The sequence below is a fragment of the Crinia signifera genome, chromosome 1, assembly GCF_055691185.1.
Source record: "Crinia signifera chromosome 1, ASM5569118v1, whole genome shotgun sequence".
Classification (NCBI taxonomy): Eukaryota; Metazoa; Chordata; class Amphibia; order Anura; family Myobatrachidae; genus Crinia; species Crinia signifera.
Genome location: NC_139217.1, coordinates 84,516,759 through 84,573,758, shown reverse-complemented (window position 1 = coordinate 84,573,758; position 57,000 = coordinate 84,516,759). Strand labels below are relative to the sequence as shown.

Sequence of the window (57,000 nt, the reverse complement as noted above, 5' to 3'; positions counted from 1 at the left end):
TTTTCTGGGCCAGTCACGGTCCTCCGCGCCAGCCACAGATCAATCCTGGATGCCTTTATAAATTTAGGCCGCGGCTTCGGCCTTATGGATAGGCCGCGAACCAACCAGCGCCACAGAGAGGCCTGCTGCTCTGCGGGTGGCCGTCCGCAGCTCGGCAGGGACCCGGAGAGGGTGGATGGGGTCCAGGCAGCCGTCAGGGGTCGGCGGTGTGGGCGGGAGATGCCGCGAACTGCTCCGCCGGCCGCAAATCGAGGCCGCGGCTCCGGCAGCGGAGTAGGCCCCGGCGGTCGGGGTACGCGGCAGGCGTCAGGGAGGCAGCCACGGTCCCCGACTGCTCCCCGCTGTATGTCCGGCTGCTCAGGAAGGGAGTAGTGGGCAGCGGGGGGTAGATAGCAGAGGGGAAAGGCTGCAGGGAAGGCTGTCGGGCAGGAGCTCCGGGAAGCTGCGTCCGACCAGTTTGCTGGCTAAGCCACGCCCCCCCTATTAATTTTTTTTATTTTTTTTTTTAATCTCTTTTAAAAACTAACAGAAAGGTACATAAAAACAATATTTTTGGGATGAGTATGTTTACTCATCCCAGAAGATCACTGCCATTGCATAACGCTTGACAAATGAGACACCACTTGTTATTGGCTGTCCATCTGTTAAGTAGATGGGCTCACTGAGCAATAACTAATTACACATTGGAAGTGGTCCATGTTGGTTCAATGTTTTATTTTTGTTGCTGTTCTAAAACAGTGGCTTATTGGCCTTATTCAGATATATGCTAATGCAGCTACAGATGCGATTTTATCCAGAATATAACCACTGATATCAGCGAGTAAATCTGCTGCCCAGATAGTAAAAAAAACAGACACCCACTGAAGCCAACACAACTCATTCGCGATCACGTATACACACACAGCCTATACACAAGAAAAAGGTACAACAGGCTTAACAGTATCCTTAAAGCTAGGCAGATGAGATCCGGCAGTAGTCACGCAAGTGCCATTTTTTGTACGTTAGAGATCACAGCTCACATCAAATGCACACGCTAAAAATGAACATGACCATGAAATGAGTGTTCAACCACTCCCCACTAGGCATGGCCATCAATGGTTGCCATTTATCTGATATATAACCATCGATAGTTTTAGCTATCGATGGTCATCCATTATATTTGACTGACTGGCCCGTGGGCCAATCAGAACTTGGGGGTGGGACTTCTGATGTCGGGGGCAGAGTTATGCTCCGTGTCCCGGCACCTTAAAAAAAAACAAAACAAGGAAACATCGGTTCTCCTTTGCCATCGATGTAGGGAAACCATCTGGTTCTACCACATCGATGGCAAAAGTATTTAACATCAGAAATAAACCATCAATGATTTCAAATCATCGATGGTCGATGGCCATCCCTACTTCTCACGAACACCATGGTAACACCCCCAAATGGCCACTTCCTGTCAATCACTTTTGCAATGGAATCCTCATTGCTTTCACAGCAGCAGCACCTTGATGCATAGAACCATCTGCTGATAATCGCTTAGTTCTGTGGAACATCCGCTTAGCGAACAACACTGAATCAGGCCGTATGTCAGGTGAATAAAACAAGATTGTAGGTAAGCAATGCTACTACTACACTGCAAAAAATATTAGGGACAAAAAAATGGAACCAAAATTCAGAGCCTAAGAAATAAATTGAACGTAACATCAACTAGGGCATTATTACAGCTATTTATTAATCTATTACTAGAGGAGCTCTATCCATTAATATTATTATTATGCAGGCACTACTCATTAATATTGTACTTAGGGTGCACCATTTGTATAGTGACACAGGCAGTGGTGAATGTACAGTGTACCGTTCCAAAATAAGTAGCCAGTAAACATAGTAAACCTACCACATGCACCATTAGCGACACCGAAGTCCGAGTCACAGTACTCAGTGATACAATATGCATATACACAACTCAGCATAGCCGTCTAAACACCAAACACACCCTCACTAAGTACTAAGTCCCATTACCACCCAGTTATGCCCCTTCAGATGCAACTCTTGTATATTCTCCCCATACTTGCGTGGGTTTCCTCTGGGTACTCCGGTTTCCTCCCACTATCCAGAAATATACTGGTAGGTTATTTGGCTCCTAAAAAAATTAACCCTAGAATGTCTGTGTGTGCGTGTACATGTGGTAGGGAATATAGATTGTAAGCTCCACTGGGGCAGGAACTGATGTGAATGTTCAAATATTCTCTGTAAAGCGCTGCGGAATATGTGCTATATAAGAAACTGTTAATAAATAAATAACTCTAAATCACCCATACTTGAATACATGTGCAGTGTGAAAACATCCAAAGTCCCTCTGCAAAACAGATATCATTTACAGGTGGAGCCCCGCCCACCGCCTCCCCCGGTGCCCCTCGCCACCCGCTGTCCCCCCTCTCCCTGCCCGTCTCCCTGAAGTGGAGTCGGGCAGGGACCCGCAGCGGTGCCGTCCTGAAACTGGGACGCGTGCGTGTGAGACGCACGCGCGTCCCAGTCAGATGGAGCACCTCTGCGAAGGCGATCGCCAGCGGAGACATGCTGGCGATCCCAGGCCAGGGATCAGAGGTGCTCCATCTGTACATGAGTTTTAGGGAAATATTTCAGAAGTTCAGTTTTGTATTAGATTTTAAGTTTGATTAAAATCACCTGAAATTGAATCAACATTTTTTTTTTTTACTAATCAACTCCCACAATTATTAAGATATGGGCCCTTATTCTGATTGATGCGGACTTTACCGCGTACTTACGGATCGCGTCTTTATGACGTCTGCGCATGCGTGGAGAACGCTACGCGCATGTGCCACGCCTTGACTCGGTACCAGTTCGGCCAAATCCCGTCCAAAACTGTTCACCGCTATCAGTCGGGAAATAGGGGCGTATTATGGGCGTCATGCGGAATGACACATGGGCGTAGTTTCAAAGTGGGCAAAACGGGGCGGAAACATGGGCGGACACGGGGGAGTACACTTATGTTGGGGGGCGTACATTCGGAAACCACTCCGAATGCACGCGATGAAAAAAGGGCAGAAATGTGCGGTGTCCACAAGTGTACTATTGCTTTGCGGACACCACTCGTTCATGCGGTAGGCGAACGTACGCCTAATGACTACAACCATTAACACCTGAACCCAATAGAATCTACTCCTTTACTCATTACTCACTAATAGGACGCTTGTCAGTGCTTTAATTGAAACCATTGCTGCTTCAAGGAACCCGTACTAAACACCCACATATGCTGTACTTGTCAGACACTTTCAAACTGCTAACAATGGACATGACAGAATATTAATACTAGCAATACACATGTGTATTTGACATGTACTCATGAAACCACACATTTTGGGTAAAGTAAACACATTTATTTATATTCATGTCACAGTCAAGTTTATGAGGATAGGTAATTGAATAAGTGGGTCATGTGATGTATTGCAGAAGATACTTCATAGTGGGTTGTTTGGCGGAAATCCTCCGCTTACGTGCGGTAGCACCGCTTGGCTCCCGTTCGGATGCGGTATTCCCGAGCATACTCTGTAATACTCTGTAATACCGTGCCGAATCGGAGTGTTTCTCCCGCACACGCATGATTTGTATGTCGTCCGTAAACACGCCCTGTTCTTAAAGAGTGAGTCCGTCCGAATGCGGAGGACACGTGGGCGTTTCTACGGACGATGGCCGCATGCGGAAAAACACCGTGGCGTGCGGACCGCTCCGTAAGAATGCGGGAATTTCCGCACAGATCAGAATAAGGGCCTAGATCTTGCAGTGATTTCAAAATCAAATATGATGTTGTTTGATTTTGAGTTTGACTAGTGATTTTGATTTTAGTTAGGACATCCATTTCAAAATCATCCATAAAATCAAATGCAAAGTCAAATACAAAATAAAATAAAAAAAACTTTGTCATTTATTGGTCCAAATATAATCACATGCAAGAAGCTGCTATTGTTCCCCTAATTGCGGTTTTGCGTACATTATTGATAAGTGGGTACTTGCGCATGCACAGAACTTGTCTCGTGTATGTGCGGAACTGGTCCTGCATTGTCGCATAGAATCCCGTAATCCAGAATCTGTCACTGTTTGAGGGCGGGGAATCCAAAGACACAGGAGCTGCACTGTGTCCATCTCTGAATGACGCCCATAATTCCTACAGTCACAGGCAACCATAGATTTGGATCCATGTTTATTAGAGATGTGCAAAAATCCTCAAGTGTTTATTATAATTACCTGTATTGATAAAAAACATCTAAAATCTTGTTATTTGGATCTTTCACATAGAACCATTGCCATCAAATGTTTTATATGCCAGCCATTAGATGGCGCCCAACAGAGCAATTCAAGTGTTGCTCTGTTCCGGTGTGCACAGCTGACATTACCGTTATGATGTTCCATAGTTTGACAGGCTGGTTACTAGTGAATATAACCATTAATGTGTTTAAGTGATCAGTTCTAGCACACAAAACAGCACATTTGTAAGTGTTCTAAAATAAAGGAGGATCCTAATGCAGATGCGAGCAGCATGACTGTGCCTTTATGCTATTGCCATAGCCAAAGGAATATGTACAGAAACACCCACTTGCCGCAGCGCTAATCCAACACTTTGTGCATTATCAAATATAGAACCAGAGGAGAACTCGAGCATACAGGGCCCACAGGGGAAATGCAGTTGTAGGGGCCCATGTTTAGGGTGATGCCAGTCTGCAGAGAGGGTGTGGCTAGCCACCATAGGGTGCACCATGAGGATGCATGGTATGGGCCTCTTAATAAATAAATATATATAATAAATATAAATACTGCTATTGCATGCAATAATAATAATGCACCAGATTAATAACAGCAATGTCCTGTAGAGAATACACCCCATAGTTTTGTGCAATATAATGTAACATGTATAATGTTTCATTTAAATGCAGTCTGGAACCTGATCCCGAGAGGAGGTGGGCCCCCAAGCAGTGGTGCCCACCGGTGGTTTCCCTGTGGGCCACTCCAATCCTGTATAGAACTAGCTTTATATAGGCACAGGGGGTGAAATTTAATAGGATTCAGAAAGTCTCTAGTTTTTTCTTTATAGCAGCAATAATTTACACTTCAAAATAAAAAACCTGGAGATTTCTTACCAAATCTCTCACTTTCTGAATCTCTCATCCTATTAAATTTCCCCCAGAACGTCCGTCTGAGCATAGCCACCAAAATCAGCACAACTACGGAAAAGGCTGCAGTTGTTAGTAGCAACACTCCCTTGTCTGACTAGCCAGCCCCTGATCCCTACCCGGAACACCCAAATTTGTTCTGTGTCCACTGGTGGTGATCATTGAGACACATGCATTTTGTGATTTAAACATTGCCACAGCTGTGTTGACCTCTGTACACCCACAAATTAACATTGTTTGGTACTGTATTATCACGGCGACTGGCTATGCTACGTTTTCAACGTAGCCTAAGCTACGTTGTAAGTGTAGCCGGCGCTGTGATGTGTGTGTTGTGCTTTATACTTACCCTCCTCCGGGCTGGCCACCGCGTACATCACGATCCCCGCTGACTCCACCAATGCATGGTCACTCCCCGGCGGCAGCGTTCAGTCCCCCTCCTCCGGCAGTCACTCCCCGGCTCCAGCAATGTACGTAATGGTCAATGTTCGTTAATCAGGGTAGTGCTGCCGAGGAGTGACTGCCGGAGGAGGGGGACTGAACGCTGTCACCGGGGAGTGAGCGTGCATCGGTGGTTCTTGGGATCGTGATGGACGCAGTGGCCGGTCCGGAGGAGGGTAAGTATAAAGCACAACACACACAAAGACAACGTCATATCCCCACTATCCTCTTCATACCCCAAGTATCCACGTAGGTGTGGAGTTCATTTTACAAAATGTGTTGCGAGCGCAGCGAGCCCCACGAGGGGATGCGTATCCGCGTTCCATCTCGGGGCTCGCTGCGCTCGCCACACTTTATAAAATTAACCGCGCCCACGTGGATACTGGGGGTATGACGTGGATAGTGGGGATATGAAGCATTGTGTATTATCACAGCTCCAGGACAAGTTACATAGTTTACGTAGCCAGCATAGTGGTGTATTGGTATTCTCAAAACACCACTATGTAAACTACGTAATGGGCGCCGTGATAATACACAAGTACCCATTGTTTTTTTCCCTGACAAATGCAATATTGGTACACCTATAGTATCAATGAATGTAATAATGAAGTGCAAGAAAAGCAAACATTGAACACTTTACAGGCAGCTTGTGCGGGCTCTCTGGGGGATCGAAGTCTGACACATCCATAGGTTTTTACAAGTTCCTCAATAACCATGGTGATTAAAGTACAAAACAAGAACCAAACAGAAATAATCACGTTGCTTCGAAGAAGGTTTGTCAATGTCATACCGCCATAAAACTTTATTTAGAAAAATATAAATTGTAAGAGAAACTGGATTGTCTTTGTGTTGACACTTGTTTATTGGCTGTAAGTTACTGCTCACCACGGCATTTACTATGACATTAGATTTACAGTCTTGTAGTTCATGGGGTTAACGGACCTACAAAGAAAATAATCAATATATAGGTATAAATATAAACATAGGTATCAGTCATGTAGCAATATAATTTCTATTTACAGTTCAAATGAGCATTTTGGTAGGAGAGGTATTTGCAGAGCCTCTCAGACTTACCAAAACCAGCCTCTCTGAAAAGTAGTCTACATCTGTAAAGGCCCCTATACATTAGGCCGACATGTCTGAAGGACAAGTCAGACCTAATCATCCTGACCGCACTCCGGGGGGCCACACACGATTTGGCACTTGATGCGCCAAGTTTTGCATGTGATAAATCGAATGTAGTTCCAGGAGGGGCTGCAGGTGGAGGGAGCCGTGAGAGACAGTGGGTGGTGAGGGGACCAGAGAGCCAGGTAGCATAGGGGAAGCCGGGTAGCGGGCGCACCAATCACTGGCTGCCCATTCATTTGTATGTGTTTTTTTTCTATGTGCGCCCGCTGTCCGGCTTCCCCTACGCTACTTGGCTCCCTCCGCCTTCTATGTGACAGTGCTTCCAATACCCGTCTCTCTGGTCCCCTCGCTGCGTTCACCACCCACTGTCTCTCTGCGCCCCCTGCCCGCCTCCAGGCAGACGGGATGTGTGCATATGCGATTTGGGCTGATTTCACGGCCCGATCTATCCGAATCATGTGAAATTGGGCCCAAATCGCATAGTGTATGGGACCTTAAGCCTGATGCTGCATGTGACTCACCAATGTTTAATGGTTTACAGTGCAGATATGGTCCAGGGACAACAGTTGCAGTGCTCCAAAAGCTGCAGCATGACTGACATTGTGCTGGTACTTCTGGGCTTTTACAGGGAGGGTTCTGGAAGTAAAACCAGTGGCTGTGTCTTTGCAAGCAGCTTTTAAGGGCCTCAGCAGCGAATTATAAGATGCTGCGCTTCAGAAACAGCAAGCAGATCACAAAAGCCTGAACAGTTGGAATAACTGCCGCATTGTGTCAACCTCTGATCTGCCGCTTTGTTTTTGAGTTATAGCAACATCATTCAGCAATTTTGCAATGAAGATATTCACTTTTAGTCATAAACATGAACTCCCCACTTTTGTCACTCATGTATAACAACTGATTTTTGGGCTGATACACCTGTGCCAGTTGCATGGCATTTCACAGTAACATCATTCTGCCCATATTCAGCAATAGGTGCAGAAGAGTGAAAATCTACATACAGAGGATTTTCGCACTTCTGGACAAGCACAGCATCCGCACTGCGCATGTTCGGGTTGTCATGGCCCTTATTCTAATCGGCTCGGTACGGCCCGCGTGCGGCCGTACCGCCGATGTTTTCTCTCTGCACATGCGCAGAGGTCACTCTGCGCATGTGCAGGGGAATTCTCCGTGTTAAAAATTTAGACGCCGCAAAGGGGGCGTATAGGGGCGTGAGGGGCTTCATCCCCTCATTTCCCTATGTGTACGCCCCGCGTTTCATGGGCGTTCCCATGCAAACGCGGGGCGTACGCATGGTAATGAGGGCATGACGCCACTCATGGGGGCGGAAAGCTGACGTCGCCGGATGTCAGCTTTCAGCCCCCATACAAGCTACCACACGGACGATTGTCCGTGTGGTCTCAGCTTGCGGGAGCTGCCGCGGCGTGCGGTCCTGCCTTCGATGGTCGTCGACCATCGAATGCAGGGGGCAGCTCCCAGCATAGTGGAGGCGTACGCCTCCACCATTTTCGTGCGGTTCGCCAGCCGTCCGTGTACGGACGGCCGTGGCGAACCGTATGGTGGGCGGGGATTCGTCTGGTGCGGTCGGAGCCGCATATGCGGCTCGACCGCACCAACCAGAATAAGGGCCCATATTTTGATTGACAGCAGCAGGCATCGAGAAGGCAGCAATAAGGGAGAGTCTGGATTTTAATTTTTAGTATGTCTAGTTTAGTAGTGATTCAATTTGTTTTCAAATTATGCACGCTATGTGTGAATCTCTTCCTCAGAGCACAGTTTTTCTTTTCTTTCTATTTCTTTGCATTAAGGGACTGACTATCCCTTTAATAAAAACTGCTGCTCTATTTAAATCCAACCCAGAACAGCATCTGGTACTTGCCCTAGTGGTAAATACACACCATAATGTCGGCATGAGAATGTCGATAGGATTGTAATGTCTACATCCTTGGTATGTCAACATTGACCATGCTGCAAGTATAAGAATGTTGCCAAAACCTCCTTACTGCTGATATACCTGGTATATTGGGTCTGGCTGCTGCAGCGGTGTCTTCTGGGTCTGACAGAGACATTTTGAATGTGTTGATATCAGACCTGATTCAGAGATGTATGCAGAACACAAAACAGCTGCATCCTTGGGTGCAGCAGCGATGTGTATAAATGCTAATTCTGCATGTGGCTGCCTACTGCCAGTATCTGTGATCCGAGTGCAAAGACCCAGCAAAAGATCCCCAACGTGACAACTCTTTAAATTATAAGTCTATCATTATTATCTAGCTGAATTATATCAATATACCGATGATAACTGCACAGGTTTTTTCCATCGGTCAGAAAGTACAGCAGTGTTAGACATATGAACTTACCTTATAACATGTGCTGCGGTAACACTTTTTATGGGGTAAGACTTGGACCCTGCTGGAGGCTGGAATATCTTTCCTCCTTTCACTGCACTCTTAGTAACTGGCTTCCCATAAAGATCATTGGAGTGAGACGGATAAAGGTCGAAAGTTCCAGCCTTCATGCCACCAGCCTGTCAGTGGAAATCAGATGGTAAATAAGTGCAATATGCATCAGTACACCATTTGTAGGCAACACCTTCCAGCAACTATTCCATAGCTTGGAGAGGCACTGCTAACCGTGCTTTATTAGCCAAGAGAAATGACATGAACAATGGTCAGAAATAATACCAGTTGGATGACTGCTGTGTAAGCCATGCTTCATGAGACAACATAAAGCTGCATTCTCTAAGCATCTGCTTCATACAATTCTGCCTTGAATGGTATTTTGATGGTGATCGTATTCAACCCTGTGACCCAAAGTTAGCTCTTGTTTGGTTATGATCAATATCAGCAACGAAACTGAAACGTCTAAATCATAAAAAGCATTATGCCCATTTTATGGCCTATAGGGCTGATTCAGTGGTCTGCGCTAATTGCAATGCTGCTGCTTCTGCGTATTTTACTCAGCAGTTGTGCTAAAATATGCACAAGCCCAAGGAGGCATCTTGAGTTAAAAGATGCCCACTGATGGCTTCTCTGAACGCACTGTGTCAGAAGACACAGTATCAGATCAACTATGTGACTATAGGACATCTAGATAACTCTTAGATTACTAAGGTTGTCCTGTGAAATCAAGATGTCACAGCCATACTAAGAATTTCTGGTGAAATCATGCTGCCGGAGCCATACTAAGGATGTCTGGTGAAATCATGCTGCCAGAGCCATCCTAAGGATGTCTGGTGAAATCACGCTGCCAGAGCCATGCTAAGAATGTCTGGTGAAATCACGCTGCCAGAGCCATACTAAGGATGTCTGGTGAAATCACGCTTCCAGAGTCATACTAAGGATGTCTGGTGAAATCACGCTTCCAGAGTCATACTAAGGATGTCTGGTGAAATCACGCTTCCAGAGTCATACTAAGGATATCTGGTGAAATCACGCTGCCAGAGCCATACTAAAAATGTCTGGTGAAATCACGCTGCCAGAGCCATACTAAGGATGTCTGGTAAAATCACGCTGCCAGAGCCATGCTAAGGATGTCTGGTGAAATCACGCTGCCAGAGCCATACTAAAGATGTCTGGTGAAATCACGCTGCCACAGCCATACTAAGGATGTCTGGTGAAATAACTCTGCCAGAGCCATACTAAGGATGTCTGGTGAACTCACGCTGTCACAGCCATACTAAGGATGTCTGGTTAAATCACGCTGCAAGAGCCATACTAAGGATGTCTGGTGAAATCATGCTGCCAGAGCCATGCTAATGATGTCTGGTGAAATCACGCTGTCACAGCCATACTAAGGATGTCTGGTGCAATCATGCTGTCACAGCCATACTAAGGGGGATGCGGTTAATTTCCCGGCGGTCGGGATCCCGGCGGTCGGAATCCCGACACTGGAATCCCGACCGCCGAAATCCCGAAACTTTCTCCCTCCGTGGGTGTCCACGACACCCATAGAGGGAGAATAAAATAGCGTGCCGAGCGTAGCGAGGCACCGGGCCCGCTGCGTGGCGAGCGCAGCGAGCCCGCAAGGGGGGGCGATCCATGTCCCCCCCTTGTCGGGATTTCGGCAGTCGGGATTCCAGTGTCGGGATTCCGACCGCCGGGAACCCGACCGCCGGGAAATCATATCGGATCCTACTAAGGATGTCTGGTGAAATCATGCTTCCAGAGTCATACTAAGAATGTCTAGTGAAATCATGCTGCCAGAGCCATACTAAGGATGTCTGGTGAAATCACGCTGTCACAGCCATACTAAGGATGTCTGGTGAAATCACGCTGCCAGAGCCATACTAAGGATGTCTGGTGAAATCACGCTGCCAGAGCCATACTAAGGATGTCTGGTGAAATCACGCTGCCAGAGCCATACTAAGGATGTCTGGTGAAATCAAGCTGCCAGAGCCATACTAAGGATGTCTAGTGAAATCACGCTGCCAGAGCCATACTAAGGATGTCTGGTGAAATCACGCTGCCACAGCCATACTAAGGATGTCTGGTGAAATAACTCTACCAGAGCCATACTAAGGATGTCTGGTGAACTCACGCTGTCACAGCCATACTAAGGATGTCTGGTTAAATCACGTTGCCAGAGCCATACTAAGGATGTCTGGTGAAATCACGCTGCCAGAGCCATGCTAAGGATGTCTGGTGAAATCACGCTGCCAGAACCATACTAATGATGTCTGGTGAAATCACGCTGTCACAGCCATACTAAGGATGTCTGGTGAAATCATGCTGTCACAGCCATAATAAGGATTTCTGGTGAAATCATGCTTCCAGAGTCATACTAAGAATGTCTAGTGAAATCATGCTGCCAGAGCCATACTAAGGATGTCTGGTGAAACATACTTAGGATGTTTTGTGACATCACGCTGATGAAGCCAATGACGCTGCATCTCAGGATGCAGCCACTGACTTCAGCACACCCATAAAACAGGTCCAACCTGTACCTATTTTCAGGAATGCACCCTGTCGTCACCCCCAAACACTAACAAGATGTCAACCATGCTGCAATCATAACAGCTTCATATCTGCACATTTGCAGTGTGGTTTCTGCTCATACACAGATCTAAAAACAAATTCCGCCTTCACTGCCAGATGGATCACGTCATTTTACTATTAAATTGCCCATGCGGCCTAGCTTACGTTGGCATGACACCAGAAAATTCCGGGAACGCATGGCCAACCACCGTAACTTGGTCCGGGCAGCAACAGAGACAGGCAAGGCAGAATTACTGATACCGCGCCATTTCCTAGCAGCCAGTCACCAGATCTCAAGCCTCAGATGTCGCCTGATCGACTGGATACCTCCCCCACCCCGAGGAGGTGATCGGGGGCTACTTCTAAGAAAGTAGGAAAGTCGTTGGATTCATCAATTGGGAACTTTGGCCCCACGAGGCCTAAACAAAAATAACCCTCTGATTATATTCATAAAGCATACCTCCCAACAGTCCCGATTTTATCGGGACAGTCCTGATTGTCAGGGCCTGTCCCGATGTCCCACCCGCGGGCGGCAGTGTCCCACGGTGTGGGGGGGCTGTTGGGAGTCCCCCCTGTCAGCTGCTAAGCAGCGGGGAATAAACGCTGTGCGCATGCGCACAGCGTCTATTCCCGCAGCCAGGGGACTGGGGGCATGGCTAGAGGCTCACAGAGCCTCTGGGTCATGCCCCCATAGCGGCAAAATGGGGGCGTGGCCTCGCGGAAGAGCCGCGAGTATAGGCCACGCCCCTGTATTAGTCCACACCCCCGAAAATTTCAACGCGCCTCCGGCGCGCAGGAGCATCGTCCCGATTGAAGAACTTCAAAAGTTGGGAGGTATGATAAAGTAGTATAGTATGATGCACTACCCACTTATCTTTTTTCCCCCTTTTTTCCCCTTTATTTAGCTATGCATGGAGATAATATTTTTATTCAGATAGGATGTCCCGTCCCCCCCCTTTTTTTTTTTCAGACATCAAGGTCTTGGTCCTCTGGCTCCTCAATCAGTGAAAGTAAATCATGATTAAGAGCACAAGACAGAATACGCTTAATAATTATTTTCCCCCAAAAAAATGTTGGGATTTTTTAAAAATTTTTCTTTTTTTTTTTTTGGCTTTTTTAATAATATTTTCATAGAATAGTATAAACTAATGGAAATCTAGATATGATAGAGAAAAAAATAAATTAAATATAAATAAAATATTTCAAGAAAAACACCACAAAGATACAATAAAAACTCCAAAAAATAAAATAAAAAACAATACGAATAAATAAGAGTAAAAACGAAAAATAATAAAACTAAAAAAACCTAAAAACCTTAAAAACAAATTAAAAATAAATTAATAATTGATTAATAGACATTAACATTAATGAATTTTGATGCACTACTTCCACCGTATGGTGGCACCTATCTCACCATATCGATATTGAGTACCCTATATGATGGCCTTTATCTAATATTAATATAAATATAAACTTTCATCATCACAACAATTGAATCTGACTGTGTTTCGATTTGGCCAGCATTAAGTAATAATTAATTAATAATTAAAAATATAGTATATTTACATCCCTAAAAAGTTTGCATTCATGCAATTTATAAATAGATTTTTGTTCAGTGCTGGCCATACATATACGGCCCCGGCATCTCCCCTTAATAATAATCACCATAATGTAGAATACACATCCCCGTTAATAATCTTAATATATATATCTAGTGACAGTTCATTAACTCTATTGTATATGCATGACTCCGGCTAGCCCTGCTGTTCCCTCCACCATGAGGTTCTGTTCCTACTACGCTGATAGCTAATGTTCCATCCAAATCAAGTAATGTAATCTCTTTTGTCTATTTTTGATGCCTGTTTATAGAGTGTAAGTGCATCTAGTAAATGGTTGTTTTGCACTATTTGCATATATTTTAGGCTCCTTGATAAAGGTCCGTGCTTTAAGGACCGAAACGTCGGGGCATAATAATGGATGTTTCAAGTGTCTTCAAATGAAGTTGTCTGTATTGGAATAAAGGAAACACCTTTTTGATTTTATAACATAGTTTCTAATAATTGTTATATTGGCGAGTGCCCTACATACTACACCAATAGGTGTGGGGACCCCTGGACTATTTTTGCACCTTTTGTTTGGCAACCCGTTTGGAATCTTATTGAAGGATATCACAATAGGGATTTTCTTCATGTGATCCACTGGAAGTTGCTGCTGACAATGATTATTCCAAACAGATGCAGCTCTCATTCACAATGCAATGCAATGCAATGCTATTTATTTATAGTTTCTTATATAGCGCACACATATTCCACAGCGCTTTACAGAGTATAGTTGAACATTTACATCAGTCCCTGCCCCAGTGGAGATTACAATCTATATTCCCTACCACATGTACATGCACACACAGACATTCTAGGGTTAATTTTTGTTGGAAGCCAATTAACCTACCTGTATATATTTGGATTCTGGGAGGAAACCGGAGTACCCGGAGTAAAGCCACGCAAGTACGGGGAGAATATACAAACTCCACACAGTTCAGTCCATGGTGGGGATCGAACCCATGACCTCAGCGCTGTGAGGCAGTAATGCTAACCATCACACCGTCCCTGATCCTCCACTGTGTCGTATACTTCCCTGGCACCCAGATCGTATTCACCGCTATTACACATCAACTTATAGCAGTTCAGAAATCAATATTGCCAGAAAAGTGCTCAATAATTCAATTAGTGATTGTCAGAACCAAAAAATGAATACCGAAATGTAAATTATAAAGCGCTCATACAATAAACTTGTGAAAAAGCCAGTGGGACACTGTCCCTAAATGTTGGACAGTGCTGGCATGTGAAATGCTTTAATCCGCCTGTGCCCTTACACTACGAATGCTGCACATGCAGTAAGAGATCCATAAAAACACGTGCAAAAAGAAAGTAGCAAAAGTTGTTTGAGTTGTACATCTCCCAACTTGTAAGCAGCACCCACTGTGTGCTCCTCTAAAGGACATGCTCATAAAGACTGTGGTGCGACCACTCTCTCTCACACCTACCACTTTAGCAGGTGAACTTGGCTTAAACGGTTTCACAGTTTGTGCTTTCTCTTCCTTTGTCTTCAGTGGTGGTAAAGGTTTGTCGGACCGATAAGGGTTGATGTCAAAATAATCCTTTGGGTGAAGGTTTAGCCTAAAAGGGCCGTCTTTAAGTTTTGATTTGTGGTTTTCCAATTCTTTCTGCAATGATAATACATACTGTACACAGTATACTTAATATAGACAGACAGATATAGATAGATAGATAAACAATTTTAAATAATGCCATAGATAGGCAAGTTAAAGTAAGTTACACTACTAGATTTCTCTAAATGCTATACATACGGATAGCCGGTGGTCAGGATGTCAACGGTCAAAATACAGACGTTGGCATTCCAAAGAAGGGAGTCCCTCCCCCCGTCCCCCTTACCTTAACCCTACATTCTAGCAGCCTAACCCTTCCCCCCCACTGCAGCCTGACCCTAACCCTCCCCATTAATGCCTAAAACAAATCCTTGTACCCCACCACCTAAACCTGACCCCCAGCCTCATCGAAACCCCCCCTTGTAAGGGTCTAAAGCTCCCCTCCCTGCAGCCTAACCTTAACCTTCCCCTCCCCACATTCTAACCCTAGATACTAGTGCCTAAACCTAAACCCCCCTTCCCTGGCCTGGTATTCAAGCACCGGCATCCTGAAGCTTTCAGTGATCCGGAACCAGTCTTCTAAGGGGAGCCTGAACACCATCATCCTGACCACGGGATACTTACTGCATAACGTCTAAATACATATATTTAATGGCCATTATGATTCTTATCTCGTAACATGAATACCAGATATAAATGTATGCAAAATACCAACACTGAATAAAACTCTAAGGGTCTCATTTAGAGTAAAATATATAGATGAGGCCTTATAGAATAATATAAAAAGCAGTGTCCATAGATATACTGGGGCTGATTCTGAACTGAGAGCAAAGTAAATAAAGCAAGTACGGTATCTAGTCAAATGGTCGACAGTTACAATGACAATATTCAAAATGATGACATAACCTGTGGGGTATGCGGCTGTGAGCGGGGCAGGAGGGATCGCAGCAAGGAGCGGAGACTCCTGCTGCGGCTCCTAGTACATACATACTGGTGATATTTCTAATATTATATAATAAATGAGCCTCAAAGAGAGAAGAGATGTAAAAACGGTGGGAAGAAGTCGGCCAAACAAACAAAGCATCATTACTGCAGGGTCATTTTACCTTCATCAGCTCCTTCAATACATCATAATCATCAGATGAATAGGAGTAAGGTTTACCTATAGTGATGTTGGTATACCTGTGGAGAGGAAATCAGTAAAGTAAGTGGGCAGTACAATGAGAGGCTGGCAGTATATCAGATGACCTGCATGACCTTACCCGTATCCCGTGCCCTGCTTGGGGGGGTTTGTGTAGAGGTTTTTCCCTGGTGCAGTATAGGATTTCCTTGGTTTACGTTCTGCACTAAAGGCTGGGACTGGACCGCTGAGTGTACCATAAAAGCTGCCTACTCCAGATCTACAAAATACAACAATAATTCCGAAATTAAATAATATTATATCACCATTGTTTTGTCAAATTATAAGCAACTCCTAATGTTATAGGGTAAAGCACAGTTTTCCAAACTCTGCCATTACAATCCAGGATTTAAGGATATCCATGGATGAGTCCAAATGGGTCATTCAAATTGGGTGAGGTACTAATTTACCTGTGCTAAAGCATGGCCATCCTTAAAATCTGGACTATAATGGTGGAGATTAGGATACTCTTGGCTGAAGCAACAATTTTCTATAGCAACAAAACTTTGCTGTCAGAAATGACTGAGCAGGTGCCAACTACTTCTTGTAGTCCCTACTGATTAGCTCCATGAGGATCGGCTTGTCGGGAGGGAATAGTTAATCGTACAGCCTGAGACGGCGCTGAGGGACAGAAAAAACTATAAAAAAAGTTTAAAAGTCATCCATAGCTGATCCATACATCAATCTAACCAGTGACTACAAGCAGGAAGTGGTTAATGATGGGGGGGGGGGGGGGGGGGTTTCAGGTGTATAAGATGCCTGAATATATGTCTTCATTCCAGTCTTATGGATGTCCCCGCCACTAAAGAAACCAGACAAAGTAAGCATTCTAATTTCTTTTTTATACCTCTATTTTTTGGGGGGAAAATATTGTGCAGTTTATGTAAGCATACCTCCCAACTTTTCATAGTAACATAGTATTTGAGGTTAAAAAAAAACGTATGTACATCTAGTTCAACTTTTGATCTAGATTTGTCATCCCCTCCTTGATATTTTTTCTTTTGTTTTAACATGAAATGAATACTGATTATAGGTTGTACACCCCTGAATGTTTTTTGTTTTTTTTACTTAGTAAAAATACTTAGTATTCCATCCTCTATGTCATTAATGAATATGTTAAACAGAAGAGGCCCTAACACCAAGCCCTGTGGTACCATACTTAGTACTGGTATCCAGCTTAATGTCCAGTTTACAACCACTCTCTGTTCTCAATCCTGCAGCCAGTTTCTTACCCAGCTACAAATTTGAGCCCCTAGTCCCAATTCCTCCATTTTATTAATCAGTCTCTTTTGTGGCACAGTGTCAGATAACTTTGCAAAATCCAGATACACCACGTCTACACCATTGCCAATGTCCAGGTTCACGCTTAATGGCACAAAAGATTTTTTACAAACCAATGCTGGTTGCCATTGATTATTTTATTTGCCTCTAGGTGTTCCTGGATTTCATCCCTTAAAATTCCCTCAAATAATTTCCCCACGACTGATGTTAAGCTCACAGGTCTGAAGTTTGCTGGTTCCTTTTTTAAATATCGGTACAACTTCTTCAATTCTCCAGTCCTTTAGGTACTATACCAGATCAAAAAGAATTTTCTAAATGATAATGCAGAGGCTTTACTACTTCCTCCCTTAATTCCATTAGGAACCGTCTGAGGGATCCCATCTGGACCTGGTGATTTGTTTGTTTTAGCTTTGCAAAGCCTCTTTAGGATCTCCTCTAAGGTGAAATCTATGTTTAATCCTAGCAGTCTCATCACCTTTGTGGTGCCTATAGATTATACTGACTACTCCTCCCTAGTAAAAACTGATAAGAATAATATATTTAACAATTCTGCTTTTTCCTTATCTTCAGTAATGCTATTTCCGTTAGCATTCGTTAAAGTGCCCATATTCTCTTTTACTAACCGTTTACTATTGATGTATTTAAAAAACTTTTTGGGATTTGTTTTGCTTACCATGGCTATTTGCTTTTCTGTTTCTGTTTTAACTGCTTTGATTTCATGTTTACAATTTTTTTTTTACTTCTTTGTACTTTATAAATGTCTCCTTATCCCCTTTATCCTTGTATACTTTAAACGCTCTCTTTTTATTGTTTATTATCTCCATTATTTTCTTGTTCAGCCATAAAGGATTTGTCCTCCGGATGTTACCCGTCCCTAACTTACTTGTTCAGCCATGAAGGATTTGTCCTGCGGATGATAGCCTTGTTTCCCTTTGTGTTCAATTTAACTTTGAACAAACCAGGATTAGGACGCCCACCTGATCCTGAAAGGGGTGTGGCTTTGTGGAAATGTATATATTATTTATTAACAGTTTCTTATATAGCACATAGAGATTCCGCAGCGCTTTACAGGGAATAGTTTGAACATTCACATCAGTCCCTGCCCCAGTGGAGCTTACACTCTATATTCCCTACCACATGTACACACACACAGACATTCTAGGGATAATTTTTGTTGGAATCCAATTAACCTACCTGTATATTTTTGGATTGTGGGAGTAAACCGGAGTACCCGGAGGAAACCCACGCAAGCACAGGGAGAATATACAAACTCCGCACAGTTAGGGCCATGGTGGGAATCGAACCCATGACCTCAGCGCTGTGTCAGTAATGCTAACCATTACACTGGAAATTATCGCAATTGCAAAGCCACGCCTCTGTTTTGCTGTTGGGGGGGGGGGCATCACCAGCGATCCAAGAGCTCATGGCCATGTCCTCTGTCCCTGTGAATAGATGCTGTGCACATGCATCTGTTCACTGCTGTGACTGGGTGACTCCCAACTGCCCCCCCACCTCAGCATGGAAAGTCCTCGAAGAGTATATATGGAATTGTATATAAATAATAATAACAATGTACAGATAAAATTGTGTTGGACTTATTGGACTCTGACTTACGGCTTTTTTTCCCCATTAGAGGGTAGGAAGGCCTTTCCCAGGTTCTTCTTAGCCTGCTGTATGCGGTATTGTCTTCTTTGCTTGAATGGATCTGAGTAGGCTTCACCGTCAAACGTTCTTTTGAACTGTGTATCAAAGTAACCCCCTAATGTATTAGCCATGGATTTGGAGCCACCGGGAAGCATCTGCCTGTTCTTACTTGCAGCTTCATTAAACGGTTCTAAAACAATACTTACACATTAAGCAACTGAAAGTTACGTTTGAACTATAATCTTGATTAGTACTGTGTCTCAATAACACCCTGAGATAGATTCAAGATGTTAAAGTATACTGAAATATTTTCACACAACTGACATCAATGTATCCAATAAGGATTTTATAAGATAAATCTATGTTTTGAGAAAATACTGTTGCAAATTACTTTTTCTACAAAGCACAGTGGCAGAGATCATGGGCCAAATGTAATCGGATGCAGTTTTGTAAAAGATGCAATTTTTGAGTAAAATTAGTGGAAAATCGTAAGCTTTCCACAATAGGTTGCGTTTGCGGTTAAAATCACGTTTTGTCATGACAAAAAATTGCACATCCAAAATCGCATCCAGATGTTTTCCCATTCTAACGTGTAGGGTGTACGAATAGGGTGTGGTATAGGGTTCAGACAGTCGGGATCCTGACAGTCATTAGCCCGATGTCGGGATCCCGACTGCCCGGACTCAGACAGCATGGTGAGCGCAAGTCTGCGGGCACGGTGGCTCACTGCTCTCCCCACCTATTCTATTCTCCCTCTATGGGGGTCGTGGATCCCCACGAGGGAAAATAGCGGGTGGCCATCGGGCACCTGTCTGTCTGCGTTTTGACAGTCAAGATCCCGACGTCGGGTAAATGACTGTCGGGATCCCGACTGTCGGGACCGCATCCGGCACCCGTACGAATACACTGGGGAATGATCACTGTTTAATCAGGCCCTAAATTACAAGTTCAGCTTGCTCTAGAGCTAACACTCACATTGCGGAATGGTCACTCACCATTTGATTTAATTCTACCTAGACTGTAGCTTTTACCTAACTCATATTGGGTTTCCTAATGAATTGGTTCTGCACCCACAGGCATCTGTTTCAGAAAACAATAGGTTTCTGAGGATGGCCATCATATTACAGTATGACGGGTATTTAACAAGTGGGTACTGAAGCAGGTCCCCCTCTTAAAGATCAGCAGCCCCAATAGCTTTCTGTGGGGACTGTGGACATGGCCCATTCACCATGCTCCGAAAAATGTAGCCAACAATAATGTAGTCTATAAACCACATTAACTTAGCTGGTAACGGCACACAGATTGCTGCACACGCACATAAGGCAAGACAGATCCAACCCCAGAAGTAAAAAGATGGGTACTTTGTCACTTAACTTTTCACCCTTCCCAAGCACAGGAAACTTCATTTCCATGGCCACATTTCAAAAATGAATTAAAGGCCCGAAAGTAAGTTTCACATTAGCATGTGGTCTTCTCATTGGAGGCAGATAAACTGCTCTCAACTCATCAGTTGCCCTGCAGATGGCATGAGCTTATCCTTCACGTGTTGTTTTATCACTGGCTCCAAATCCCAGCTTCAGGAACTTCATGTGCGCCGACAGTATCTCACTTTTTAAGTAATGGAGTGATTCAGAGATGGGCGCAGTTTGCATCGCTCTTGTCTTTGGACTCAGCAGTGATGCGAAAATATGCTAATGCTGCAGGAGGCACCTTGTGTAAATAGATGCCTCATGCCAGTTTCTGTGATCCGCTGCTGCATCAGAAGATGCAGCCATAACACCACTTGCGTGAACATAGTCGACATGAGTAACTTTCAGATTACTTGGAATGGGGTCACAAAATCGCCATCGGAAGCAGCAGACTCTGACCTCTGTAGGACTACGAAATAGGAACGACACTCCCCATTTTGTATAACAATACCAGTTACTGCCCCCAAACTGCCGCAGCATGTAAAACATGCTGTGGCATAGAGGCTCTGTGAGTGAGATCACAGACAAAGGGCCAAATGCACTAAGCTTCAAAAGTGATAAAATGGAGAGTGATTAACAATCAACCAATCAGCTCCTACCTGACATTTTGCAAACACAGTCTGTGACATGGCAGTTAGGAGCTGATTGGCTGACTGTTTATCACTCTCCATTTTTTTTACTTTTGCATTTTAATGCATCTGGCCCAAAGTGCAGTACAGATCCTGCACATGTACCACTCGCTAAACACTGAGGACTGTGCATCAACTCTTGGGTTAAGGTACAACTATAAATGACTCTTATAGATCTCTGAACATAATCATTCTCTTACCACTTCTTTACTAACTATTCTCAATATTCCACAGGTGACCATCACAGTCACATGCACTGGCTTCCTCAGATCTTCGTCCCCCTCTGAGCGCCACACTCTTATGCCATTAGGAAACATTATACTCACTAGAGCCAGGAGTGACATATTTGTCTCCTATACTGATGTAGCCCATTTCACTGAACAGACCAATCCTGTCCATGTCGGATTTCCCTTCCATAGGCATTGTTGTACGGTACTGAGATAACCCACTTTATGGTCACCTAAAGGGAATGGCAGAAAGACAAATTAAACAAAGTATAAATCCGTAAAGATAACATATGTTAATATGCTGATATACAATATATAGAGACATTATATTTACTATATACTGGATATTAACCTTTCAAAGACACGTGAGCCTTGTAGACAGATGTTAACAAAAACTGAAAGTGTCCAAGCTGAGGAATTATTTACTAGACACGACAAATGATCTTACATAATTAACACAACCTAATGGTGCATTTGTCAGGTCTGAACGGCACGGGCTGACTTGGTGATATCAAATGATTACATGGCTGATATTACTTCTCAGTACTTTGCTGCAGTAGATGGGGCCACATTTAGTGAAAGGGAGGTGTGTGGAAAAATACAATTTAACATTTCATATACAATAAGAATTTTGTTTTTAAATTAATTTAAATGTCTTGTATGCTCTATATTTGTCTTACCCCACAGTATAAACCAGTGGTTCCCAAACCGTGTGCTGTGGCTCCCTGGGGTGCCTTGGGACACTTGCAGGGGTGCCCTGGGTTGGTGGTCCAAGACCAATTCAAATAATTTATGGTTAATTATTTATGGGCAAAACCAGTGCTGGTTGCTGCCAATCATAACATGTGTAAAACAGAACAAATCCTGTCCTTTACCACATAACTGACCCTAATGCAGTGTACACACGGGGTAATATGATTGCTGGGGATATATTGCTACCGTAGCAATATATCCCCAGCAATCATATTGCTCAATGTCTCCTTTTCATCAGCGATGAAAAGGAGACACTGCTACGGGGCGGAGGGGGAGTGCAGCAGCAGCAGACGCTGCTGCTGTCACTTTGATGGGAGGAGGGAGGGAGCAGCGGCACGGGGCTGGGGAGATCAACACTGATCTCCCCGGCGCTGACCTCCCGGCACAGCGATCGCGGGGAAAGCCGCTGGTCGCAGGAGCATGCTCCTGCGACCAGCGACCATTAGGCAGTGCACACGGGAGCGCGCAGCTGGCGATTTATCGCCACCTGCGCTCCAAATCACTGGCAATATGGTCGCTCAGCGACCATATTCCCAGCGATTTCACACAATATTGCTCCCGTGTGTACTCACCTTAAGAATCGAATATAAACCCAATATACTTAGCATTATATTTATTCTACTTTTTTTAGGGGGGCCGTGAAAAAATTCTGATATTCTGATATGCCGTGATTCAAAAAAGATTGGGAAGCCCTGGTATAGACTGTTAGGGATCTTTCTATATTAGATGTTGGAAGTAGATATACTATAGCAGTACATATCCCCTTTATATTGTAATTTACTGAGTTCCATATTGATTCATAAAGTATTTTTGTTTTATTAATACACCTCATAATTTCATCATCCCTAAAACAATCTCATGCCAACATTCATTTTACTAAATCTCCAGGCTTACAGGGAACATGAGATCCTTATGGGGCAGATGTATTAAGCCTTAACAAGAGAAAAATGCAAGGGTGATAAGGAGAGATACACGTCCAGCCAATCAGCTCCTTACTGACTTTTTTCAAACACAGCCAGTAACATGGCAGTTAGGAGGTGATTGGCTGGACGTTTATCTCTCTTTATCACCCTTGAATTTATCTCTTGTTAAGGCTTAATACATCTGCCCCAGATGTGCCCTATATGTGTCAGTTGCCCGTGTATGCCCCCTGTGTGTGAGTGCGCACATTGCTGTGCAGAGTATCCCCAGGCAGTATGATGCTCTCTCTCTCTCTCTGGGAGTTCGGAGGAGTAAAAGCGCCCCAGTGGCCCTACACCGCGGCCTGCCAGCAGTCATTACCTGCTCCCCTCCTGTGGCTCACCCCCCTCCGCCGGGATCGCGCTGCTTCTCAGCTTCTGAGCTTGTGTTAGCGGCGGTTGCCAAGGCGACGGGGCAGCGCATGTTACGGTGATGCGGGGAAGTAACTTTCACTGAATTTAACAGGCGTGTGTGTGGCTCCCCTGCTGTCACACTTGGAACAGTCCGCAGGCTTCATTGGTGGAATCAGGAACGTGTAGCAACACCATCGTCACTGACACGTGTGCGCAGTAAGAAAGCGCCGTGTCGTAGTTAGAGAATTGTTTTATGGGCGGGGCTAATCAAGTACGATCCAATGAAGTCACGAGAAGTGACTGCTGGGCGTGGTTACCTGTGTATACGGTCATAGAGAAGCGGAACAGCTGTCACACTAGCAGGCATGGTGAGTGTCTCCTGTGCCATAGGCAGGGCTATTTTTGTGCAGGCTCCAGCAGGAACTGTGGCCCTTATTCTAGCTCACTCTTTCTGACAAAATATTTCTTAGATGGATAAGACCATGAGCACTGCAGGTGAGGCAGGTGTTACTTGTGCAGAGATAATTAGATTTGGGTGGGGTTTTACATCTGCCTCACCTGCAGTGCGCATGGTTTTGTCCATCTAAGAAATATTTTGTCAGAAAGAGTGAGCTAGAATAAGGGCCACAGTTCCTGCTAGAGCCTGCACAAAAATAGCCCTGGCCATAGGCATACTGTGGCATAAGCTGCCATAGGCTACAATGGGCATACTATCAGTGAGGGAGGAAGCTCATTGATATATAGTTTGTGACCCACTCTGTTCCCTGTTAATGCTCTCTAAACACATTGGTTATGAAAATGACTGTATATTACAATGCTCTGCCTTGTCTGGATATTATATAAGTAACACAAGTCCCTATACTGTAAACCGCATACCCTCAGGGTTATGTACACCTAGCCTTTCCTGCATGGCATTGGCCATCAGCAGCTATAACAAGTGGGTTGCTAGTGTTCTGGGCAGTATTGCAGCTGCCACCATGTTAGGGATAGTGTTACCTACCTGGTACGTTTTGATGCTATGATGTAGATTTTGCACATAACCCTGCACTCATTAAGAGGTGAGGTACTGTATGTTATGTTGAGACAGAATGTTGACATGTGAAATGTTTACATTGTGGCTGTTGAAGATCACTATCTTTACAATGCAGTTTTCATCTAACCCCAATTGCAGTCTGACCTATAATCCTAGTCTATGATTTGCAACTCCCATCTGAGGTGCTTGGAAATACACCTCGGATTGGAGTCAGAGGGAAATGCTTGCGATATGGCCACTTTTCATCCGATACTTTGTTCTGGGAGCTCGGAATCAGATGATAAGTGGCTAAATCGCACTCTATTCTGTCTGTCAGCATTGTGATTCCATACAAAAGGCAGCTGTCTTGCCCTGATTCAGCCTAGGGCCTGATCACGCTGTACTGTACGGTAGCAGGAGTCCTGGGCACTATAATACTATGGGGCATGCACCGTTCCTAATTTAGGTCATGGGCAATTCTATATATAATTTTGTACTCCGTTTGCATATATAATGTTAAGGAGTATCATCAAATTGTTATTATAAAATAAATGTACATTGCTACTATTCCCTGACTATGAGGCAGTGTTACTTTTCTAATAATACATCACACTTACTGGTTTTCTTTCCCACTGTGTAGGTGATTTCAGAAGCTTCCGAAATTCTTTTTAGAACAAGAGGTGGACTGGCCCTGTCCTTTTCTTTATGGAAAGCTGATGGTATGTGCACCAGTTGGCCCAGCCGTAAACACATTTTGAAATGATCTCTGGGACGTTTCATACAGGTTGTCTCAGGAGTATACTACTCAGTCATAAAAGGATGCAGTTTGTTTTGTTTACATGTTCATTTGATAGAAGCATAGAATTTGCAGATGAGAACAATTTTGCCCATCTAGTCTGCCCATGTACATGCACACACTTACATACTTGCATACTACTATGTTATTTGGATTAAGGCTCTGAGGCAATTAAATACAGATTGTGCATATGCTGTTGTAATGCTCGGGTGTGAAGGGGTTACTGTGATCTTGCTCACAAAGAGGATTTTATGGAAAAGTGATTGATTGGCAGGAAGTGACTACAAATGCCATTCCCAGGGCATTTTTTCAATCCCAGGATTTGGGATTGAAAAATGCACAATCACAGGCATGGCATCCATTAAGAAAAAAAAAAATAAAAAAATATTGCCCGCCCCGCACAATTAGTTGCATCAGAGCGGCCGGAACTGTAGAGTAGCCGCAACCTGAGAGTGGCGGTGCTGGGTGGCCGCCGGGCTGGTATTGGAGCAGCCGAGCACAGCCTGAGTGGGAGCTCAGATGCTGCCCGGCATTTGACTGAGCATGTGCAGTCTAATCCCGGGATTGGAGTTTCCAATCCCAGGATTCAAATAGTGGTGATTTTGGTGCCAAATCCTGGGATTGGCCACCCAACAAGTGACTGTATGGAGGTGATAATGGGATGTTTTGGGGGATGGGTTTGAAAAACACAGACATGTTTTGGATGATTTCAGGGCGTTATCTGTTGAAGGCTAAGAGCTTGTACCTGGAAATACTTTGCATCTGAGTCGCCACTGTTGTGTCCAGTATGTGTAGCCACAGACCAACCCTTAGCACCGATTTTCTTCATTTTTGCTTATAGGTGTTGAGTTTGTGATGGATCCAGTGTCGTTCTATTTTAATTCCTGGGTGACAGCTTCACTTGTTAATATTAGTAGTTCCGGAGCCTAGTTTATTGCACTTGTATTCATGTACAGGCACAGGGCCATCTTAACGCAGAGCTTACTGGGCAGCTGCCCTAAGACCCCACAATTCTAGGGGCCTTTGGGCAGGGGGGTTCCACTGGAATTTCTTGTGGGGCTAGTAGAGATTGCAGCCCGGCTGATTTGGTTGTGAATTACACAAAATCAGAGCTGCTGAGAAACATTCTTTACCAGCCTACAGCAAAACAGTTACTGTCTGTAAGCATGCTAATTGCTGAATAGGCGAGTGCTGATTTTTCACCTGTTGAGAAATATTGGCACAGATGAAATACCCCCCTTTGTCTGTCACTTTGAGTTTGTCTCACCCTGGCTTTACTTAGTTGCTACTAGAGTGCGGCTGTTACATACATTGCTCTATAGTCTATACCAAAACATTTGTTTTTATATAACGGTGTGTGATTTGCCTGGTACTTAACATGTCTTCCAAGGGCAAAGCACGTAAGGAGTTGGGAGCTCCTGTACATGCACGTCCCGCGTGGCTGGTCTTTCTCCACAGGCTTAAAAGCAGGGTGGTCCCTGTGTCCACTGTGACAGGGACACGCATCGGGAGGCCCCCATGGCAGCGTCCAACCATGAACCAGCATGGGCGACTTCCCTAACGTGGGTCAGGGGCACAGCTAGTGGATCTCCTAGCTGCCACTGCTCCTTCACGGTCTACCTCTGCAACCCAGCCTGCTGCACCCGTGCAGGCTGATCTGGTACCACCCACATTGGAACTTCCATGGGTCAGTGCTCTTTCTACTGCCGTGCAGGTTTCTTAGCAGAAATAGGGAGGGTTCCATAAGAAGTTTGTTGGGGAGAGGTAGTTCCACCTCCCATTCCGTTTCTGCTTCTAAGTCGGTTTCAGAGTCAGACAAGGGGCAGACGGTATCAGTTTCCTTTAGCATAGAGAATTCTTCAACCCAGGGCGACACTCCATCTTGTCTGAATGTTGAGGCATTCATCAGGGCTGTGAGAAATGTCCTGACTAATGAGGACAAACTGCCACTGAAATCTATGGCACCTGTCCTCAAACCGTTCCTAGTTCAGTTTCCCAAGTCGGATCAACTGGAACAGCTTTTGACCCTTATTCTGGTTCACTCGCAAAGGCAAATACCTTCTCAAATGGACAAACCCCATGTGCACTGCAGGGGGGCAGATGTAACATGTGCAGAGAGAGTTAGATTTGGGTAAGTTTATTTTGTTTCAGGAATAATACTGGCTGCTTTATTTCTACACTGCACTATAGATCTCACTTTGAAGTAAAACCCCACCCAAATCTAATTCTCTCTCCAAATCACTGGAGCCATTGTGAGACAGGCTTTGGAATCGGTCTGGGTGGTTAAAGTCTTTTGTTGAATGGGTGGAAGCCCTATTGAGAGGCTTATCAAGAGGAACCCCTAGAGAGGAGCTGCTGCCTCTAGTCACCCATGCACAATTGGCTGCTTCACGTTTGAGGGAGGCTACCCATGATGCTTGCATTTTGGCATCTTAGACTTCTTCTATTTTTGCTAGGAGAGCCCTCTGGCTCTGTTCCTGCCAGGTGGTCTCTGATTCCAGGATTGCACTGGAGACTTTACATTATACAGGAGACCGCGCGATTTCCAGAGGCTACACCCTCACCTTCTGATGTCGACTGCTGGCTTACCTACAGATCTGACAAAACCACAAACTCTACAAGACTCCATTCAGTTTCTCTTGGGTTCCGAAGTCATCCTTCCCATGCCTAAGAGGCAGGGGGGCAGAGATTTCTATACCTATTTTTATCAGTGGGGAGTTTCATTCAATCCACAACCTCAGGTCCCTGAACAGGAAACTTTGAATAAAAATTTCTGCATGGCATATCTTAATCTATAATTTATTGCTGGAACAAGGGGGTTTCAGGGCCTCTCTGGACATCCAGGACGCCTCTCTACATGTATCCATTTGGCTGGAACATCAGCGTTTTTATAGCTTTGCTTTCTGGGGGATCACTAGGGGCTTCCTTTTGTTCTCTCCATAGCCCCTCTTGTCTTTTCAGGGCTATTATAAATGGCTCATCTCAGATGTGGGGGAGTCAGAATAGTACCATATTGGGATGACCTACTCATCATGGCCCAGTCCCCGGAGGTCCTTGCAATTCATTTTCATCTGGTAGTGGCCCTTTTACGAGCTCAGGGCTGGATCATTTCTATTGGTCCAAGTCATTGGTGGTGCCATCTCGGGGGATACTCCATTTGTGGGCCTTTTTGGATTCTCTGTTTCAGCGGGTCTTCTTGCTGGAGGGCAAGCTTCGGATCCTTTAGGGCATGACCAAGGATTCTGGAGCTGAAAGAGTGTCCATCCACTCATGCGTGCAAATTCTGGGGTCATTGGTTTCCACCTCAGACTGGGAGGTATACATCCATGGCACTCTCGTCCGCTTTAGTGGGAGATTCTTTCCAAATTCTTGTGTCTACACTTCTGGACCTCTTCTGACTGCTTGACAGGGTTGGCCTTGAGACATCCCTGTTGAGAGCAAAAGGAATTTCATCTAGGGTCATTCACAACTATGTTGATTGCCTGTAAGCCATCCAACAAAGGTGCTTTAAGCTCTACTGACTCCTTTCTTTTCTGCAAACCGGTCTAGACACAGGCTTGCATCTTTCCTCTCTCTGAAGATACAGGTATCGGCTCTTTCAATCCTCTTTCCACGAAAGCTGGCATTCTTGCCTGACATTCGCACCCTTTTGCAGGGAGTCCTTCACATACAGACCCGTTTGTTGCTCCGGTGATTCCATGGGAGTCCTTCAGACTCTTCAAATTCCACCTTTCGGGCCATTGTCTTCAGTGGATTTTTCATTGCTGACCAGGAACACTGTTTCACTTCTAGCTATTGCGTCAGCCCAGATAATATCTGGCTTAGGGCACTGTCATGCTCTTCTCCCTTTTTTGATTTTTCCATCCTGATTGGGCAGTCCTTTTGGACGTGGCCGGATCACCTTCCCAAGGTGGTCTCTCTTTTTCACATCAACCAGGAGATTGTAGGTCCGCCCTTCCGGGATCCTAAGTCATCTCCTGGCGAGGCCTCTTTGGGCGGGGTGCAGGTCCTCTGTGGTTCTAGGGCTTTCACAAGCGAGGGTGGCCAATGTCCACACAGACTCTGGCCCAATGGCTCCGTTTGACCATTCGCCATATTTATTTAGCTTCTGATCTTTAGGTCACGACTAAGGTGTGAGAACATGCCACCAGATTAAATAGTACTTGTTCTGCAAGGCTGCAACATGGTCGCCTGCCTATATGTTTCTTCACATTTATGCGTTTTGATACTTTTGCTTCTGAGGACTCGGCCTTCGGGCAGATGGTTAATAACGCAGCTCTGGTAAGTCCCCACCCTTAGGGGTATTGCTATAGGACATTCCAGCGTCTAGCCCGTGTCTCCTATGGAGTGAAGAATAAAATGAGATTTATGTTCTTACCTGTTAAATCTCTTTCTTCGAGATCCATAGGCTCTCTTTAGTTTCACTCTCTTTTATATGTTTGGACCTGTGTGTTTCCTGGTCTTCCTTCCTCCTCTCGCTCCTACCTTGGGCTTGCTAACTTAACTGGCTGCTTGGGCTTGGGGTGGGGTATAGTGGGAGGAGAAGTCTGGGCTGCCCAGAGGCAAATGTTTTAACTGTTTGGTGCCCAATGCTACACCCAGCCTATACCCAGTGTCAAGTCCTATGTCTCCGATGAATTTTGAAGAAAGAGATTTAACAGGTAAGAACATAAATCTAATTTTCATAGTGAAAGGACCATCAAGTTCTGAAACCCCAACAATGCCTATTGCACTCCTTTTACTTTGGCTTTTTATTTTAGACATTCATTAGGCTTCAGGAAATATCAGACTAATAACTCTCTTGTTTTTTTCCCCCTCTTCTCTTTATTATGTAGAGGCCACCACTAAAAAGGCACTGGTAAAAGAACTGCATGATCTCATTACAAAGCTTCAGTCGGAATCCCTGGTGTTCAGTGTCTGCCACAACTCATTGTTTATATGGCCCAACACCGGAGTCAGCTCATTACCCACTGAGCTCACGGTTGACTCTCCCTGCAAAGATCTCTTAAGCTTTGTGCAGTAAGGAAAACATTTCTTAATTGTAAAAAAGGTATCTTGTTAAAATGTCACATCTTAAACGTGATTCTTATTTTTTTCAGATCTGATGATGACAGTGCAATGCACAAAAAGTCTAAAAAGAAGGAGAAAAAGTTACAAGTGGTATGTTCCTCACTAGGAAGCTTTTGTTTTTTACTTGAAGCAGAATCCTTTTTGTTTGATTTTAAAATATTTTAACTATTTTGAGTCATGTGCTGATGTAATAAAACCTCTACAATTTGTAATATAATATCACCATCGGCTCTCTCTGGGTTTTACAAGTCCAATCAATTAAAGCAGTGATGCAATGTGAAATAACTTGTTTCTAATACAGAGCTATGGATGACTATAAGAACAGTTTTTGTAATTTAACATTTTTCCCTAGTTGGTTTGTTCTTACAATATGCAGAGTTTCCGCAGTGTCTTGTGATTACCATTGTAACTATAGTCATATGGCTCAAGATGTAGTATGTCAACTCAAAACCCAATCTTCTCTCACCTATTCCATCACATGACATGCTGCTGTGTGCCTGAGTGTGAGCACTGTTGCCAAGAGGTAAGGGTTGTGGGGGTACCGGTACGAATTAGCACAGAGGTGGCCAGAAGGTCGATCGCGATCTACCAGTCGATCGCGGTCCTTCCGTCGGTAGATCGCGATCTGTAGTTATAGTTTTATATTCCGTCCGCGTTAAAATAGTCTGCTGGCTGAAGCCTCTCAGGGCTTCAGCGTTCCCAGTGGTGCACTGCGCGGGTGCACGGATGACGTCACCGCGCACCGGCTCAGTGCATGACTGAGAACGCAGAAGAAGGCGGGAGCAGGCAGAGTGTGCAGTGCGGGCAGAGCGTCTCCAGAGTCTTCAGCTGCTTCAGCTGCTAGTAAGTTACGAAGCGCTCCTGCACTCTGTAATAATTCAGCTCCTGACGTGTGCTGTAGGGGAGGAAGGGGGGGGTGAGAGAGTTATGGAGAGGAGAATTACATCGAGTGTCGCCACATGCAGGGGCTGCTTAATCTATGATTGCATGGGATAAAGTTTTCAGTTATTTATTGACATTGTCTGACACCCTTATGTTTATGGCATAAACATAAGGGTGTTAGACAATGTGAATAAATAACTGAAATGCAAACACAGCAAATTGAATGTTGTTTCATGTTGATGAGGGGGGTTCTATAGCCTGAGGACCCCAAACAAGCCAAGGATTTTCTCTAAGGTGCCTAATTAATTTATGGTGGCATGGGATAGGGTAGGGTGGCAGTGGCGTAACTACCTTTTATTCGCCCCCCCCCCCGCTGCAAAATTGTCGGCGCCCCCCTCCCCTTGCCCTCTCCCTCCCCTCGGCGCGCCCCACCCCCATGCCCGTACCTGCCTGCCCGGCCGAATCTGCGGTCACGGTCCCGTCACCGGCTCCTGCTGTTATAATGAAAACTGACTCTTAGAAAATGGCTGCCCCCATACTGCAGACAGAAAACTGTCTGCAGTATGGAGCAGCCATTTACTAAGTGACAGTTTTCATTATAGCAGCAGGAGCTGCCCGCTGGCGCCGGGAGACGGAGAGACACTGGACCATGACGGCAGGCATGACAGCAGCGGGTAACTATAGCCCCGCAGACCCCTGGCGCCCAAATGTTCCCTGCGCCTCCCCGCCACCGCAGGGGCTGCGGAGCTATAGCTACGCCACTGTAGGGTGGGGTGTTGGAGAAGAGGAGAACAGGGACTCTTGGTTATTGTTTTATGTCCCCCATATTTTAAAAAATGGTTATTCTGCTGTAATTTGGGGGGAGGTGGCCCCCATGTGTCCCCTATCAGCCAGGGGTGCCAAATGTGCTCCGTATAATGCCATTGGTACACCCATGTGCCCCTTATCAGTCCAGGAGTGCCCAAATGTGTGCAGATTGTGAATTTCTGGCACATTCCCTGTGTCAGGATGGGAATTTGGGGCACATTCCCTGTATCAGAATGTGAATTTTGGCTCATTCCCTGTGTCAGGATGTGAATTTTGGGCACATTCCGTGTGTCAGGATGTGAATTTTGGGCACATTCTGTGTGTCAGGATGTGAATTTCGGGCACATTCTGTGTGTCAGGATGTGAATTTCGGGCACATTCCCTGCGTCAGGATGTGAATTTCGGGCACATTCCCTGTGTCAGGATGTGAATTTTCGGGCACATTCCCTGTGTCAGAATGTGAATTTTTGGGCACATTCCCTGTGTCAGAATGTGAATTTTCGGCTCATTCCGTGTGTCAGGATGTGAATTTCAGCTCATTCTCTGTGTTCTAATGTTAAATTTTTGCTCAAAACCTGTGTCCTAATGCGAATTTTGGCCTATTCTCTGTGGCATTATGTGTAAGGGGCATATTGCACTGGGAAGGGAATGTTTTTTGCACATGAGGAAATGCTGGTAGATCACCGGTAAGTAAGTGTACAAAAAGTAGATCCCGGGTTACAAAAGTCCGGCCACCCCTGAATTAGCAGGTTTGGAAAGGGACATGGCAGGGATCTGCGTCTGCCTTACCTGCTCTGACATTTCAGTAGCAGCAGGGGGCCAGGGAAAGCTGCTGCCACTGAGTGTAGCAGTTTCCTCTGCCTGCACCTGCATATTTGGGGAGAGCAGTTGCACTGATAGCAACCATCCCCCTTTATCTACCCCTGGCTCAGAGGTGCATAACATTTCCCCTATGTGGCACAACAAATACATTTTATCCACTCTTTACTTTTGTAACTTGTATGGCCACGTTCCCTACTTTACATGGGTGTAGCACAGCCCTGTATGTGATGCTGGCAGTCATGGCCAAATGGCAAATTCCAAGAGGACTATTGGGCTGGTCTTGCTACCTCAAGGTCTGCTCAAACAACATATTTAGATGGGGTGTGCTTTGTCAGTATGTGCACAGAAACCGTTCCAGGGGTGGATTGTATTCCCAGTCTCTCCCTTCTGGCAGCCATATTTGTTTTCCCATCAAAGACATTTTGAAAATGAGATAATGATTTGAAGGTGGACAAGATGCACGCTTGAGTAATTTTAAAAAACAAAACCAGGGTTTGCTCATTTTGTTTTCTTGCTGAGTTTGCAGGTCCGAGCTCCTCATAAACAGTCTTAAGGTCCATACACACACAACGATGTGTCACATCGTTAACTACCATTGTTCATTTTCACCCTTGAAGTGAAAATGAACGACCTCAGCATTGCAGGTGATCACTGGTGCACGACGGCTGACAAACGACCACAAACGATGCAGAACCTTTTTCTATTGAAAAAACAAACAATGTTCATGACCATAGCCAAATTGACCTGCATACACGGACGATGGCTATGGTCTTTAACGACCCGCGGGTACGTACAGCATTGGTAGTCGTCCATCATTCACAGCATAAACATGAGATGATGTTGAGATTCACCTCCTAAACGACCCTGAACAAAGTCGTTCTGGGTTGTTCAGGAGGTGATTTATAATGGGGTCGTTCATCATCATTAAGAAGACATCGTAGTGTGTGTATGGGCCTTTATGCCACCATTTGTGGTTCTTCTGTTGAGAATCACACTATTAAAGTTAATTTTACATCTTTTCATGGCCCTTAAAAGTGGCTCTTGAAATTTGTGTTGTTTTGGCCACTTGAGTCCTTTCAAACAGTGTTTTGGGACATATTTGTTGCTGCTAATTATTGCAATATTTTATAATTGCTCATTATATTTTTCTACTGAAATTTATCATGCATCAGTCAATTCAAATACATTTTTCGGTATAATTTCAGCAGCAAATTGTAAACCTCAGCCTCCTGTTTGAGATGTCCACCTCTTCTAAAGCAGTCTCTCCAGTGATTACCTTCAACACACAGAGTCAGCATCGTGTGAGCATAACCCTGCCTGTGGATACTGTGGTGACTGCTTCTGCGGAAGAGAAATGGGGCAGGTCTGTATCCTGAAGACAGAGAATTTCTGTGTGTGAGTTTTTGGGAGTTTTTTTAAGGCAACATTCTTTTGGCGGGGGGATATTTGTTTTTTGGAGCACCCTGTGTCTGACAAATCAGTTCAGTTGTTACTTTGCTTGGGCAACAATACCGCTGGCTCATTGCCTTCTGACGGGGTGAGTAGAAATGTGTGACGCTAATCCCGGTCTATATCTCTGCTACCATAGAAAAAGAAATGGGCTCCTGGCACCAAAAACAATTGCAGGTACTTGTTTCCTAGCACGGCGCCCGTCGGGTCCCATCGCATACCATAACTTAAGGTATGCGATGGGAACCGATCAGACCCGACCGACACGATTTTTGGGGTTTTTAGACGTTCCTGTACAATTTAAAAATCGGTCGCATTGCATGCCATTATAATGGCATGCGATGCGATGCGACCGACCCGATTCTTACATTGTACCCAATGTTAAATGGCCCCCCAGACCCGATTTTTCATTGTATACCCACCATGATGGTTAATTATTAGGTAAAATGCCCCCCCCTCCCCCATTGTTAACGTAACGCCACGATAAACATCAACCCGAAGCGTGGTGAGCGCAGCGAGCCCGCGAGGGGTGGCGTTACGCATCCTCCGACCTTTTCATACCCCCACTATCCATGCCGGCGTGGAGTTGATTTTATATAGTGTGGCGAGCCACCGAGCCCGAAGCGTGGCGAGCGGACGCGGAATACATGTGAAGTAGTGCGCTTCCCCTGCGTGGCTCGCTGCGCTCGCCACACTATATAAAATGAACTCCACGCCGACGTGGATAATGGGGTTATGAAAAGGTCGGAGGACGCGTACCGCCACCCCTCGCGGGCTAGCTGGGCTCTCCACGATTTGGGTTGCCGTTGATCGTGGTGTGGCGTTAACAATGGGGGGGCATTTGACATAGTAATTACCCATCAAGGTGGGTATACAATTAAAAACCGGGTCTGGGGGGGCATTTAACATTGTAATCAGCCATCAGGGTGGCTGTACAATGAAAAATCGGGTCGCATCGCATGCGATTTGGTCGGATTGATGCGACTGATTTTTCCGACCCAATGTCATACAATTGACATCGGTGGCGCCGTGCTAGGAAACAAGTACCCAATTGCATATCACCCCAGCTAAAGTGACTGGCAATATGGCGTGAATGGGCACACTAAAACTGTTGAATTGCCATACACATGTGTTTCAGTGAATGAACAGTCCATTTATCTGTAAGTACTTTACACTATTATTTTTGTCTCTTTCACATCCCGCACAGAGTATGTGAGATGATTGTTAGTGGAATAAAGTCCCAAGTGGCAGACATGGAGAAGTGCATGCTGAAATATATGAAGGGAACATCAATTTGCTTGGCAGAACCATTACACTTTATGTTACCAGAAGGGAGAGGCCTTGTCACTGTCATTTATCCAGCAGGAGTTGCAGAGACTCAGCTGCAAGAGAACAGAAAGGTAAAACATGTGCTATGATCTGTATTCTTTGGAAAATGTTTAAACTGGCAGATATGAGCGAATGGTCAGGCGGCGGTAGCGGAACGAGTGGTAGATGTGTGTGGGGGTGTGGCCTGCGCAGTGTGACCTCTGATATCACGTCATGCAGCGCAAATCCACATTCTGGGTCGGGAACAGCCGGGCAGCGTCTGAGCAAGTGCCCGGTATTAGACGCAGTCGAATCCTGAAAACCTAGGATAGGAAACTCCCAATCCCAGGATTGAAATCCCAGCGATCTTGGAGCCAAATCCCGGGATCCCACCGATCCAAGGTTTGGCCACCCTAGTAGAAACATAATTACAAATAAAAGTAACAACAATTTATGGGTTTTTTTACGTCTATTTCAAGATTTTTCAAATAGATTTTCTTGACGGCTTCTATAACTTTTCATGTAGCTAGCCTATGAAATTGGGAGCCATCTTGAGAGTATATTGGCAATTGTGCCTCCTAAATTGTCCATGTATGGATTGTTTTCTACTTTTCAACATATTGTAAGTGTTGGAACTGAGCTAGCTAGACAATATTTCTATATTTCTTGTTTAAACCATTTGCCTGGTGTGGTCGCATCAGATGCAGTGATCAGATGAAAAGTGATCATGTTGAAGGTAATAACGCACCAGCCAATCAGATCCTAATTGTCAAGTTACAGGCTGGATTTGAAAAATGACAGTTTAGGACTGGATGCTTCGTTATCACCTTTCACTTTATAACCGCTTAATACATCTGCCCCATCTGCCCCATCTGCCCCATGGTCTCCTCTGATGCGATCAGTCAGAACCTCCCACTCTGTGGCTGTTGGAATAGAATCTCCCAGCAGCTGCCCCCATAGATTCCCTGATTCCCTCTCCCAGTGCCTGCTATGCTGCACTGCACTGAATATTTGCTATAGATGTTTAAATTGTTGTTTTTTTTAAAAATTTAAATAATTTTTATTTTTTTAAATAAAATTGTGTGGTATATATGGTTTTAAATGTTCTTACCCTAATTCAATCATTAAAAATTTAAATTTTGAGGTGGTTTTTGGAAAACATATTAGTCAGTTAAGTGATAAAAACTTGAGTATAAGCTGGAGATAAGGAAGTATAATTTCCTGTTTCTGTAGGGTGAGCTTACCCTCATGACCAGTATGTCCATGTGAACTCACCTATTTCTGTTTGCCTATTGTAGATGTTACATGAGCAGTTTAATCTGCCATTGGACAGGCCGTATTTCAGAAGAGCCAATGCCTATCATTTCCCAGATGAGCAATACAAGGATGGATATCTGCGTAACCCACATGCACATCTGAACCATCCTCCTCTAGAGGGAGGCACAGTGAGTACTGGTGTTACTGTAACACAACTATAGATTTCTGTACAATCACTCAGTATAAGTAACACCTACCAAAGCAGCTGCTTAATTATTTATGAGCACTGTGTACACATATGTCCTGCGATGCTGTTGCAGTGTACTATAGTGGGAACACATAGAGACAGGGCATGCCATTCTGCATGGAAATGCTAGCCAGCTCCCATTCCAGTCAATGCATAGCGGAGTGTATCACATCTGTAGAAATAATTCTGTATAGGCAGGATGTGGTAAGTCCTTAAAATGTAGTCTCATGTATTCTCCAGAATGAAAGTAACTTTTTCTAGCAATATAGCAAAATCAGTAAATTCACACAATAAAAGTACACCTTTATTTTATTAAGGCAATTGAGAACCTGTTTTTCTGAAGCCATGATGGAACACTGGACAACCCACCACTAGCGCTCCAATCTGCTGGAAGGTTAATTGGATTTCATTCTGTCACAATGTGAATGCCTGTCCAGTTTTGGTTATGGATGTGTTTTTCTGCTTTCTCCTTTCCTGTGCTTGGCTTGTTGAGTAACTGAACTGAGCTGGCCTGGGGCAGTCTGGGTATAGGGGAGGAGCATCTCCCTCTGCACTCAAGAAGTTAACTCCAGTATTCCAGTGTTCTATCCTGGCTTCAGAAAAACGGATTTAACAGGTAAGACAAAAATCATGTATTTAGTCTTTTTCTTTATGCTACAAACCTATGGGTAACCCTTGTGCGGCAAACCTATGGGTAACACATGTTTTGTGCAGGAATCTATGGGTTCATTCAGATTTCTGCTTCTGTACTGCCCAGTACCCTCCCATTACTTGTGGTGTTATCCTAAACAGATATTTTTAGATAGGGAGTACTAAATGGCATGTTGGGACTGGAGAATGGAAATTTGAAGTAATTCAGGTATATAATTGAATACACACATATTACTGTCCAAGTAGATTACTTGCAATCATATAAAAAGTGCAGATTGAGTATCCCTTATCCAAATTTTCCCGACAACCATACATTTCAGAAAGTGAAAAAAAAAAAAAAAAGCACTACAGGTTACATCTGTAACAGAACTGCTTAGGACATAATATGTAACTGGCACTACAGGTTACATCTCTAACAGAACTGCTGAGGACATAATATGTAACTGGCACTACAGGTTACATCTGTAACAGAACTGCTGAGGACATGATATGTAACTGGCACTACAGGTTACATCTGTAACGGAACTGCTGAGGACATAATATGTAACTGGCACTACAGGTTACATCTGTAACAGAACTGCTGAGGACATAATATGTAACTGGCACTACAGGTTACATCTGTAACAGAACTGCTGAGGACATAATATGTAACTGGCACTAAATATGTGCAAGAAAAGGATTACTTCGCATTTACATTCATGTTTTGAAACCTTGTTTTATGCACAAATAAAATATATATTTTTTGTGTATTTCATGTGTTTATACAATATAAATGCAAGATACCTCATTGAAATATAAAAATATTCTGAAATACGGAATAATCCGTTGTCCAAAATTCTTATGGTCCCGAGCATTTTGGATAAATTATACTCAACCTGTATCTCTATGATCCTTTTAAACGTTTTACATCTTAAATGTCGTTAAATCAACCCACACTATACCATGTGAGTAAGATTGGTTAATTAATGCTGTTTTATCTACAGATCTCATTGGTGCAGGGAATATATAGTTACCATCATTATATGCAGGACCGCATGGATGACAATGGCTGGGGCTGTGCCTACCGTTCCCTTCAGACCATCTGTTCCTGGTTTAATTATCAAGGATATACTGATAAACCCGTTCCAACACACAGAGAGATTCAGCAGGTATGATTTATTACCAATCATCCTACTGAATACTTACTGCTGCTAAATGTGTAGATACTGTACATGCTGAATAACTTCCATGGTGTTGAGAAGGGACCATTAATTTAATTTAAATATTTAATTAATTTTATCGTTTATCACAATCCAGTGATTAAATGGAGGAAAGTTCAGCTAGTTGTAATCTCGCCGTTTTTTACATATTTTTGCACAGAAACATGCCCATTATAGGAATTGAGAAAATGAGCAAAAAATAAAATGCTGCTGTACAATGTAGAGCATTCACTGCATCGTGCAGGCTCCTACATTTGACCCATACTCATTCATGTAGCTTGCATAGAGAACGTGTAGGATTAAGAATGGAAGTAAAGCCCCCATACTCATTAGCCAATCATTGCTGACAACGGGATTGGCGGCTAGTGAATATATTCTTTTTGGGGGGGCGGATATCTTATACTATATTGCCTATTGTGTATGGTGATTTAACGCAGTGGTTCTAAAACTGTGTGCATAGGCACCCTGCCTCGAGGCTCTTGCAGGGGTGCCTCAGGTTGGTGGGTCCAGAACCAAATAAAATATTTTATAGTCAAAGTGAGAGGACAAACCAGTGCAAGTGGCTGCCAATGCTAAACAATGTGGGCAATCAGATGCTTATTTGTACACCACCACATTACTGATTCTAAGGGTGACCAGCACAATTGAATTAATTTAACGCTTTTCCTAATGTATCAACTTTTGGCCTAGGGTTGTCACTTATACTGTAACCTGCCATCATTCAAGTAAGTTTGATAACCATTAAGTTAGTGTAATAAAGGTAATTCATAAAATACAAATTGGAAAACCACAGCGCTCTATGGCAATGTCACCACTAGCTTTTGCAAGTTTGTCCATGGTTTCAGAACCTCTTCTCCGCTGCAAGTTTAAATCCATTAATTGAAGGCCATTGATATCACTTATATGGCTGAATTTAGAAATATATGTCCCTCTCTCTATGTTTTTATATAAGGTTGCCTCCCAGAGTTCTGCCTCTGATGTTAATATTAGTAACTGTATGGAGTCTGTATTGTGCATGAGACCTCTAGATGACCACTAGAGGGCACTGGTTTCCTCTTAATCTGCTTGCAGGCTATTGTGTACAGTACATTTACATATACATTGTTAACCTGACATATGTATTTTTCACCATATTTTTTTCTTTAATCTTTGCCACATATACATTGCTTAATTTAAATTTCTACTTAAACATTATCTAGAAGACCGTGCACGCATTATAGAGTGTTTATATTTTAGCTGGCTCTTGGGGTTCCAAAATAAACTCTATTAATCTAAATAAGACAGACAGCGCCAGCACAGAAAAACCTATGTAACAAAGTTTTTACCGCATTGTCGCTTTAGAGCATCTCCCTCCTAGTCTGTACGATTTAAACACCCATTTTACACCATGGCAAACTGGCATCATCTACTACATACTGTATACAAGCTATTAGTCACAAATGTGGCTCATTAGCTGAGTGGTAGAAGGAATTATCTTGTGTCTGTACAAATGGCCTGATTCTGGAAGATCGCAGCTTACCGAGTCCCAGAGTGCCCGGCCCACCACCCTGGTGTTTCCATAACACATCCCCTGGCATGTGCCCACAGCAGGAGAAATCATCTGATTGTCACCAACCATGTCTCCTGGCCTTGCAAATAGAAGTCAGTGGGGTACTTCTGTATTATCTGGGCTCCCATGTTAAATGCACCCCATTTTTTCATACCCCTACTATCCAACTACGTATGGAGTTGATTCTATATAGTGTGGTGAGCACAGTGAGCCACCGTGCCCGAAGCGTGGCGAGCGCAGCGAGGGGACGCGGTCTCATAAGAAAAACGGGAGCCCAGATATTACATAAGTACCGTCAGTGGAGACAGGACAGGCGGCTGACATCACATGACTTCAGCTGCTCGCCCCCAGCACGCTTTGTCCTGCGGCATTTGCATGGGAAATCCCAGTGTTTTCAGGGGAACGCCCATGAAATGATGGGCGTTCCCATGTCCCGCCCCCCCCTCACTGCTGCGAACGACCCGTTGACTATGTAAATCAGCAAGGCCATTCGCAGTCGGGCAGGGACCAATTTCAGTTCACTGCGAGTAAACCAGAATGCGCCCCAATGTGTGTTTCTTTGGAAAGTGCGGTATAGCCGGGTGTACAGGGTTATGTATTTTATTGCAATTACAGCGATTAGTCTTCATTATTGTACAATAATGAGCCCCGACTCAGAACTCCAGTCATACACAATAAGCCTGTGGCTGTGTCGGTACATACAGGTTAGCATGGTTATCCGACTGAGGAACTGACTCCACAGCTGTATCAGGAAACTGTATCTACTATATATGAGCAGACTGGCCCAATAATACATGACTGGGTGTATGTACCCTTATACTTGTTCTGCCGGTTGATGTCTCTGTCCACCCCCACAGGCTCTGGTCGATGTGGGAGATAAACCTTCTGCCTTTGTTGGATCTCGGCAGTGGATTGGCTCCATAGAGGTACAGCTTGTACTTAACCAGCTGCTCGGTATTACATCAAAAATCATGTTTGTGAGGTGAGTGCGAATACCTTGACAGCTTACCACCAGTCCCCCCCCCCCCCCATTGTGTGGCACAGGCTCTTTTTGTAGTCAATACTGGCCTTGTGATCCTTTTGACATAGTAGCGCTGACATGTCTGTGTAGGTTGTGTCAACATAGCCGTTATCAGCTCTAAAGTTAATTATTTGCGTCTTTCCATAGAAAAATCATATAGACTTGGGTCATGTATATTTACTGAATGAGGAGAACCAGGAAATGTCTCTCCACCTTTGTTTATTTTTTATATATTACAAAATGAGACCACTAAAGAGAACCAGTATGAGATATGTTAACCTTCACAATGCAATCTGTGAAATGAATGTAATGGGGTCCCATATCACCGTAGGTGCGGTTTGCCGGCCTAAATTTAGGAGCTTTTTTTTTTTTTTTAAATGGCAATCCTTTACAAGGCAAAACCATGGCTTGCAAATGATTGCCGCTTTAAAAAAAGAAAAGTTCGGATAGCATGCCACATCTCTAGCGACATCTGAGCCTATTACATTTTGGGGCATATTTTAAGAGTTCTATTTTAATAATGTACATTTACTTCAATAGATGTTGACTAATAAGGTTAAACTTTTAATACAAAGAAAAATATTAGTATAATCTCTCATATAACCACTGTTATATTTTACTTTTTTCTTTCGTTTAGCTTAGTTGTAGAATGGGTTAATTGGATGTCCAGGCTGCAAATAAACAGTTACACAATTGTGAAAAAATTCCACCTACTGTATGGGGGGGGCTCTGGGTGAAATAAACAAAAATCCCCCTCACTATAATGTGTTAACACAAGATGGGCTTGTTTCCCTTACCCACAGAGGAGCTTACTGATCCCTGTATATGCTGAGGTAGGTCCGCTGTGGTGCCTGGGCCTGCCCCGGCCCTGAACCCTCTATTAAGTGACATCACTTTTACAGAGTTACCTGCCAATTCATTTTCCTTCAGTTTGTTAACTGGATCTACTGTAAGTAGTTGCAGATGGAGCTCGGACTCTCTGTATCCTCATTTGCCACTGGATCATGTTTGCCAAAGGAGGAGCATTAGATGGCACCTTGATTGTATATCATACGGATCTCTGCTTCCTTTCCCAATGGTTTCCTTTCTCGGAATGTCCAGCCTTCTGCTCTGTCACCACAGGACAACTCTTGGCCATGGATATGCATAGGGAGCTTCATGCTTGGTTCCAGCTCAGATACTTTCCAAAGACGTCTTGGTTATGTATACAAGACAGTACAACATGTCACCATACTGTAGGTGCTTACCTGTCAGTCCACTGCAAGTGTTTGTCTTCTGTACCATTCTGTAAATTACATTCCCCGTTTTACCTGGATATTCAGATCCCATCCTCTGTGGCAATAAGTATTTGTGTCTAATATTCTGCTTTTTGATTGGCAAATTGACTGACCTCATCAGATAAATCCCTTTGTTTTACCTCAGAGACATATGGGCAAAATCCTCATGGAAGCAGATACCTCATAGAGTGTTACATAGTTGATTGATCCTTGTCAAACTGAGTAGTATCTCTACCATGCCTTGTTCTTTTTAATGCTTTATAGTAAGTTCAATTTGGTAGACACCTTCAATTTAAAAATTAACTTACTGAGTTGAGAAGCCCTACACGACCAAGGCCCAAGGTACCTGAAGCAGCTTCTGATTCCATACTGTCCCAGCCGAGTACTGTAATCTGTAGATGGACTTTTAGCAGTACCTAGAATCTCCCATAATTCATCTGGGGGTCTAGCTTTTAGCCATGCGGCTCCGACTCTATGGAACTCACCTCCCTGCACAGTTTGAGAGACCCCCAACTCTAGAATCCTTCACAAACAGACTTTGCTGTTTACACAAGCATTTCCATAATTCCTTTTAAATATGGTTTATGAAAAGCTTTTCTGTACTTCATTTTTCCTGTACTGTATTACATTTATTCTATCTGTTAAGTACCTTGAGTCCTATTGGAGAAAAAGAGCTATACTGTATAAATACAATTCTTATTATTTTCATTTAAAGGGTATTACACCCTTTTCCTCTTTTCATAATTCATCCAAATTAGTCTTTGGGCCACTGGGATCTGTGAGGCTCAGTAGTCCAATGGTTTATCATTCTATTACCTCAGTGGGCAGGGTGTGATTATGTTAATACATCTCTCTGGCCCCTCTAATACCTCGTACAAGCACTTTGATTCCGGGTCACTTTTTATTCATTTTTGTTTCAAGAGTAAATTAGAATAAAAATGACTGTGAATCCATGCTTTTTAACTGCCTTCGATGCAGATTTGATCCTGATGCACAGCCCCGCGGCATGGAAGCAGAAATAGGCTTGCCTGGCAAGTCTATTTCTGCTTCGATTTGGAAGATGGAGGCAGTGTAATGCTACTCTATGCAGTATTCCCCCTTCCCTCTTGTCCGATGCTGGCAACCCGCCGGTCGTCAATATCGCATCTGTATAGATGGCTGCCGGGATCAAAGCATCTGTACGCCCCTTAAGGGAGAGGTCTTCTAAAGAGAGTTAAAAGTTGACTCATTGCTTTGGGGAACTACATACAATGCTTGTCCACTGCTCCAATTATTTTTTTTTACAATGCACTGTACTTGATAAATGCAAGCCAAAATCTGACTGGTTGTTAGCGGCAACGTCTTCACAACCCCGTCTCCCCCCTCGGTTTTTAAGGGAAAAAGGAAATGCTTGAATCACTTTAGAAATACAGCTGAAGTTGTTGAACAGAATAAGGGCCAGATTCTCTAAGCTTCAAAAGTGATAAAATGGAGAGTGATAAACAGCCAGCCAATCAGCTCCTGTCTGACATTTTTCAAACACAGTCTGTGACATGGCAGGTAGGAGCTGGTTGGCTGGCTGATTATCACTCTCCATTTTATCACTTTTGAAGCTTAGAGAATCTGGCCCTATATCTTTACCTCATAAATGATGTGAAGTACAGTATAACCAGCTTAATCTTATTCACACTTTGATCATGTTGATCTTTTGACCCTGTCAACCTCTTGGTGTAGACATAGTGGCTGTGTATCCCTATTGATTTAAAAAAAAACTCTTTAAATAAAAAAGTATTGAGATTATATAATTATTTGTATTTTTTTGTACATATATTTATTGCTTGTAGCTAAATTTAATGAATTGTGGTTGGAATGATGCTAGTAACCATTTTTTACCTCTACAGCCAGGGCTCGGAGCTGGCATCCAGGGGAAGAGAGCTTGTTAATCACTTCAAGTCAGAAGGAACACCAGTTATGATTGGTAAGAGGGATTATGGACACGTTACTTTGCTGCACAGGACACTTGGCAACTATCAGCTTTTCCACCGTGTGTGTGTACATGACAAACCACTTTTTGTATACAGCTAGTGACACATGGGTGGTTTGCACGTCTGTGTACTATAGAAACAAGCCCTGAGCATTATAGAATGTATCAGGGAATGTGACTGGAATACAACCATTTTTGCCTTGTCTTCTGGGTGAACTCTAAAAAAAGCACCAGGTTCAATGGACTAACATGAATAACTGGTGTCCCCAGATTTGTACTTGTAACTGTATTTGTATTGATATAATACCTACCTACACATTGCTGAGGAAACTGCAGGGAAACCGGGACCTGTGCGGTCATGTTATAGTGATCGGGAGCACAAGGCTGAAGATGGCAATGTCCGGATAATAGGGAGAACAAGGCTGCATGGGATCCAGGTAATACGTCTACAATGTTTAGGTTTACATTCACTAAGTCAACATTGACAACATGTCAACATGTCAATACGCATGAAACGTTTGACATGAGGTTCCCCCTTTTTTTTTATAATGGAGGAGGGGGCTGTATCATGCTTTACAATCCACATGGAATGGTAAAGTTTCCTGTGCTCCGGTGTTAACAAGGACACCAAACAAATTTGAAAAAGTAGAGGGGAATAAGGAGGAGGACATATTGACAGTGGGAGGATCAGGGGTCTTTTAATAGCGCAACGTGTTGACCAGCTGTACTCTTATCAAACTGGTTCGGAAACAGCTGTGTTGCATTCATTTTTAATGTTTTACTTCAGTTTGCTCTTAATTTTTAGGTGTATCACTAAAGAAACAGAGAAGGGATCTTGTGTGTTTGATTTCAAAGAAAATCAGCCCATTTTTTATCAAATCGTACAAAACTTACTGAAAGAGATGTATCAAACCTTCTAAACCAGACAAATGGAGATTCTACCCGTAGAAACCAATCCAAATCTAGTTGTCCATTATTCAGTACATTGCATGAAATAACTAGAATTGATTGGTTCCTATAGAGTAGGTATTACTTCTACTTGACTAAAATGAATGTGTAAGGTGCTAGGGATAGCAGTTGTGTGATGTATGTCCCAGCAGCCACCACGATGGAGCAACGCCAGCCTACAAAATACAACAAGGAAGAAAAGCGGTCCGAATTGGGGCCGCTTCTGGCATGTAACCCCTGTACCCCAATGTTGTATGGAGACAACTTAAATACGGGAATTGACTGTTAAAAATCGCCTATTGGCAATTTATTGCTCATTGTTTGACCCAATTATTTCCTAGATCGAACTAAAGTTATTTCTATATTCATCAGAAGTAACCAGTAATTCGCTATCAATATAACAAGGTGGCATAACTTCATACAAACGGAACAGCAATAAGAAAATGTTATAGAGCATATGAAGTATATATTTTAATATGATACCCCCCGGGTGGTTATTTACCTTTTGTATTGATTAGTTGTAGTCTTATTGTTCTGCACATTTTTTTATTTTTCTGTTTTATTTGTTATTTTTTATTTACTGTTCAATAAGTTGGGATCTTTTTTACTGTGATTGTTTCATATGTATTAAGTGCCACACGGTTATGGTTATAGTTTTATGATTACTTCTACTTGGACTGTTTAGAAGGTGCGATACATATTCCCCATAGAATGTCAGGTCATTCCTTCCCTGAGGTCCACTATCTCAGCCAACTGGTATTCTCTGTAATTAGGCCATCATTTGTTTTTATGGGGATATGGTCTCTAGATTGACCCTACTTAGGCCGACACAAGCATTAGGTCGACATGCGTTTTTCTTAGGGTTTTTTTTTTTAGCCAACGTGTCATTTTTTTTTTTTTTTTAATGCCCTACCATCCACTATAGCGCAGTGGGAGACGCAGTACACTTAGATGGTGTCCATGTCAACTATGTCGACATTCGGGACCAAAAAGGTGAAAACCTCACCTTCCCATTGTCGACCTAATTTCGGTCGACCCAATGACCCATACTTCTTTTTATGTATATATTGTTATGCATGTTCCGTCTGAACAGCATTGTGGAAATGTGTGGCACCTCATAACCATTATTAATATCCGTTATGGGTGTCAACATTTGATACTGTCAACCTTGACCACATTGACATTCATCACTGATGAAATGTCGATCTGATAAGCATGTCAACAAAACTTCCCTGGCACTGTAGTGGTGACTTACTTTGTATGGTGGGTTCAACTTCAGATGGTGATGACTTCCGCCAGATACATGGTCAGTCCTAACCCTATCTTGGCACCTAAATCTAAGCTCCCCCGCCCAGTCAGTGTCTATGTCAACAATTCACATAGACCTTGTAAACATGTCATTCTGTACATGCAGTACATGTTCATTGTTGAGATAATAACTGTGAATGTCGACAGTATGGCTACATCCCTACAGTTATGTGGGGTGATAGTTAAATATTATTGCAAGTATAGCTAACAAATAATACAGCTGAGCTTTAAAACAACAAAAAACAATCAGTAATTGTCCTTCGACAGGTGGCAGGCAAAGACTGAACACTTGTGTAGCTTAGTAACAGGTTGCATACAGTGCACTGTCTGCTGCTGATTCCCCATCCACTTCCTACTGTCTGCAGGCTCATTTGGGGCATATATTTCTCTATTTGCAGTCTGTAATCTAATTAACACTAAATAAAACGGAGGTGTTGGGCGGAGATTAGATAAATAAAGTAGCTGCGGATTAGAGGGAGTTTAGGAGGGGATTGACCGGAAAACAGATTATAGTGTAACATACTCGTCCCTATGGCTACTGAAGAGGAAACCTACACGTGTCTCATACACATAGCCTCATCACGCCATGCAGTGCAAAACTCTTGGAGCGAGAATAGCATCTTTCTTGTGTTAAATTGCATCTTGGTCACCATCGAATGTGGCAAAACTGCTTCATGAGAGGGATTGTGATATGTGACAAATGTACATCTGTGTGTGACTGAGCGCCTATTTCATATTTGTATGCAAGTGAGCGATTATCGGTAATCTGTACATGTGTACACCACCAAGGAATCTTTGCGTTGCCACTTGCAGTAAGAACATAAACCCAGCTTGATTGACAGGAAAGGACTGGGCCAGTAATGGGGATAGGCGGAAAAAAACGCCAATTTTAGATATTTTGCATATGTGTGTAGTCCTTGTAGTGCAGTGTGGTCAAAATCTGGATTAGTTTGATGCAGCTATTGCATATAATTTAGTAAAGGAGAAATAATCGTTTTCATATGTTTAGGAAAACATGTTAAAATTGTTTCCCTATGTTGTTCAGGGGGAGGTGTGTTAGCGCATACCATTCTTGGAGTGAATTGGAGCGAGACTACAGGAGAAATAAAATACTTGATTCTTGATCCGCATTACAAGGGAGCTGAAGATCTGCAAACAATTCTAGAAAAGGTATGTTCCCAGGTTTTTCTAAAACAATCTTCAGTACCGTTTGTCTCCCGAGATCGGCGGCAGTGGTGCAGGATGCTGGCCAATCTCTGATGTTTTTAAAGGGGCAATCACTTACTAGGCAACCATGCCTTGTAAGTGATTGCCCCTTTAAAAACCGTCCAAGTTTGGCCGGCATTACATCCAGCCGCCTGTCTACATTATTATTGCACAGATTATGAACGGCTGTGTCGCTGCAAAAAGAGCAATGCTTTAAGTCTCACTATTGCCTCCCCTCTGTAATATCAGTCGCTGATATCGCTGCCTGTGCTTACAGTAGGATTGTACACAGTAGTAGGAGTCAACTGAAAACATGCAGCTTGGGCCTGAGACATTGACAGGTCACACAGGAATGGTTTTAGATTTTGAAAACATAAAATTGTACTTATTGCGGCTGTGTAAGTGGTGTTTACTAGCACCATCTAGTGTTCAGATCTGTTTTCACATCCGTGGGAAATACACTATCCTTGCATAAAAATGTAAAAAAAAAAAAACTTTTATTGTGAAGCTCTAATATATTACATTTAGTTACCCCTGTATTATATAGTCTGATTTAGCCCCACCCCCACACTAATTACTAAGTGCTGGTTGGCTGACCGGAAAAAAGTGCCATCACCATACTGGATAAAATATTGCTCCAAATTACTAGACTACTGTAGACTTGTATCTGATACCATGGAATGTTATTTGTTCTAATGTACATTTCTTGTAAGGGGCCACTAGCAAAATATATTTTTTACATTTAGGTATTCCATCTACCCCAATTATTGTAACAATACTATATCACTATTTCTATGCATATGGTGCCACAATGGACCTGCAGTGCCTAATAACAGAGTACATAAACAATTATTGTATACAATATCGCATCTCGGTTTTGCAATGAGATGAGATCTAGTACTAGTATGTGCTGAAAATACTTTTTGTACTAGATCTCATTGCAAAACCAAGATGCGATATTGTATACAATAATTGTAACGTGTATGGGCACCTTAAGAGAAGGAAAAGTACATGAGGGTCTTGCTCGTGAGAGCTTATATGCTATATTGAAACGTCTTCTTTGCATGGAATGAGATGGCTCATATTGTTCGCATTATGTACTGTTGGCTAACAGAAGTTTCTATGCGTGTGCTAGAAACTAAACTAAAATAAAAATGTATAGGGCAGCTATCTGGTCAGCCCAGTTTAGCCATAACACGGATTCTTTTTTTTTTTTTTTATGTGTTGCCTGTATTTTAATGAATCATCCATTCAGCACTGGCTAGTAATCCAGCAATGACACAAGGAAATTCACAGTGGCAGATACTGTAAATGGGGTGTGGATCATTAGGTCTACAGCAGGCATGTCCAACCTGCGGCTCTCCAGCTGTTGTGAAACTACACATCCCAGCATGCCTTGCCATAGTTTTAGCATTGCCTAATATCAAAACTGTGGCAAGGCCTTCTGGGATGTGTAGTTTCACAACAGCTGGAGGGCCGCAGGTTGGACATGCCTGGTCGATAGTCAAAAGGGTGAATTGGGGCTTTTTTTTTGACTGTCCACCTTGCCTGTGTCGACCTAGACCCATGTCAACCTTTCAGCATGTAGACCAATTGACAGTGTCCCGATAAACGGCTGGACTGCACACAAGTGGCTACATTCTATACACCTTACATGCAGTACAGTTTGTTGCATTTGATGCCTGTTCTCTATAGTTTATTGGTTTCCTGGGTAAACAGTCCTGGAATGTATGTTTAGCAATTTGATGAATATGGAGAATACATTTCCCATAGAGATTGCAGCCTGATTAGGGTTTATAGCTTCTAAAACAGTATAGTGTACCAGCAGTGCTAACAACGACACGTCAAAGAATGAGGAACAAGTAAAAGCTAACATTTAAAAAAATAAATTGAGCTTTCTGTACGAAGTTGCACCTACATAAAGCAGCCATTATCACCTGTCTCCTATGTCTCACAATTTTGCACACAGTGGGCCTGATTTACGGTTGTTAGCACAACAAAAAGAGAACACAAATAGGCAAAACCATATTCCACTTGCAGATGATACTGTATTTAGATTTGGGTCAGGTGTGTTCAAACCGAAGTCTGAATTGCAGTGTAAAACTAGAGCTGTGTACATACGGGGGCGATATATTGCTCAGTTTCTCCTTTTCATCAGCGACCAGAGATGGTTGCTGATGAAAGGGAACCGCTGCCGGGGGAGCCACAGAGGGAATCAGCTCCTGCGACCAGCGATCATAAGGGGGCTAAAATCAGGAGCGTGAACCCAACAATTTATCGCCGGTGCACACTCCAATCGTTGGCAATATGGTCGCTTACTTACCATATTGCCAGCGATAAATGCCTGTGTGTATGCACATTTAAGCAACCTGAATCAGATCCAGTGTCTGGATTACTGACTACTTAAGCTGCTGGTGCACAATGTAGCTTGACCATCTGCATTTGTTTCCTCAGGGATGGTGTGGATGGAAAGGGGCTGATTTCTGGAGCACGGATGCATACTACAACCTGTGTTTACCTCAGCGACCTACAGTCATCTAATAGAATCTATGTGGATAATTGATTGTCACCATTATAGAGATGTTAATGATTTCATAGGGAACACCTATTTTTATTTTGCAAAGAATGTTCGCTTCATGTAAATCAATTGCTCCTCATCTCACTGATGGATTCCGCTGTCCAACGATCATGTTACATGCATAGGCAATGTGCTGAGTGTGGTCACTCTTAACATGTGAGGAGATGCTATAATAATAAGGCCTCCTGTGCCCTATACAATATTTATGTCCTTCTCCCATCAGCTTTGCATTAATGAACGTCATCTGCTGCATAAAGGACTGATCAGAACCCATTATGTGTCCACCAGTAATATTACACTAGTTGTATAATGTACAAAACAACACAATAAAGCAAAGTAACAAATTTATTTGTACAAAATGGTGTAAACAAAAATTCAGAGTATACAGTTAACTATATGCTACAAAACCTCATCCATCCAGCAGAGAGGCTATTTTACATTTAGCTTAATGTAAGCCAGTAGGTCAGAGCTCCGAGTGGAGGAGTATTACAGGAATAGACAGGTAGGATATGTTGTACTGCACATCGTCCATCTACATAAAGCCTATGGAGAAAAGAAGAATCAAACATCAGCTGATTCAGCTCTACATTACCCTTCATACTGTGTTTCTTCAGCAAATCACTACTTATTGTCCCCCTGCGACATTGGGGAAGATGTATAAAGCAGTGATAAGAGACCCCTTGGTGACCAATCAGCACTGAAGTAACATCTATTAATCTGCATAATATCAAATTATACAGAGCAGCTGATTGGTTGCCATGGGCCACTTCTCCTCTGGCTCAATCAGCTGCTCTGTATAATTTGATATTATGCAAATGAATAGACGTTACTTCAGTACTGATTGGTCGCCATGGGCCACTTCTCCTCTGGCTCACTTATCACTGCTTCATACATCTGCTTCATAATCAGTCCTAATCTGCCAAAACAGAACACCTACTTTTTTTATTATTATGAAGGATCAATAAACCAGTACTAAACTATCTAAAGACTATGTGTTTGCTTTTCTCAAGTCTGTGACAACTTCTCTTCTTGATGTTGTATATTTTCTGCCTATGTAAATGTTATTGCTAGGTAACACTATGATATTCAGATCATATACAATCGTCCTCTCCCACACAAATATTCTTCCTTGATAAAACAGGTATATTAAAACACTGCCAGATCCTGGCTTAGATTAGGTGGACTGCAGTACTCACCGTCAGACCGTCTTCTCTTCCCATGAGTAGCAGATACGTTGCAGCATTGTCCCCTCTTGCTGCTGGACGTTATTTCCTTTAAGTCATGCATAGAAGACTGTGCTCTAGAAAACGTATCTTGTGTGTGTTTTACAGTAGCGAGATACTTGGCACATTCTGGAAATCCGCCAGACAAAGCGAGATCTTCAGCTGTGTAGCCTTCTCTGTTACAAACACTGCAGAGAGGAAGAGAAATCCTACTTTATATAATGCGGTCTAGAGATCTGAAAGAAATTTATCACAGCGTGCATAGAAATCCTTACTCTAATCTGGCGGCACGTGCAACAAGCAAACTGAGGCACTGTAAGCTACCAGAGCGGGCTGCTTTATGGATCAGAGCTTCTCCAAAGAGGTCCTGTAGAGAGAATGAAAAAATGTTATCTAATAAATGCTATGCCTCCAACATAAATGCAGCAGACAGTCACAGCGTACGCTGCATCTAATGACAGTCATACAAGACACACTGATTTCACATATGCCTCAACCTACAATAGTAAATGTAGATTTTAAGATGGGTACACACTAGACCACAGGTCTTCAACCTTGGCCCTCCAAATGTTGTGGAACTACATTTCCCAGCATGCCCTGACAGTTTTGGCATGCTCTTATAGGAAAAAATGTGGCAATGCATGTTGGAACATGTAGTTTCACAACATCTGGAGGGCCATAGGTTGAAGACCCATGCACTAGACTATATGAACCGGTGAATCGGACAGACCTATCGGACACATCGTCTTGTGCGTACCCACTAGGTCGCTAACAACATGCACTCCCGCACATCGCCATTGCAGGTCATGCTGTCAAATGCAGCATGGCCTGTGTTCTGTTGCTTTTGACATCGGCAAGTGTGTATGCACTTGCCATTGCCGTCTCCTGATGCCGTGATCACACAGCATCTAGTATGTACCCAGCTATAGGGAGATGAAGCAAAGGACTAAAACTGCTGGGTTTGGCTGTGAAGTGAGCCAATTAAAAACAGGTGTATTATTGTGTTTGCTGCGTACCCCCCTTGGACTGATATTCTGGAAGATGGTGCATGAGCACGGAGAGAGTCTTTGCATTTACTGCACAGTACCATTAGCAGTTTACAGAGTAGGCTGATCCACATGTCAGGGAGGTAGGGGGCTCTGGGTGCTGTGCACCCATTATACAAGGAATAACCATGGTGTCATTTCTAGGGCACCATAAAAGTGCAGTGCCAGTCATACAGTATACAATGAGGAATACACCAGAACAGGTGGAAAAAGCAATGTTACTAGCCCAGCACCAATAATGTGTATATGTAATATAGTGGAGGGAGAGCTCTACCTGCTGGTTAATGTCAACTCCCGTCTGCAGCTGCCAGAGAAGGAAGAAGGCTTGTCCCCCACATGCTGCCAGGTGTGCGGGAGTCTGTCCTAGGGCATCCCCTGGTGAGTTTACTGCACAGCCGGACTCCAGCAGCTGGCTCAGGCTGTAACACTGCGGAGAGATAAGCGGGTGAGCGTTATTATGAGCACCACATTACAGCACCTTACTCCCTGGCAGCGGCAGTGCTGGGGCTGCTCTCACCTCTCCGCTGCTGCACTGTAGCTCCATCTTCTTAGCACTGTGCCGCTCCCTCCTACACCAGCGCTGTTACTGCAGCTGCTGCACTCTGTCTCTGTCTGCCTCCTCCAGATACCCGGCAGCAGCATCCCAGGGACACAAGCCCCGCCCCCAGGCACGTACTCAAACACGGAGCACATGGAGCAATATTCCCCATAGCCGCAGTGATTAACTGCAGCCAGCAAGGTCCCTCCCGATGCGCAGTGTGGTTGGTGAAGAGCTCTGTGAGGGCGTGTCCAGCTCGCAGACAGTGTTGTGGTCACGTAGGCCCCGGCTGGGGATGCCTGGCTGACATGCGAGCTGCAGTGATCCGGCACGTAGGCTGCTGTGTGCGGCTGTCAGTGGGAGGGAGGAGGGGGAAGGGAGGGCTGCTGCTTCCCTGCAGTACTCACGTTACAGGAGGGAGTACACCGAGAAAGGAACCCTGGCTGCCTGGCCTCTTTCTGTGAATGAGTTACAGCCCTTAATACTAGTGACATTCTTTGTTTCCAATAACAATAAGGAGCTGTCTGTGTAGTAGAGGGCACAGTAACTAATTTATTGTTTCCCACCTGATCTGTAGATACATTACATGTTATTTTTCATTAAAATAAATGTTACTGCAACAGAGTCTGCATTCTTTTTTATCTCACTAAGCCAATTTAATCAACAAGTTATATGATTGCAAAAGAATGAGTCAGTGACTGCGAAATCGGCTTATATATTCTATAACAACTCTTATGATTCAGGACTAAAATACAAATCATGCCATAGAATATACAGTACAGCATATATCCATAGAGTGGAGACAATTGCATACCTCCCAACATGATTCTCTACATGAGGGACACATTGCTCTGTTTCTGGGCTTTTTCTTAATTAATGATTGCCATTACCAGTGTGAAACAGGTGATGGGAATCATACATTAAGAGGAAGTGCAGGAGCAGAGCATTGTGTCCCTCCTGGAGAGGGTCATGTTGGGAGGTATGCAATTGCTGAACAGATTCTTTATCAGTTGCACTTCTGCTAAAAATGCATAATTACAACTGTTTCAGAAGGGCCACCCTGCACTGTGATTGCAATCTCATTACTGGAAACACTGCAATCACAGCAATTAGGGGTGCAGACTGGCTGCAAAGGCAGGCGCACCAATGCATACCCTCCAACATGACCCATTCCATTCGGTACACAATGCTCTGTTCCTGGACGTAGCTGGTAATGTATGATTGCCAGCACCTGTGTGGAACTAGGTAATTGAAGAGAAGGGTGTTTCAACACAGGTGATGACAATCATACATTACCAGGGACGTCCAGGAACAGAACATTGTGTACCGAATGGAATGGGTCATGTTGGAGGGTATGCCAATGCCATATTTCCCTTCACAACTACTCCATGTGACATCACGCAGCCACCCCAGAAATGGTCTGGACAAGCCTGCATTGCCCGGACCACTCCCCAAAAAAGCTACATTGCGACCCCTTGGCGCTGTCAATAGTGCAATCACACTTTGAAAGTTCATGCATGTGTGCTGCAGCCAATACGCATGTGCAGAAATCCAAAAATCACCCAGTTTGCAATTTTCTGACGTTTGTGTCCAATGCTGAGTAAGACCCAATGTTAGGGTTACCACCTAGTCCCTTCCGGACACATGTTAATTACACAGGTTCTGTGGCAGTTTAAAATCAGGTGAAGTGGAGTCTTGAAGTCAGCCAGCCACAGAACCTGTGTAATTAACATGTGTCCGGAATTAAAGGGACTAGGTGGTAACCCTACCCAATGTACAGACCTAGAATGGCAGGCAGGTCAGATAATGTCAGTCCATACTTTGGTTGTTATTAATAATATTATTATTATTATTGTTTATATGGCGCCACAAGGGTTCTGCAAAACCTGGCAATACATAGATAAAAAAAACAAAAACAAGAAAATAACGAATTATAGAATCAGACCGTTGCATCAGGCGACAGTACACTTACGTAATTATCAGGGTGGCAGAGATATATTCTAAAGGCCCATACACACTATTAGATATTTTATTCCAAGCAGCCAGATTGGAAAGATAATCTTATAGTGTGTATGGGCCTTATGAAAAGCGCATGAGGAGAGAGGGCCCTGCTCGTGAGAGCTGACATTCTAAAGGTTGCCTGTATTTTACCAAATTCTGCTTGCACTAAAAGCTAACAACAATAGTGCACCAGAACACACCTAAACATTTATCTCATGTAAGCTCTCACGGGCAGGGCCCTCTCTCCTCATGTGCCTTTCTTAGAATATATAAACCACTGCCACCCTGATAATTGTTTCAGTGTCCTGTCCCCTGATGCAACTATCTGTATTAACCATGTACTTGTCCTAAACTGTCTTGTAATGTAATTTGTTTTGTGTTTGCTCATAACTATGCTCTGTAAAGCGCTGCGGAATTTGTATGCGCTATATAAGAAACGGTTAATAAATAAATAATAATAATGGGGGTGATGTATACAGCGTCGGGGTCATGCACTTTTACAAGCACTATTTGACACATCAGTCAGACACATGTACTGTATGAATGTATATAATATAAGGAAAGCACTTCTCATTGTCTACAAGCATACTACAATTGCCCTACTGTTGCATGGTGATGGGTATCATGCAGCCATTACTACTACGCGCACTTCTCTGGCTTATTTTTTTTTTCTCACATATTACCAAGATTCCCTACCGATACATGTACTGACCAGCATGTTTGGCAGTAATAGTCCTTTTGCACATGAGATCTGGCACATGCTTATTGAGGCTGACCAGGAGGACAATGCAGCGCATCAGTACTAGGCAAATGCTCTGCGAGAATTGCTGGGTTCGCCTGTAGGAGGAGTTTTCTCTCCCCAACTCTTGCTGCCAAAATTATATTTACTTTTGCTTTTTATTACCCAAGTTGGTGGGGAGGCTTTTGAAACTATTGTTAGACCCTGTACTCAGCACATGCTTACAGACTGCCTCGTGTAAGGGTCAGCCGAGTTCCGGGGTCGTGCGGGGCTTGGATGCTTGATTGTCATCATTGTCTCACCCCCCTATATTCAATGCCAGATTACAGGCTCTGTAAAGCGCATGTGAGGCTACAATGACACAAATTGCGTTATCGGCCTCCCAGACCATCCAGTGAATGTCAATATAAAAGCGTTACTGTGGGGTGGGTGTTGGTTTATAGAAACATCTTGGCATAAGCAGCGAAGCGTGAAGAGGAATATAGGTATGATAAGTGCCACATCTTCAAATATCTTCCAACTTAACCTGTGTGCTCTGTGTAGACACACAGTTCTGTGGATGAGCTGTGTGTCTACCATCTTCTGTACATATATAAAACTTACATCGGTTCTGTTTCTACATAACTTCCTGACACCAGATTAACATTGCTCTGTGACTGGATTGCTTATATACAATAAGAAGAACTCATGTTTCTAACTTCTGTTATCTTATCTAATGCAGCCCACACACG

The 57,000-nt window shown here is 43.7% G+C and overlaps 3 protein-coding genes across 4 annotated transcripts; 1 reads left to right on the top strand and 2 right to left on the bottom strand.

Moving 5' to 3' along the window:
- Nucleotides 1–6,382: 6,382 nt before the first annotated feature.
- On the bottom strand, nt 6,383–23,523 carry CFAP96 (cilia and flagella associated protein 96). Of its 2 annotated transcripts, none has more exons than XM_083168906.1 (8): nt 23,341–23,523; nt 21,406–21,539; nt 18,952–19,076; nt 16,139–16,276; nt 15,983–16,058; nt 14,754–14,933; nt 9,095–9,261; nt 6,383–6,551 (listed from the first exon to the last, which is right to left on the bottom strand). In XM_083168906.1, the coding sequence occupies exons 2-8, from the start codon at nt 21,421–21,423 to the stop codon at nt 6,506–6,508; spliced, it is 750 nt and encodes a 249-aa protein (XP_083025032.1). In that variant the 5' UTR covers nt 21,424–21,539; nt 23,341–23,523; the 3' UTR covers nt 6,383–6,505. The 2 variants fall into 2 exon arrangements, with proteins under 2 accessions (XP_083025032.1, XP_083025021.1); XM_083168895.1 differs by having other exon boundaries at nt 18,952–19,171; nt 23,341–23,521.
- Nucleotides 23,524–23,598: 75 nt separating this feature from the next.
- On the top strand, nt 23,599–51,708 carry UFSP2 (UFM1 specific peptidase 2). Its single transcript, XM_083168886.1, has 12 exons — nt 23,599–23,740; nt 25,025–25,103; nt 30,016–30,199; nt 30,280–30,340; nt 33,967–34,124; nt 35,418–35,610; nt 36,817–36,963; nt 38,657–38,821; nt 41,279–41,403; nt 44,600–44,676; nt 47,984–48,108; nt 50,599–51,708. The coding sequence occupies exons 1-12, from the start codon at nt 23,738–23,740 to the stop codon at nt 50,683–50,685; spliced, it is 1,404 nt and encodes a 467-aa protein (XP_083025012.1). The 5' UTR covers nt 23,599–23,737; the 3' UTR covers nt 50,686–51,708.
- Nucleotides 51,050–53,768, bottom strand: ANKRD37 (ankyrin repeat domain 37). Its single transcript, XM_083168919.1, has 5 exons — nt 53,509–53,768; nt 53,266–53,418; nt 52,221–52,312; nt 51,919–52,133; nt 51,050–51,265 (listed from the first exon to the last, which is right to left on the bottom strand). The coding sequence occupies exons 1-5, from the start codon at nt 53,533–53,535 to the stop codon at nt 51,255–51,257; spliced, it is 498 nt and encodes a 165-aa protein (XP_083025045.1). The 5' UTR covers nt 53,536–53,768; the 3' UTR covers nt 51,050–51,254.
- Nucleotides 53,769–57,000: the final 3,232 nt, after the last annotated feature.

What these genes read in the sequence shown, in the direction of transcription:
- UFSP2 (XM_083168886.1), top strand. An exon ending in GATCTCTTAAGCTTTGTGCA is followed by an intron (nt 30,200 to 30,279) that starts GTAAGGAAAACA and finishes TATTTTTTTCAG; the next exon opens with ATCTGATGATGACAGTGCAA. An exon ending in TCAAAAATCATGTTTGTGAG is followed by an intron (nt 41,404 to 44,599) that starts GTGAGTGCGAAT and finishes TTACCTCTACAG; the next exon opens with CCAGGGCTCGGAGCTGGCAT.
- CFAP96 (XM_083168895.1), bottom strand. Translation starts at nt 21,502, where the DNA reads ATGCCTATGGAAGGGAAATCCGACATGGACAGGATTGGTCTGTTCAGT. An exon ending in TCTAATGGGGAAAAAAAGCC is followed by an intron (nt 16,277 to 18,951) that starts GTAAGTCAGAGT and finishes TGTATTTTGTAG; the next exon opens with ATCTGGAGTAGGCAGCTTTT. An exon ending in TATTGAAGGAGCTGATGAAG is followed by an intron (nt 14,934 to 15,982) that starts GTAAAATGACCC and finishes TTATCATTGCAG; the next exon opens with AAAGAATTGGAAAACCACAA.
- ANKRD37 (XM_083168919.1), bottom strand. Translation starts at nt 53,535, where the DNA reads ATGGAGCTACAGTGCAGCAGCGGAGAG. An exon ending in GAGTTGACATTAACCAGCAG is followed by an intron (nt 52,313 to 53,265) that starts GTAGAGCTCTCC and finishes TTCTCTCTACAG; the next exon opens with GACCTCTTTGGAGAAGCTCT. An exon ending in GCACGTGCCGCCAGATTAGA is followed by an intron (nt 52,134 to 52,220) that starts GTAAGGATTTCT and finishes TCCTCTCTGCAG; the next exon opens with TGTTTGTAACAGAGAAGGCT.